Here is a 64,772-nt window from a genome sequence, read left to right as displayed (position 1 = left end):
AAATAGAGATGCAACCACTGGAGGATTGTTTTTTTTTTTGTTATTTTTTTAGAAAAGCCACAACACACACCTACACACTCACCCACAGTGAAATAAAAAAAAAATGCACTACAGCTACAGAAGTTTTGTTTACTTCATTCTAAGTGCCCTGAAGGTTGGCCACGTTTGGGTTTTCCCTAAAGTGAGCAATTCTGTGGGATATTTATCAGGGTAGGGAAGTTCTAAATGTTCTACAGGAATGAAACAGAAAAAACAAAGCTGCTGAACCTGGACGGTAAACATGTGCTGTGCCCTTATATCCAGAGACGCTTTGTAATGTCCTCCAGATTCTGTCCTCCCGTCCTCTGCAGAAACAAAGCAGGAGCTTTTGTCTAAATATTGTTTTCCTATTCGTGCGGAGGACCACCCACCCAAACACGAGGGGGCAAAAGAACAGTCTGAGTACGGGAAGCAGCAGTGCGCGGCTTCATTACCAGGCCTGCGTCCTTCACACGCAGAAGTCTAGCTGCTAACGTCTTGTCTTGAGGAGCTGCGTCCTTGCGATGTTTTGGCCGAGTCAGAGAAACATCTGTGTTTTTCCACGTTGCGATGGAGACAAGGGCATCCAAATAGCAGAGCTGAGGGGGAAAGAGAATGAGCAAGAGAGAGAGGGAAGGAGAGAGAGAGAAAGAGAGAGAGAGACAGAAAGAGAAGGAATTGCAAAGAGATGACTCGGTCAGGAAAGTTCAGACAGGGCCACAATGCGAGAATGGCCTGAAAAAAAAAAAAAAACCCAACTGAAGCTATCAGCACATTCCTTACGGCTTGGGGTTTGAGAGACGAAAGAAACAGCACCGGCTGCTCATGGACATGATGACGGGCGGCGCATAAACAAAGAAGAGAGGGGAATTTACAGCGCTAGCCGTGGGGTCACCACAGCGGCCGAAAGGCTGACGGGGCCGAGATGTGTAATCTGAAACCTGAGACTGTTTCTGAAGTTGAGATACGATTAGTTTGCAAAATATACAGATATGTTTTTGTGTATAATTTACCGTCAACGGTAGCAATTAATGTTTACCCGCTAATGGTAACAGCCTGTGCTTTAATATATAAACATTTAAACATGTTATGTAACACTGTGTATACACCGCCTCGCCAATTCCTCAAAACCACCTACTAGTTTTTAGACTCACTTCAGTGTAACATTACAGTCTATTATATCAGCTCCACTGACCATATAGGATTATTTTACTTTGTAATTCTATAATTACAGACTGTATCTGTAGAGTTTTGTATCCATTTCTGTTTTATACTTTCATACACATTTTCACACAATTATCTGAACTTCCTTCTCCTTACATTTTAATTACATATCTCGTTTTAATTCCGGCTTCCCATCGTTCAATAAAACCTCTATCCAGATTAATCACACCTGTACATGTACCCCCCCCCCCACACACACACACTCCAGCTAGAACATACGTATGTAGCCTAGTATGAAGATGATCCGTGCAGAGACTCAAGGGAACTCCAGACAAACTCCAGTCCAACTAAGCTTCTTTAATATATTTACATTCTACTAAAATACATTCATTTACAATCAGCATATATGCAGCTGAAACAGGGAGGAGCCTAGTGCATCCCACATTTATCAACATTAACATTGTAATGTAATGTTTTAGTCATTATGGCTTTTAGAAAAATGCGTATAAATGAAGTAATTGTAATTAGGTAATATTGTATGCAGAAATGAAGTAAAGTTTACTAAAAGAAAGGATTGATTCAGCAAAAATAAATGAAGTAAAGTTTACTAAAAGAAAGGATTGATTCAGCAAAAATAAATGAAGTAAAGTTTACTAAAAGAAAGGATTGATTCAGCAAAAATAAATGAAGTAAAGTTTACTAAAAGAAAGGATTGACTATAGCTCAGTTCACTTTTTTTACTCTGTGTAACATTTAAGTCTTAAAACCGAGTTGAAGTTATATAAATTTATCTAAAATTAAATTCACTTTTAAAAAAGCAAATGCAGAAAGTTGCTAAACTTTTTTAAAATAAATTTTACTCATCATTTTGTTCAGTGTGTGGGGTCCTGACCATTGAAGAGCAGTTGGATGTTGGGCTTGGTGATCTAAGGGTTGTGTGATCATGGCTGCTCCAGAGTGTCCTGTTCTTTTGGTCGGATCTTTCAGGGTAAAGCATGGAGCTCCACCACAGGGAGTTGGTGCAATTGAAGAGTGTGTATGAGTGTGTGCTTTCAGAGTTATATGTTATGCTTAGAGAAAATGTGGAGGAGTTGGTGGTATCTGGTGATGAGAAGCAATGCCAAAACCTCACATCCATTACCCCTCCCCATCCCAGCCTATCCGAACTGGCCCTCCATCCCTGCAGTCAGTGAACTCATTCCCCCACGTCCCCACTGCTCTGCAGTCGCATGTCGTGGCAGCTTTACAGCTTGAACAGCTCATGCTTCTATTTTTGGAACATTATAGTGGTACACCAAAGAGATGCAGGAGAACGTTTTGGACTCTGTCAGGCATGGTGGGCAACGCGTGGTCTCCTGTTGGCGTCCAGAGAAGAAAAGCAACCACTCAGTTGCACATAAGTAGTTAGTCATTTGTAACGACTTCAAACGACGTTGAGGTCTGGACTCTGGGGTGGTCAGTCTTTTGTTCTGGGAGCACCAGAAGCTTCTTTATTGTTTGAAAAGTACATCTAGAACTTCTCAGGAGCATGTTTGAGGGTTTCTATGACAAATTTCTTCTTTTATCATGTTGGTCAGATGTTTTTTTGGGAACAGTAGGAACAGCTTCTGTTCCCATTGGTTATGACACTTGAACAATGAACAAATCACCAATTCGAGAAGTTTTTCTGCATCCCAAAACCTGCACTGATCCTTCAACAGGCTTGATAGTTGAAGCTGTGGTCATACCTTTCGATTGTAAGGCCCAATCCAGTTTATTTCTTGCCCCCACCCCTTAGATTGATGTTGGGATTGAGAGGTAGGGTGAAGTCTTAAGGCTACTCAGCCCTCCAAATGAAGATTTCCGTAAGGCACACTTCAAACTGAGAGTTATCAGAATTATGCAAGACGGACAGAGTCCAGCGAAATGGACCTGATAACACACCATTTGCCATCATTAGGTCAAATTTTGAGAAAGTAAAATATATTTATTCATTACTAGTTAAGTCCATTGCTCTAAAATGCAGCTCGCTGTTGGATCAAGCATAGTTTAAACAGCAAAGCAGTGGTATAAAACACACTTTAACCACCATCTTTACTGAAATGTTATCTTGTTATTTGACCAAGATTTTGCAGAGGGCGGCTACAAATATAACCATATAAAATTCAGTTCAGTTAAATAATCTTAATATGAGTAAGAACATGAAAAGTTAATAAAATATTGCCAAATATGTAAGAATAGGTTTATCCTTTCTGGTGTTAAAGACAGTGAACAGCTGGTGTGTATGGATACTGCTGAACATGTTCCAGTCTGGTTATATTCTACTGTCAGTAACTAGTGGGAGGTGCCCCCTTGAGGGGGATTCTGATAACAGTGTCGTTGTACTTTTCAGCACTGATCGTCACAGAATTTCAAGGGGCATTCACACAGATTGTCATTGCATTGAATTCATAACGACACCTTGTCCGGGGTCCCCAGGACAGTTTGGGGCCCCAGACTTGGCTTGGCTTGGTTTGTCTGTTGCAACAGGCCTGAAGATGGTGGCAAACGTGGACAAACAAAACCCAAAAAATTACGATAAAAATCGCACTCCCTTACTGTAATGTAGTTTCAACATATACATATAAGCATAAAAGATGCTAGTAGTTTGTCTTGGTTACTAGGTAGCTAAGTTTAGTAAGGCTATTGCATTTAAGGTGGAATGGAAAAATTTAAACAAGAAGCTTGCTTTTGGCTGAAACACCTGGTCCCACCAAATGCTCTTAATGAATGCAATCAAATTGTCAGGACAATGCTCCAGAATCTTGTAGAAATCGTCCCTGGACAGTAGAGATACACTACAACAAATGAGCAAATTAGTTTTCCAAAACTTTTGTACATAGTACCTCATAAAAAATGTGAAAAACATCTTGTAGACCTTGTACTTGATGACTGTTTCAGTGTGTTCTTTTACTTTTGCATTCTTTCTTGCAAGCCAGGAATGTAGGAAGATGGTACAGTAGCTGGTTTTAGGTGGTCTTCGATGGTCTTTTATGGTTATGGTCAGTGAAAGTGGTGATCAAGTAACGCAAAAAAAAGGCTTAATGAAAAAGCATGAAGCTGAGATAAAAGCTCGAAAGTTGACTTTTATTAATAAATGTATAAAAAAGGAGAACAGTTTATGCGCCTTTCACAAGTTGCTTCAATACTGTTGTTAACAGGCGATACTAAATTAAAAGACAATGCGAGACAATGACTCGTTACAGCGTTACTGTATCCAATAATACAGCTCACACATAATTAGACTGAGTGTCTGAAAAACCAATAAGGGTTACAACGAAATAACTGGCAACATGGTTTGGCAGTAAACAAGAGCAAAGGTTCGTAGTCATTTTATTAACCCATTCCACTGCATATTTAGTTAATTATAGTCAATGATTTCTTTGGCAGGACGTGGAAATCTAACCACTGACTGACGGATAGTGTAAATCGACAGCGGACAGTGTAAATCACATGTGGGGGGGGAAATACAATAAAAAAAGTGTAAAACAAACTGCAATGAAATAAACGGAGAGAAAAGAACAGTAGAAAAGATTTCTTTGGATTGGTTCATGCACAGTGTCCTGCTGTTTACAGAGGACACCTTGTCGTATTCAAGTCCCTTACTGTACGTACTGTAGCCGGGGGATAATAAATTAGATACTGTGAACTGCCCTGCAGTCATGATGTGTACTTGGTGACGTTACAAAAAGAAGCTCGAAGGAAGGACGAGTATCAACATACAGTACAGTCATGGGAATATAGAACATTTATCATGAGAAAAATATTGACCTGACTGTGTACATTAAGAGGACTTGCTATTGAAGGAAAAAAAAGCAAACAAAGCTGAAACTGGATCATCTGGGGACTCCACACCTTTCCACACCTGCAGATTCTCAACTGTCACTTAATCAACAAATCTTACAAGTTTTTAAAATATGTAACAATTTTAACTTTTTTTTCTAGACTTCTACACAATTGTAATCTACAATTTAGCAAAACTTCAAACTGTCAAATTGTACTTTTGTTAGCCAACATTTTTTAATTTGCAAAATTTGTAAAAGTGGTATACAATGCACAATTTGGTAAAATCTGTAAAATGTGCATCTTTGTATAATTGTGTATTTTACTAATTATCCTGTAACTTGTATAAAATACAATTTTGTACATTGTGTAAAATAAACAGACTTGTAAAACGTACACATTTTATCCAGCTGCTGAACTCTACAACGTACCAAAAGCATCAGACTAACACATTTTGACACAAATAAAATATCAAAACTTTGCGACTTACATTATTCTTGCAACAGGCTAACCTGAGACAAACCACCGTTTTTTCTTTTTCTAACGGGACAACGTAGCAAACGATGGTCCAAAACTCTTCCCTTTGGTTCATCCAAAACTAGCCAAAGCTTGACTCCATTGCCCAAACTTCTCTAAAGCGGCTTCGTGACAACAAAATAAATTACAACTAAATGAGAATGTGAACTGAACTAAACTAAACTGCACTGAACTGTTTAATCCAACCCACTTACTCACTTTGGGAACAAAAAGCCAAGCAACTAACAGTCAATAATGACGTAAACTGCTTTAATTTTACTGTTTTTTTTTTAACTCTTAAACGGTTCTTAAAGTAAAAAAGCAAATTAACACAATTTCCCTTTCTGACTTCAATTGTAGTCAATCATCACTGATATTTTCAGTATCTGAAGTTTCTGCTCCTTTAATTTTATCACTGAAGCTATACAGCAAATGTAGCTAACAAGTAATGGAAGCTAAACAGAACATTAATTAGCATCATGCTAACTGCATGCGTAAATCATTACACATAGGCTACCGCTGGTTTGAGGCAAAGGCTTGACTCAGGCATGCAGTTAGCATCATGCTAATCATGCTAATCTATAATGTTACCTACATTAAACTGAAGAAGTCAGACTCAGACACTCAGAATATTTTCCAGATGATACTATGCTAATTTTGGCTTTAATTGACGTTGCCGCATGTGGTATATTCAGTAGTTGATATTAGCATCTTTCCCTTACTGCAGTTGTTATTTTCTTTGATATTGTTACAATATTTATTTATTTTTGCTGTCCAGCAACAAACCACATACCGGAGTCTTCTACCAAACCCTGACACTGATAAATATCATGGTTTGAGTTTGTTTTCTACGGTGAGAGAAGCATATTTTGGCTGGATAAATGAACTGCATTGAACTGTGCTGGTGCTCGTGCTGCCAGGCCTCAGGGTTTGGGAGGGGGCCGGGCGGGAGGCGGGCAGGGAGGACCGGGTGGCACTCGGGCCGGGGGTGGTCCTGGCGGTCCCGGTGGCAGTTGGGCCTGGGGCGGCCCCTTCGGAGGGGATTGTGGAGGTGGACTCATGGGGTTGGGGGCTGGGCGGTAGTCCGGCGGAGGCGGTGCTGGGCACTGGGTACGGGGCGGAGCTTTCGCGGCCTCTTCTTTCACCCGCGTAAAGTTGATGCATCGACCCTGAGGAGAACAAGACAAGAGAAAGAAATTAGATTACAGTTCTGTTTATAAGTTACTATAAGTTGAGTATACACATATACAGTGCCATATAAAAGGATTTGCCTCTTTGCCTCCCTACAGATTTCTTTGTTTTTGCTTTTATGTAAGATTTATTTAAAATTTTCTCAATTTTGTTTTGCCCAATTTAGCTAGGCCAATTATCCCACCCATTCAGCTGCTACTCGGCTGTATATCACAAGAAGGGTTTTCTCTGAGGAAAGCGCAGCGACTCGGTTCTGATACATCAGCTCACAGATGCAGCCTTGTGCTGATCCACATCACCCTAGGAGTGATGAGGGGAAAGAGCACCATCTACTGTACCCACTTAGAGAGAGCAAGGCTGATTGTGCTCTCTCAGGGCTCTGGCAGCTGATAGCAAGCTGTATGACCAGGATTCGAACCAGCAATCTCCCAATCAAAGCGGCAGAACTTTAAACTGCTTGACCATTCTGCACCCTTTTTTGTCATACACTCATTTTCCAGATATCAAACAACTTTAATACAAGACAAAGATAATCTCAGTAAATACAGTATAAAAAGCTGTTTTTAAATGATGATGGAAGAAATATCAAAAGCAGATGAGAAAACAAAGTTATTGACCTTTATCAGTCTGGAAAACTATTACAAAGTAATTTCTAAAGCTTTGGGACTCCAGAGATTTATTTACAAATGGAGAAAACACAGAACACTGGTGAGCCTTCCCAGGAGTTACTGGCCTATCAAAATGACTCCAAAAGGGCATGGTCAACTCATCCAGGAGGTCACAAAAGAAACCAAGAACAACAACTAAAGACGATGGACGTTCTCTAAAAGACAGAATTATGAAACATAAATTATTTTCAACATTACAAGCATCCCTATGATTAGCAACCATAAGATCCTCTAAGCAGCTGCCTATCACTCTGAACATTAAAATAACTGATTCCCACAAAATAAGGAAAGTCCAAGGAAACCTTCAGAACAAACTGCTCACAGGATTGTTAAAAGGCAGATTAAGAACTCTATGAGAGTTCCTTCAGGAAGACTGATTAGACTCTGGAATGATGATACACTCTTCTACTGTGCAGCAACTTCTGTACAAATACGACTTCTTAGACAAGTTATGATAAGAAAACCTTCATTGCATCCTCACTGCAAAATTTAGAGTCAAAGAAGAAACTTGTGGCTTTGTGAAGTTTAATGCGACAATGAGCAAAGGAATGTTTGGAGAAAAATGGTGCAAAGTTTCATTTAAGAATGTTTTCTTTGGAAATGGAAGATGGTTCTAAAAGTAATCTTATTTAATTAACAAAATTAATCTTTCACTTTCTTAACTTTCAAAGTAATTCAGACTAGGGTGCTAAAACAAAACTTATGCACAACACTGTACACAACAATATATTATTTTTTTCCATTAAAAAAAGTGTCTGATTAATTAAATTTTGTCAAAAAATGCATGCATGCTTTATTGAATATTAATATTCCGTAGCGTCACTTCAGCGCAGGATTGCTTTTTGCTTCCACTGGCTGAATTCCAACCGGCGCTCATTACCCCTGCCCTATTTTTTTTCCAGAGCTTTTCTGTGGCAAAGACGCATGACTCTCATACTCCTCTCTTTTTCTCTTCAATCCCTCTGTCTGGTTCAGATTGGCTGGGTCCCTGTGAAAACCACTGAGGAATTCACCCTAACTTGTAAATTATGGGCAACTGAAAAAAAAAGTAAAAAAAATCTCCCATTACCAAATGCTCTGCACTAGTGGTGCAATTTATGCAGCTACAAAGCAAATGTACATAACAAGTGGCTAAAGGAAGTAAGAAAAGCACTACATCACACGCCCAACACACCATGTAAAGGTGTTCTATAATCTGTATATATATAATCTCTAACAGGCTTAATTATGCAATTTCTGATACTATTCAAATTCTGATGGACTACAATGACAATTTCACTAAATACAGAAACAGAAACCTGCTTTATATCATACCACTGACTGCTGTACTGATAGGATTTTTTATAACACTATTTATGGCATCTGTTTAAGGATATATACAGCTCTGGAAAAAATAAGAGACCACTTAATAATGATATTTTCCTTGATTATACCAAATTAAAAACCTCTGGAACATAATCAAGAGAAAGACGGATGATCACAAACCATCAAACCAAACTGAACTGCTTGAATTTTTGAAGCAGGAGTAAAGGCGTAAAGTTATCCAAAAGCAGTGTGTAAGACTGGTGGAGGAGAACATGATGCCAAGATGCATGAAAACTGTGATTAAAAACCAGGGTTATTCCACAAAACATTGATTTCTGAACTCTTAAAACTCTTAAATCTTTATGAATATTTGCTATTTCAGCTAGTTCTCATTTTCTACAAATAAATGCTCTAAATGACAATATTTTTATGTGGAATTTGGGAGAAATGTTGTCCATAGTTTATAGAATAAAACAACAATGTTCTTTTTACTCATACCTATAAATAGCTAAATTTTCCACAGCTGTATATTTTTATAATAATTAACATTACATTATGTTGTTTAAGGAGGTGAAAAATAAGTTAAGTAATGGTGCCACAATTAATAACAATATTTCATCTCATAATTTGCACAAAACTGTAAAGTCTGTTGTTGAGTGTCAACCAATCAGAAACCAAACAAATTTCCACAAATAATGAATGCTCCAAACACTTTTAGTTTTTTGTTGGAAAAACAAAAAACAAAAAACGTTTTGTTTTCTACTAAAAACAGTACTCAGTATTAGAGCTAGTGTACTACTCTGGTGCAGAACAGCATTACACAGACAGATTTGAGATTATTACACTCACTAAGAGCTTATATAATGTTTACAGTCTGCGTTTGGGATGAGGGGAAATGACGTGAGTTTAATGTGCGGCTGAGCTGTTTGGAGAAGCAGCAGTGGGTCTGGTGATGTAAGGGAAGTTTATGCTTATGTTTATGCGTTCCTCTTTCTTCTGCAGTGAACAGAACCGTGGTGGAGGTGAGATCGGTGTTTGTTTTCATTCGTGGCTCAGAGACAAATATGTCTGACCTCCTGACATGCCTGCAATTATACACAGACCCACACAGCGCTCTGCTCTCAGCCCGACGACGGCGTTCTGCATGTTTGATGTGGCCCTTCTGTAAAGACGGCTCTGTGCATGACCTCATCTCTTTACCCTCCACCAGTCGGCCGGGCTGTGTGTGTGTGTGTGTGTGTGTGTGTGTGTAACTCGAAGCCTGTAATTAAGGCCCTGAAGGCCGGCCCACTGGGCTTCACGTCAGGCCCGCTGAAGGCTTGGGAAGTTGATGGCGCTGCATAGCTGAGACCCTGTGTAGCTGCATGAGATGAGAAAAACAGACTGGGCCCAGATAATGACCTACTGTAGGCCTAACACACTAACACACACACACACACACACACACTGCTTGAGTTATGTACCCAAGCATGAATGTTTAACCCTTAGAACTCCACATGCCATTCGTTGGCCTGTTTTACATTTTAAATGTATCAGTGCTATCAACATTAGCATTTTAACACACACAGTTAATGCTAAAACGATTTTTTTTTTTACATAAATTAATCATGTTACCTAGTTTAGGTTCAACATATCCTCCCATTACACTTTTTACAGACACTGGTGACATACAGAATTAGTTTTATTTAGCAATGTAAAAACTGTATCGCTACTGTTAAAGTTTAGGAGGTAGATTGCTTTGTAACAAATTACATTTACTGGAGTTACTGTAATTGAGTATTTTTTGTGGACTTATACTTCATAAAGTACTTGTTAAAAAATGTGTTTTTACTTTTTCTTAAGTATGTTTTGTTTGAAGTATTGTGCTTCTGTACATTTTAAATTACATCCAGTACTGGGTTAAAAAAAATCCTGGAAACTACTGTAATGAATGATTGGAAGGCACTAAAGTCATAAAAGGCCCTGGAGTTCATCCCTGGCCATATTGAAGTGACCACTTTGGCTTCAAGTAGAAGAAAATCCATAGTTTTATTATGCAGTGTAAACTGTGTCTGCCCAGAGAGACAGAGCTAGCAGCTTATGAAAGCTGTTGGTTGTCACTAGCATCCTGTTGATAACTAGCTAACACAGTTATTATTAACTATGCTAACTGTTATCCTGCCTGACATGATCAAAACCATGTAAAAAATAAGTAACTAAGTAAATTGTACTCTAAGTAAATATTAAATCATCTTCTTTTAACTTCTACTTGAGTAGATTTTTAAACTATTTTACCTGTACTTAAGTAAAATACCCTGGTTGTTTTTAATTACAGTTTTCATGCATCTTGGCATCATGTTCTCCTCCACCAGTCTTACACACTGCTTTTGGATAACTTTATTCTACTTCTGGTGCAAAAATTCAAGCAGTTCTGGTCATCCATCTTCCTCTTGATTATATACCAGAGGTTTTGAATTTGGTAAAATCAAAGAAACTCATCCTTTTTAAGTGGTCTCTTATTTGTTTCCAGAGCTGTATGTGTTTAATGATGGAGCTGTAGTTCCATTCTGAACAGCAGTGTAGAAGAACAGTGATAGACTGTATCTGTGGATCAGTCGAATGGCATTCTCTTTATGACATGGAAATCAGGACTATTCTGAACCATGTCTTTATGGGAACACTGCGCAGCCTTAGGCCAGTCCAGTGTGAATGGTGCCATTTAAGGCCGTTGCTATGGCGACCGGGATGGTGACAACATACTCACTCACAAATATGGCAGTAAAATACAGTGAGGTGACTTTCATCAGTCTGAGCCTCAGCTGCCAAGTACTGCAACAGTCTAGAAACTGAAGCGGTGCAACCAACAATACAGACAGCACAGAGCTTCTTTCATACACTGATATAAAACACTGCAGCTCACAGAGAGAGCTCCAGTTCCATCTTCTGAACTATTTTACTGACCAACATGGACATCCAGCCCACCCACGACTCTGGGACACATAGTTAAAGGGCAAATAAAAAGGAATATTCTCTGCATAATTAAAAACAATGGTGGTGAATGGACACAGATGTCTGAACGATACAGTTGACCATTATTCATAAACGAACTCAAACACACTGCCTGTAAAACAGTGCCTCAGACAGTGCCTCAGACACTGTTTTACCAGATTTTGGGCCTAAAACTTGGACTAAGAATTTGGGCCCTATCTAACACTCTATGCAAGGTGTGTCACAATGCTCATTGCTATCTTACATCCCGCCAACAGCCTATTTTCATGCCTACATTGTTTAAATAGCAATGGCACTTGTGAGTATATCTACATCAATGGGCATGGTAGTCTTGAAATGGTGTGTGTTCAGTTACATTTCTGGAGTATTGCTATCTTGGCAATGAAAAACACAGGTGCGCCACTGACTGAAAGCAACTTAGGCAGGCGCCAACAGATAGAAGTTGCTATCTTGGCATCGAATTATCAATGCAGGTGCATGCTCAATACACGTATATACACACAGCAGTGCACAAACCTATAGCACATGCCTGTTGGCAGCTGTGCAAAATTTTACATCAACAATAAACAGAAACAATAAAACAGAAAAATAAAATACCATTTTAGATCAACGCAAAATATAGGTCATTGTTTTATTACTTTAATGAGTTTTCTCTGCTAAGAAGCATTGGAAACGTCCAGGAAGCTGCACTATAAACATAGCAATGCGCCAAAGTCAGAGTGCACCTGGCTCTTAAAGGGAATAGCTAGTCACATGCTGATTGGTTTATTTAATGTTATGTCCAAAACACACTCATGATTAATTAAGAAAATTAATACATGCATTTTTTGCATTGCAGGAGTGGATGGATACATGCAAGCCGCTGTGTGGCAAAAACAGTTACCAAAAAAAAAAAAGTATTTTTTCAGAGTGACACTTTTTTACCACCATCAAAACTCCATATAATACTCAAAAGACACAAGTAGGTTCACCGCTGGGATTGCTGTGCATAGACAGTAAACGAAATGGCTATATTTGTGCTGTTGTCATGGTGACAGACGTCTAATCCACTCATCATCACTGTAAAGAAACCTGAGTCAGAAAGTTTCTCTATAATAAAACACAATTTCACACCAAACCCCAACTAAACCCTTTCTAAATAAATTCATTGAGAATTTTAAAGTATTGGTAGAAATACCCTTTATGGGGTCCGGCACTAAAGGTAACTCAAAACAGAAAACGATGCCAATTTCATTTGTTTTCCACACTCAGAAAATAAGAGAGAGAGAGAGAAATAGAGAGGGAGAGAGAGAGAGAGAGAGAGAGAGAGAGAGAGAGAGAGAGAGAGAGAGAGAGAGAAGTAGGACTGGGCATTCTTCTGCCCTCTCGTCACCGACCGCAGAGGAGCAGTGCGAGCCATGCCGTTACACGCGAGGGCGGAAATGATTCTCTCGGAATAAACTCTGCATCATGTAACTCTTCACATGTGTGCACAATTAATGCGAGAGTCCAGCCAAAAATCAGAGCTAAAGTTCCCCGTAAATCTAGTTGATCAGCCCAGACCTGTTTTTATAGTGCTCTGAGGCTAATGTAGCTAACAAGCAAAGGTGTAAAAAGTATTGACCTTCATTACTCTGTAGGTAGAAGTATACATACTAGAGTTTAAAATATGTAGTATTGTAGTTAAAGTTAAAGTAACAACTCAAGCTTTTTACTCTTTAAGTAAAAGTGTGAAAGTACTGTTTTTAAATCTACTTAAAGTATAAAAGTAAAAGTAATATAAGGGGAAAAAATAAAGTCATTAAGAACAAAAGCTTAGGCTTTTTTTTAAAGCCATAATGACTATAATGTTCTATTATTAAAATGTTAATGTTGATACATTTGGGCCATTCCCTGCACTGTAAAAAAAAAATCCTATTTTTACAGAAAATAACTCTAAATGTTTACACTATTTATCCATTTTCTTTTACTGCAGTCTAATTCTGTCAAATTACAGACATTTTCAGTTAATTACAAGCCCCTATTCTAATTTTACATATTATGACATTAATGAGCGATTACGGTTAAAACTCTTATTTTTAGGGCTATATTGCTATATTATTTTTATGGTATTTTTCCATGTTCTTAAGTTATATAGATATGTATGTAAAAGTACTTATTATTATATGTAATTATATGTGTGTGTTATTATTTAAAGGTTTATTTCTTTCCCAACATCTCAGTGTTTTTCTTCATAATTGTAAGGTTTATTTATTTATTTATTTTTTATTCATTGTTAAAAAACAAAATACAGAAAATAACCATAGAAATAAAACGTTTTTTTCTTTCTTTTATGTAAAAGAAAATATACCTAAAAAAACAACTGTCTGTGGGGCGTGGCTATGTTAATTAGATGTTCAGTTTAGAGGGCTCACCATGATGTAGTTTCATAGCAGTTTTATCCACCTGGCTGGGTTTTAGACTGTGCTAATATAAGTGGTTTCACTCTCTGAGCACTTTTTATTGCTTTAAATGAGCAGAGAGCCTGTTAATAAAGAAATGCTGAAAAGATCATACTGTTTGTCACTGAATGTCAGTGAATGAGTCAAATACACATTAATTTGTGAATCATAAAGCTCACAACTTGAAAGACAATAAAGTTAGTTAAAAAAAAGGTAAAATAACAGTTTTTCCCTGCAGAACATTGATTGAAATCGCTTTATTGAAGAAATTGAATTGTAAATATGCTCTGAAAAACTGTAAAATAACATTTTTTTCCCTGCAGAACGTTGATCAAAATCACTTTATTGAAGAAATTTAATTGCAAATATGCTCTGAAAAACTGTAAAATACTGGTGTATGTATGTGAAACCTTTAATGAAAATGCATGTGAATCTACTGGTTTTGCACTTCATATGAATGAATATTTTACTTTAATTTTAGGGTTTTTGTTTGGCAGCCGCTGCTGCCAGTAATTTGACCGTTTTTTACGGTTTTATTTTTTACAGTGTGTTTCAGCTGCATATATGCTGATTGTAAATGAATGTATTTTAGTAGAATGTAAATATATTAAAGAAGCTTAGTTGGACTGGAGTTTGTCTGGAGTTCTCTTGAGTCTCTGCACGAATCATCTTCATACTAGACTACATACGTCTGCTATGTTCTTGCTAAAGTGTGTGTGGAGGGGGGGGACGAGTGCAGGTGTGATGGATCACAGTATAAACTAATAGGGTGTTGGAATGGTATATTTTTATACTCTACATCCAATCACAATCAGATTCACTCTATCTGGATGGAGAGATTTATCTGAATAAAGGTTTTACTGAACGATGGGTTTTATTGAACGATGGCTATTGTTAGCTACATTAGCCTTGTAGTGCCATTACAAAAGAAACAAAACAACTTTTCTGGGATTAAGGAGAGAGCATTGTTTATTTTTAACATTGTAAACCCACAATTTGTTGGTATTCATGGAAGATGGATGATCACAAGCCATCAAACCAAACTGAACTGCTTGAATTTTTGCACCAGGAGTAAAGCAGCATAAAGTTATCCAAAAGCAGTGTGTAAGACTGGTGGAGGAGAACATGATGCCAAGATGCTTAAAACTGTGATTAAAAATCAGGGTTATTCCACCAAATACTGATTTCTGAACTCTTAACACTTTATGAATAGGAACTTGTTTGTTTGTTGTTTTGCATTATTTGAGGTCTGAAAACTCTCCATGTCTCAATTTCTGCAAATAAACGCTCTAAATTACAATATTTTAATTTGGACTTTGGGAGAAATGTTGTCCGTTTAGTGAATAAAACAACAATGTTCATTTTACTCAAACATATACCTATAAATAGATAAATCTGACAAACTGATTCAGAAACTGATGTGGTCTCTTACTTTTTCAGAGCTGTGTATTAATAATTATATTAAGTAAAAATATATTTGATTTAAATGAAATCAAAAGGAAGACTAAATGCAAAATTATTGTATTCATCTGATCATAAAATTCAAAATTAAAATGTATTCAGGCCTACAGTGTATCTCTACACTACATGTTAGTCAGATCTCCTGGCCCGGACCTTCTTTTGTTCCTAACTCTAAAACAAGATCCATTACAGTCTCGGAATTCCAGTTAAACCAGGCTGCCGAGCGTTTCTGCCCATAACGCAGGACTTTAACTGCAGCCTGGAGAAGATCCAAGTCACAGTGGAGACGCGACGGTGCGGAAGGTGTGTTAGCTTTCACAGAAAGCGCGAGCTCAGCATAAACTTCAAAGAAAGTGTAGCGGGTCCACGTTCACGATCAGAGCCTGATCTGCTCCTCAACATGAAAGGTCAGGGATCCAAAGTCGAACCATGTGGTCGAGGAGAAAGCGCGAGAAGCCAGAGAGTGCGAGAGCCAGGTCTTCACAAAGAAAAGAGGAACGCAGTCTGTGAGTCTGGATCTGCTCCACGTCCCTGTTTCACTTCACTTTTATGGCTGCTGATTTGAAGCAGGTGGCACTGGATGGTCTCTGGAGGGCTCTGAAGGGCGTGGGTGTGAGTGGGGGCGGGGCGTGAGTGGGGGCGGGGCGTGGGCGTGAGCTGATGTTGAGGATTTGGGTAAAATCTGGCTGCAATCTCAACAACAAAAGGCTTAACATGATATTTTGAGAAATGGCACTGCAGCAATTTTTACTGACCGGATACTTCACAGTAAAATCCGCAGAGTTAAAATCACAGTGTAAACATGTTTTAACTCTCTGGGAGTTTTTTTTCCATTAGTCTTTCTTTGGGGTTATTGTGTTTGTGTGTGTCTTAAATGTGTTTGTAGGCAAATGGGATTTAGTTGTGGTGGTTCCCCTGGTGGAGAATTATTATTCACCCTCTTGGTGTTGGGTTGAATGGTGGATAAGGGACTTCACCTAAGAGTTAGAGTGTTGTGGGAGAACCACTGCTTTTTTTGGCATTTTTGATGTTGTGTCTTGTTCAAAATAAAGCTTAGATAGGGTACAAAAGTAATTTAATCTGTGATAAAGCTCACATTTTGTAATGTTTTATACACACTCTCGTATATAGAGTTACATGCACTGAAAAAAATGCTGCGTAAAATTTGCTTAAAAAAACTTTCGCAACTTTCTGCATTTGCTTTTTTTAAGTAAATTTAATTTCATGTAAATTTAAGTAACTTCAACTCAGTTTCAAGACTTAAATGTTACATAGAGTAAATAAGTGAACTGAACTTCAGCCAATCCTTTCTTTTAGTAAACTTTACTTTATTTATTTATTTTTGCTAAATCAATCCTTTATTTTAGTAACATTTACTTAGTTTCTGCATACAATATTACCTAATTACAATTACTTAATTTATACAATATTATTATATATAATTTTAGTTAAAACACACATTTATTTTGTAAACAGACCAAGTTTCACTGTGAAATATGTGTTTTTTAACTAAAAATATTTACATTTCAGGAGTTATAATGTATTATGTATCATAAATTATTTGAATAATATTGTATAAATTAAGTAATTGTATTTAGGTAATATTATATGCAGAAATTAAGTAAAGTTTACTAAAAGAAAGGATTGATTCTGCAAAAATAAATTGAGGAAAGTTTACTAAAAAAAAGGATTGGCTGAAGTTCAGTTCACTTATTTACTCTATGTAACATTTAAGTCTTGAAACCGAGTTGAAGTTACTTAAATTTACATGAAATTAATTTTACTTAAAAAAAAACAAATGCAGAAAGTTGCAAAACTTTTTTTAAAGTAAATTTTACGCATCATTTTTTTTTCAGTGTAGAGTTAATATATGACTCCATACGCTGTTGAAGTATCTCTATAAATCTCTAAACACCACTGGGGCTCAACACACTTGGAGGAGAACACTAACACTAACTGCTAATTCTGGTAACAAACAGCTAACAAATGCCTGCACTAGTTGGGACTGCCCACGCTAGTGAGGAAAGGGAGGAACATCCTGTCCACTCAAAGAGAGAGAGAACACAGTTATGCTCTCTGTGATGTTCGGATATGGATAGCCCACTTGGAATACAATCTTTATAAGTATTATAAAAAAACAGTACTGTTGATAATTACCACAAGCTTTAGCCTCCCACTAATAATGCAGATCAAACACACCAAATGCTGGTGCAAAATCATTCCTCAACTCGTCGTCTCATACATTTAAACATTGCTGTTTTCTGAGGGTTGTAACCATTAACTGCTCAATGTACATGTCTATCATGGATATCATGGCATCTGAGAATCAGCTAGTGCCTTAAAGGGGTGTGTATGGTTCTTCAGCACTGGTACTGTGTAAAATACAGGTTTGTACACTCACATGATCTCCTGGTTGTGGTCTCATCAGCGAAACCTGGTCATAACCACGACGAAACAGAGCCCAGATCGCGTCCAGTTTACCCTGGTCATAAGGAAAAAAGAGGAGGATAGAAGGAAATTGAAATTATTAGATACTTTTGGCAGCAAATATTAAATCACACTATCTAATAACCTTGACCACCACAACAGACCACAATTGACCGCCCAATTAATGAACACCACAAGTCCTCTAAAGCAGCGTTTCTCAACCTTTTTTCTATCACAACACCCTTTAAAAGTATGCAAAATTTCAAGACACCCCAGTTTACAATGTATTAAAAACATACTCTGCATTCATCTGACAGCAAACACACCATGTGTGATTATTAAGACAGAGAGGGAGGTAAACGGAACTTAAAATCAGTGGGAAACCTGTGCTTGGGACGATGCACACAACCGCCCTATTAATACATTATGATGTATTTATTATAAATAAATACATCATAATGGTAATATGATCAGCAGCATCAGCAAACAGTTAAAAACAGATCCAGATTTGAGACTCTGATCCTCACCCTGATTGGAGAATACCACTTCCTGTCCTGGGCGGTTCTCTTGCTCCCGTGTTTTTTGGGCTTGGGCTCAAACGGCTCGAACTCCTGCTCAGGCATTTTCACCACTGCGTTTTTGGGTTTCTCCAGCTTGGCTCCTTCTTCAGTCGAGCCTTTCCCGCCCCAGCGCACCTAAAGCACGGAGGTTAAAAACAAACACAGATGTGGGGGAAAGTTCTCGAAAGGTCTGAACACATCTCCTGCAGCCAGCCTCGCCTCGGCAGTGCCCAGTCTGCTGCTGACTGCTGGAGTTAAAAAATCTGGAGTTAAACAAAAACGTGTAAAAGTGTTAAATTGTGTGAGTTTATTCTTTAACTGAAAAACTTAAATTACAAGTTGAGTTGAGGGGAACTCTTTGGTGGTGTAGAGTTTATTTCAGAGTTTATTCCAAGGTTGTGAGGAACGTGACTGAACTCTCTAATGGGCGTGTCCCCCAATCCCAGTTTACCAGTCTTGCCCACCAGGGCTTCCTTTCATGGGATATTTCATGATAATATATATAATGGTTGTTTGCCTAGTCAACATGTTGTTGGCTATAAGAGCAAGTTACCTTATGCACTGTAAAGTGTGGTAAAATGCTGGCAATGCACTGAGAACTGCAATACAGGATTAAAGTTTTTAAAGGATTTAATGTCCCTATGCAATGAAAAAATATACATTGGTATACACTTATTGAGTATGAACTTGTTATTGTGATCAGTAATGATGTTTTCTGTTGTCATTTTTACTCCTAAGTGTTCCAGGGTTTAAAAATAGTACAATATTTTTTAAAAATATTAGTTTAAAAACACATTTTTGCATTAATTGTTAACACTGTGAAGGAGTTTATGGTCAAATTAACTCTAGCTACGAGCTGTATTTTACTTTAGATGGGATAAATATTTTAACTCCCGCAATAGTTCAGATTTAACTCCTTAACAGAGTTAAAAGGCCAGAAACTCCCAGTAAAGAGTTACTTTAACTCATATTTATGTCATAGAGTGTATTCCATGGTCACGCATATATACTTAAAATACGTTTATTCCAAAAAACAGAATTTGCTGTGCACAGCATTCTCCAGCCTCTGCTCTCACATGAGAATGATGATCAGATTTCAGACGATAGATAGACAGATAAATGCTGGAAAGCTTCTGATCAAACCCAGCCCTAGTTCAAATCATGTACAAACCATTTGTTTCTGGATCCCAGATGTGATGTGGTACTTGTCAGGGTTTGTCGCTGACAGCTGTGTGTATGTTTCAGAGGAATTAAATGGGATTCTGGCAGATATTTCATTTATTGTATTATTAATAGGGCTGCAACTGATGATGATTTTACTAGTCGACTAATCTGATGATTATTTTTTCGATTAGTCATGATTCTTTTTTTGTCATGCCCTCTATTTGCACTTCCTACTGGTGAGGCTCCTGATCTAATTCATGTTTTACTGCACATTGACTGTTAAGTTTGTCCACAGGCCAGATATTTTCCAAGCCATTATGTGGAGGGCCACAAAAAAAAATCTGTTTTGGAAAATGAAGCTACAGACTAGTAGCTCTCCAGCTCAGAGGGTTGTTGAACCCAATTGCAGAACAGTTGAATTCAAAGCAGGTAAACCCAAGAAGAAATAAAAAAAATAAAATAAAATAAACGCACCGCTCCTCATGCGGGATCGAACCCATGTCGCCAGGGTCGTCGTTTAATACACTACTGCTGCCCCGGCTAGTGAATTAAAACACAGTTGGGAAAAAAAACGCCCTTTTAAGGAGATAGGGAGCCCGAGAACGGGCGGTAAAAACTAGAACGGGGAGGAATGTAAACAAAAGCTCACCAGAGAAGCATTTTATTCATTTATTTATTTATTTTCATTATCCTTTATTATAGTTAAAACAACCTCACGGGCCAGATGTTTCATGCTAGTGGGCTGCCTATTGATGACCCCTGCCCTATTGTATGTCACCAATGTGACCAATTGTATGTCACCCATCGCTAGTGATGTCTCAACACAAGGAAGGTGAAGACTAGCACATGTCTCCTCCGATACATGTGAAGTCAGACTCCGCCTCTTTTCCAACTGTTGCGGATGCAGCATTATCGAGTAGAATCACAACGCACTCAGAGAAAAAGCACAGCGACTTGGTTCTGATACATCAGCTCACAGATGCAGCCTTGTGCTGATTGACATCACCCTAGGAGTGATGAGGGGAGAGAGCGCCATCTACTGTACTCACCCAGAGAGAGCAAGACCAATTGTGCTCTCTCAGGGCTCTGGCAGCCGATGGCAAGCTGCATGACCGGGATTCGAACCAGCGATCTCCCAATTATAGTGGCAATGCTTTAAGATATATATTTTTTTTATTGGACAGCGATGTTATGCTTTTGATTATTCCTTTTTTTTTAAACTTTGACCAAGGAGACACTGAAGCTTGAAACCATTTTTTAAATTCACCTCCATTCGTTTTATCCCTCCGACTCCTCGTCCTCCGTAGTATGACGCGTCCACAGTAGGCCATTTCTTCTTGGGCATGCCGTCTTCATCATCAGACTCCTGTCAGAAAGAAACAGCACACAGAGAACGCAGAGCAGTTAAAACGAGGAACACAAAACACCTGTTCTCAGCTTTAGAGGGAGAAATCCAAACATCCTGACGTGATGAGAACAGCACACTGTCTGCAGAGGCAGCTGTACGGTACATCTCAGGGCACAGAGGAGATCCTGACGTTCTGAGGTGGAAATTATGTTTTTCTGTTCTCAGATTTGTTCTCCAGCTTCTCGCGCACCTCAAAATACGCTGCTGGAGAGCCAAGACTGAACTCGTGCTGGAAGAATGTGCTTCACAATGCAAGATAAGCACCGGTTTTCCACTCCTTTAGTTTTTCAGCCTCACGACTCCTTCATTAGCCTGTGATCCTCAGGGTGAGGGCTGCAGTGTAGCAGTGCTGTTACTGAAACATTAGCCTACACTGAAAAAAATGCTGCGTAAAATTTACTTAAAAAACGTTTCGCAACTTTCTGCATTTGCTTTTTTAAGATAAATTTAATTTCAGATAAATTTAAGTAACTTCAACTCAGTTTCAAGACTTAAATGTTACATAGAATAAATAAATAAACTGAACTTCATTTCTCCAATCCTAAACTTTACTTAATTTCTGCATACAATATTACCTAATTACAATTACTTAATTTATACAATATTACTCAAATAATTTATGATACATAATATATATTATATAATTCCTGAAATTTAAATATTTTTTATTAAAACACACATATTACACTGTCTCAACACATGGATGGCATGTAATACGAATAGCTATTTTACTAAACGCGAGGTGACGAAACTCAGACATGTGGATCCGGACAGGACTAAAATTACTGGAGGACCAAGGAGTTCAGCGGAAAACAGTAGATTATTCAGCCTGTAATTTTCTCAGAGGATGTCTGAGAAAAACAAATACATGGTCGTTCTGGACGAGAATAAAATCACAGAGGACCCCCATAAAATAAAAAAATTACACCAGGACCCCCTGAGAAACTAACCCAGTCCAGATAGGGCTTAAGTCTGCTTTATGTAAAATGGAATATTTCCAAACATTACTAAACTATTTTGATGTAGGTGGATATTTGTGGGCATGTATACCTTCAAACAGAAATCACTATTATAAGTTGAATTAACTTATAATAACTGATTTTAGTCTGTTGCCATTGACCGCTTCGTTTCTATTGGCTTTTGGCCCAATCTATTACAGCATACTGGGTGTGTCCTTCAGTTTCTGACACTCACCATCAGTGAGTGATTAACATAGCCTCTGTGTTGTAGGCTATAAGAGCAAGCATCATTTTCTGAGCTGCAGTAACTCTGTGTTGGTTGTTTGCTGTACTGTTCACTCTAATGCTCTTTCTTTTTCCATTTAATTTTCTATCAGTATTTCAAGTATCTATAGTTTACATAAATGAAGAGCACTGCATACCAGACCCACTCTGCCCTTATGGTCTGATGTTTTGGGGATGTTCTGATCCAGTCATCCAGAACATCACAGTTTGGTTCTTGACAAAGTGTCTCTGAACCATTTTTCCTGCTTTACCACATAGGCTCATATTAAAGTCCCACTTCATGTTATTTACTTTTTAGAAAATCTAGATAGAATTCTGGAAAAAAATGCATTTTAACATAATGGTACCACTTTAAAATAAGACTACCTTTATAAAGGGTTTATAAATGGTTTACAACTAGTTTATTAATGGCTACTAATTAGGTTGTAAATGCCTTAAAAATCATTAATAATCAGTTGTAACACATACGTAGAAAGGGCAACAGTATAGATGGCTGTGGGTTCACTATTTGGCAAACAACAGGTCATTGTTGCCCTTTCTACGTATGTGTTATAACTGATTATTAATCATTTTTAAGACATTTACAACCTAATTAGTAACCATTAATAAACTAATTGTAAACCATTTATAAACCCTTTATAAAGGTAGTCGTTTTTTAAAGTGGTACCAACATAATAAATATATGATAATATCAAAATACCAAAGCAAATTATACTAATCCATTTATCTTAGTAATATGAGTGTTTTTACCTGAAAAAACACCACATGTGATTTGAACAGATGCAAATAAACATAAATACAGTAAAACGTAACAAGGAATTCTCATTTTTAACTATAAGTATGTTATATCCTGTGAGCCTGAAGCTGAAGAATAAAGTGCAGAAACTCCAGATTTCTCCTGGATGCTCCTCAGCCAGCATGTGTATATTATTATGTTCAGTTCCGTCAGCAGCTCACCTGATTTACCACATTTACCAGTAATTTACCAAACCAGGTGTTGATTAATATGATGAGAACTAGAAATAACTCTATTAAACTCAGATTAGAAGGAGAGATTAGGAGATGTTTTAAGGTAAATAGGGCTGTAAAAGCTGCACTGTTTTTTGTAAAATTGCTGTTTGTATTTATTGTAATGCTGTAATGTGTTTTACTGAGCTAATAAACATTTACTGCACAGATAAGAACTGCACTTTTTCTTTAGATGCCTAAAACATTTACACAATACTGTATATAAAATATATCAATTAATAAACATGCAAAAAAGCAAAGGGATGAAAATAAGACTTACTGGCTCTGGTGGTGGAGGAGGAGGAGGCTCCCTTATGACCTAGAGAAAGAAATTATATTAAAAGGTCACACATATAATTAAATATCACACATAAATTCACTGTATTCTCCTGTTAAAATTAGAAAATTAGAAATTAGAAAAATAGGTTCCTAGAATCACTAGAACTTTAAATTACTGGGCTTTACTCTTAACCGCAGGACGAAGCTCAGAGTCGTGGAGACCCTGATTTTTTTTATTTGCATTTAAGTGGCCAGATTTTTCCACCTTCAACTGGCCAGCCTGGGCTCTCCTGGCAAGAGCTTTCAGATCACCAGAAGATCCCTGACAGAATAATGATGGGAACGCGTCTTCAGTTCAAGGACGTAAATGAGGCTTGAGACTCACTACTGTGCAGCAGAGCGGCCAGAACCACCACATGAACAGCAGAGCCAATAACAAGAAGAGGACCAGCAGGGTGATCAGCAGAATAGTCCCGTCAAACTGCCAGAGAAAAAAACAACACACGGCTTTAACCAACAGAATTCACATATTCAACCATAAAAACACCCTAAAACTGTTTATAGAATATCACAATAAACCCAAACATGAACTAAACATAAAGTCAGTGGTCAGTGAGAGTATCTACCTGTAAATAACTCTATATAACCTTAGAATAATAAACCCAAATAACCATAAAGAATAAAGTCAGTAGTGAGTAAGAGTGTCTACCTGTAAATAACTCTATATAACCTTAGAATAATAAACCCAAATAACCATAAAGAATAAAGTCAGTAGTGAGTAAGAGTGTCTACCTGTAAATAACTCTATATAACCTTAGAATAATAAACCCAAATAACCATAAAGAATAAAGTCAGTAGTGAGTAAGAGTGTCTACCTGTAAATAACTCTATATAACCTTAGAATAATAAACTCAAAATAACATAAAGAATAAAGTCAGTGGTCAGTGAGAGTATCTACCTGTAAATAACTCTATATAACCTTAGAATAATAAACCCAAATAACCATAAAGAATAAAGTCAGTGTTCAGTGAGAGTATCTACCTGTAAATAACTCTATATAACCTTAGAATAATAAACTCAAAATAACATAAAGAATAAAGTCAGTGGTCAGTGAGAGTATCTACCTGTAAATAACTCTATATAACCTTAGAATAATAAACCCAAATAACCATAAAGAATAAAGTCAGTAGTGAGTAAGAGTGTCTACCTGTAATTAACTCTATATAACCTTAGAATAATAAACTCAAAATAACATAAAGAATAAAGTCAGTGGTCAGTGAGAGTATCTACCTGTAAATAACTCTATATAATCTTAGAATAATAAACCCAAATAACCATAAAGAATAAAGTCAGTAGTGAGTAAGAGTGTCTACCTGTAATTAACTCTATATAACCTTAGAATAATAAACTCAAATAAACATAAAGAATAAAGTCAGTAGTGAGTAAGAGTGTCTACCTGTAATTAACTCTATATAACCTTAGAATAATAAACTCAAATAAACATAAAAAAATAAAGTCAGTGTTCAGTGAGAGTGTCTACCTGTAATTAACTCTATATAACATTAGAATACTAAACCCAAATAAACATAAAGTCAATGTTTAGGGAGAGTTTCTACCTGTAATTAACTCTATATAACATTAATAATAAATAGCAAAAACCCAAATAAACATGAAGTATAAAGTCAGTGGTCAGTAAGAGTGTCTACCTGTCATTAACTCTATATAACCTTAGAATACTAGTCCCAAATAAACATAAAGTCAGTGATCAGGAAGAATGATTACCTGTAATTAACTCTATATAGCATTAGAATACTAAACCCAAATGAACATAAGGTCAATGTTTAGTGAGAGTGTCTACCTGTAATTAACTCTATATAACATTAGAATACTAAACCCAAATAACCATAAAGAATAAAGTCAGTGTTCAGTGAGAGTATCTACCTGTAATTAACTCTACATAACATTAGAATACTAAACCCAAATAAACATAAGGTCAATGTTTAGTGAGAGTGTCTACCTGTAATTAACTCTATATAACATTAGAATACTAAACCCAAATAACCATAAAGAATAAAGTCAGTGTTCAATGAGAGTATCTACCTGTAATTAACTCTATATAGCATTAGAATACTAAACCCAAATGAACATAAAGTCATTGGTCAGTGGTAGTGTCTACCTGTAATGAACTCTATATAACACTAGAATACTAATCCCAAATAAACATAAAGTCATTGGTCAGTGGGAGTGTCTACCTGTAATGAACTCTATATAACACTAGAATACTAATCCCAAATAAAAATTAATTCAGTGGTCAGTGAGAGTGTATACTTGCAATTAACTCTATATAACATTAGAGTAAACCCAAATAAACATAAAGTCAGTGTTTAATATATATGTCTACCTGTAATTAACTCAACAAAAGTGCAGATTACCCATATTGAGGGATTTGGCCCAAATATAGCCCAAATAAGGCATTTATGGAGCTTGGTTGCCATGACAGCAAGAGTATTAAAGCCCAACCACATTTTAGCATAATGAGTAAATGTAAAGTCCAAAGCTAAGTCAGGGTCTTGTAAGGGTTAATGTAAAAGTCATTAGCTGTATGAGGGAGTCAGTCTGGGTCTGAGGGGCCCACTGCCTCTCCAGATCAGAGCCAGGGTCTCCAGGGGCTTTGGGCTGGATAAGCTCGAAAGCCCCTGTGGTCTGGCTGTGGACAGAGTGAAGAAGAAAAAGAAGAAGAAGAGGAAGAGAAAGGAACTCACTGTGAGGGAAAGAGAGCCCTCTGGCAGAGTCCAGAAAAAGAAGGATGGTCTAAAAGCAAAGACAGAAAAGTGAGGAAGTGGAAAAAACTAAAGTTAATAAGGAAAGAGAGGTGGAGATTTGAGAGACAACAATAATACAGAAAGAAATATATATATATGTGTATATGTGTGTGTGTGTTTACTCACACATTCGGTGGTGGTGATGTGTACTGAGCTGGTGATGAACGACAGACCCTCGTTCATGCTGACCTGCAGGTAAACCACCCTGAAGAAAACAGAACAGATAGAAAGATGCATTTCTTTTTTCATTTTACTTGTACATTGACCCCCTTTACTAGTAACTAGTAACAGCCCCAGATTCAGTTCAGATCTTTTGTTTTTACGGCTGTGCACTAGCTCATTACTCTTGGGCATCCTCTAAAATACATATATTTTTTTTTTGGTAAAAGGACTAGGTGATAAAATCCCTGGTGTTTGCACCATTTGGATTATGGCTATTTGGATTCCCCACCAAGACACACCATCAGTTATGTACCTTAACAGCAAAGGGTGTTTCGGCCATTTATTATAAGACACCACAGGTTGATCAATGGTTGATCAATCGATGGTGTCATTCCACTTTACCCACAGCCAATGACTGGTACTCTCCTCTGTGTTGACAAGCTCTTTCTGTCTGTCTATATGACTGTCCCCTAAGTCTGATTTCGCCGTTGTTCTGTCAAAAAAATCCTCTGCACCCCACCTCCACTGGGTGCACCTTCACCTTCCATCCTCTGTCTTTCGCCTCCGTTGCTTACATTAGTAAGCAGTATTGTTTGGAGCTCCATCGTCACTCCAGAGACTATTTTGACACTGATACAGTTCAGATCCTTTGTTTTTACCGCTAAGTTCTACCAGAGTGCCCTTTGACATTCACTGCTTGGTGTTAATAAGTATTAAATGGAGTTCCATCATCACTTTAGATACTATTTTGAGCCTGATCCAGTTCAGATCCTTTGTTTTTACCGCTAAGCTCTACCAGAGCACCTTTTTTCATTCAGTGCTTGGCATTAATAAGTAGTGTTGAATGAAGCTCCATTGTCACTTCAGGTACTACTTGGAGCATAATTGAGTTTAGATTTATTGTTTTTACCGTTGTGCTCTAGCAGAGCGTCCTTTGGCATTCAGTGCCAATAAGCCGTATTGAATGGAGCTCCATCATCACTTTAAATACTATTTTGACCATGATCTAGTTTAGATCCTTTGTTTTTACCGCTGTGGCAGAGTATTTATCCAAAGCGACTTACAAATAATCATGTACATTTAGCAATATAGAAAAAAAAACATAGAAGTTCAAGATAAAAACATTTTTCATACAGGGCCTAAAGGAGACCAAAGTAAAATAATGCGATAAAGGAGGAAAGGAGGGAGAGCAGGAAATGAGGTTATAAGTAGTTTGTTACTATGTTAGAAGTGTTAGGAGAGTAGGTGCTCTTTGAAGAGCTCTGTCTTCAGGAGTTTCCTAAAGATAACGAGGGATGCTCCTGATCTGGATGGTAGTTGACGGTAGTTTGTTCCACCATTAGGGAACAGTCTGAATTGCTTTGTGTGAATGTTGTGACATTCATTTGAGAAGCGCAGCGGCCGGGAAGGAATGTAAGCCTGAAGAGCAGCTTTTGGCATCTTTTAAGAATTTTATGAAGCTCCATCACCACATTGGAGAATGCACTCCACTGCTCCACAGCTTAATTCTAGGGTGTTTTATTCCCACTTAGCCCTCCATTCTCAGCATTAGGCACTTTAACTTTAGGATCATGAGATAATATTCGCTCCAAAGTGTTCAGTTCTATTGTTCTGTGAGTTTCTATTGTGATAATACAGCTCTATGAGCAATGGGAAAAGCTTACAGCAGCTGAACTCATCAGAAGGGGTGTCTGTATACTTCTGGACACTCAGTGAATGTGTGCTTAGGCATCAAAACAGTCCAGTCAGTGTTAAAGGAGAAGAAGTGAAGGGGAAGTGTTGGTGAGTTGACGTCTGTAAAGTCAGTGAGATCAAAGGAAAGGGGCCGGGCGACAGCAGGCTTTGATCAGGGAAAAAGAGAGAGAGAAAGAGTGAGAGAGAGTGAGAGAGAGAGAGTGGAGAGAGAGAGAGAGTGAGAGAGACAGTGAGAGAATGAGTGAGAGTAAGAGGAAAGGAAATAAGATGATGAAATAGGCAGCAACACTGAGGCTGGAATTATTTTGTTCAAAGAGAACTTTGTGCAAATTTAAAAGGATGAAGGGAGAAACACTAAAAAACAATGAATTAGCTTAGATCTTAACATTAGGGATCCAGTGGATCAGGATTGGGGCTAATACAGGCCTATTTATATACATTTGCTGTCCTGTAGAAGCCGTTAATGAACATCAGCCACTTACTTCCCAACTTCGTCTATGACCGGTGCCGGACACAGTAGATACGTGTCTTCTATACCATCAGGCTTCACATCTAGGGAGGAAGACCAGGAACCGTTACTGACTTTAACCATGCCAGTGCCTTTTTACTTTAACTGTATTAATATATATATATATATATATTAATATATGTTTTAATTTATTAACTTAACTTAACATTTTGTTTATAAATTCCACTTTTTGTTTTTACTGCTGGATTAAATCATGTCCAGTGTTTCAGAAATCTGACCAGATACAGATACTCACTTAAGGTGACCGTGTCATTGACCTTGAAGCTGCACATCACCTGGTCTATCTTCCTGGCGTGGAGGAAGCCGTTTCCTCTGACCACCACTTGAAAGGACTCTGGATTGGGAAGATTTATATATTACTAATCTCATAAAATTAGAATATCATTGAAAAGTTATTTTATTTTAGTAATTTGGTTCAAAATGTGAAACTTATATATTATAGAGATGTATTAAAAAACAGAGTGATCTATTTTAATTGTTTATTTCTTTTATTGTTGATGATTATGGCTTACAGCCAATGAAAACCCAATAATAAGAATATTATATTATAAAAGTTGTCAGTAGCAGAGGGAAGCATGAAGTGCTGTAAGATTTTGTGGGAAAACAAAACTGCACTGACTTTAGACTTGATAATAAAACACAGTGGATCAACACCAGCAGATGACATGTCTCTCCAAACCATCACTGATTGGTGGAAACTTCACACTAGACCTCAAGCAGTTTGGACTGTGTGTCTCTCCACTCTTCCTCCAGACTCTGATCCCTTGATTTACTTTAAATGAAATGTAAAATTTACTGATGATCAGTGATGGTTTGGAGAGACATGTCTGTCATCTGCTGGTGTTGATCCAGTGTGTTTTATTATCAAGTCTAAAGTCAGTGCAGTTTTGTTTTCCCAACAAAATCTTACAGCACTTCATGCTTCCCTCTGCTACTGACAACTTTTATGGAGATGCGGATTTCATTTTTCAGCAGGACTTGACACACTGCCCACACTGCCAAAAGTACCAATTGGCCTTATATAATGTTCAAATTTTCTGAGACACTGATTTTTGGGTTTTCATTGGCTGTAAACCATAATCAACAATAAAAGAAATTAACACTTAATAAAGATCACTCTGTGTGTAATACATCTATATAATATATGAGTTTCACATTTTGAACTGAATTACTGAAAGAAACTAACTTTTCACTCATTTGCTCATTTTTTAAGATGCACTAGTATATATAATGATGGGGGATGGTGTTGAGGTTGATGTTAAAATAATCAGAGAAACCACAGAGATCTTAACACTGCTGTTATATGTCTTTCTTCCAGGCTTTCTTCTCCAAATTCCCACAGAACTCTTCAGTGTGGAGACTCGTAAAAGCCCGAGCTTGTGCGCTGCACTAATCTGTGTGTGTGTAACCAGGCATTCACTTAATCACACTTTACTGCTGCTCTTTACCACGAGGGTCCGCTCAGGGTCGTTACCTTAAATGCCTCTCAGTGCAGAGCGAGGAGGTGTACCAGCAGCCAATCACATTATCTAACAGCCTAAACCCCCCTGAGAGCCTGAGAGGAGACCCTGCTTCTCTATAATGAAATGAGTGCAGCTCTTAGCAAATGAGAGAGGAGTGATTATTGATCGGGACGCTCGCCCTGTTCCTCCTCACCTCCTGCGCAGACGCTCGATGGCTCAGCTGCCAAGATCTCGATACAGGACTTCTTGATGATCTGCAGTGAGAACAGGATTAAAAGGTCAACACAAAAAAAAATAATTCTGTTTAACCATTTCCAGATTACAGTATGAAGGTTGTGGATAGCTCTGAATGATGATCTACAGATGCTGGAGGTATGTGGTGACTCTGTAACAATGTAAGGCCTAAATGTATAGTGTTTAGAGCAGTGTTTAGTGTTTAGTGCCCTTTTTCTGCGCTACAACTGAACACTCTCGCCACTTTTAGACTCTTTGCCCCGTTTTTCTGCTCTACAACTGCGCACTCTCTCCGCTTTTACACTCTTTGGCCTCTTTTTCTATGCTAGAACTGCGCACTCTCTCCACTTTTAGACTCTTTGGCTCGTTTTTTTGCGCTAGAAATGCGCACTCTCTCCACTTTTAGACTCTTTGGCTCGTTTTTTGCGCTAGAAATGCGCACTCTCTCCACTTTGATACTCTTTAGTCTGTTTTTCTGCGCTAGAAATGCGCACCCTCTCTGCTTTTAGACTCTTTGGTCCGTTTTTCTGTGCTAGAAATGCGCACCCTCTCCGCTTTTAGACTCTTTGGCCTGTTTTTCTGCGCTAGAACTGTGCACTCTCTCCACTTTTAGACTCTTTGCCCCGTTTTTCTGCGCTAGAAATGTGCACTCTCTCCAATTTTAGACTCTTTGGCCTGTTTTTTTTGCGCTAGAAATGCGCACTCTCTCCACTTTGATACTCTTTTGCCCCGTTTTTCTGAGCTAGAAATGCGCACCCTCTCTGCTTTGAGACTCTTTGGTCCGTTTTTTTGCGCTAGAAATGCGCACCCTCTCCGCTTTTAGACTCTTTGGCCCGTTTCTGACACCTAGCGTTCAAACTTTGAATCTCACATTATAAAAACCTGCTTAACAGCGGGCCAACTTTCATTCTATTTCTAAAATACCTCGCGGGCCGCTCCAAAGAAGGAAACGGGCTTGCAAATGGCCCGCGGGCCGTAGTTTGGACACCCCTGGTTTAGAGAGAGAAATTATTCAGTGCTCACTTTATTCACTAGTTAAACCCACTATTGAACCATAATGTGAATTCTGGCTTTTTTGTATAATGCTAATAATGGTAAAATAGTGAAAATATTGAAAAAAATATTAACATCCTGCATTAGGCCTGTCATAATAATTGCATTATTATATTTATCGTACAATACATGCTCCCGACTCAACAATCTTTTTTGCTGATCTTGATTTGCCCACAGAAAAAAATGCAGAATATGTTAAACAAACCAGAATATGTTTTAATTTTTTGGGGGATTCTGAAAATAGCACCTCTTGCTTAGATGACAACTTTGCACATCATGGCTGGATTGTCTCAGTCATTTTCAGTTAACAGCTGTGCTGAATCTAAAGAGTTAATTAAGAATTACTTGAGTTTCTTGCCTCTTAACCTTAAAATGCCTTGTCCTGTATAAGGGCTACAGGTGTCGGTGATACAAAACCCTTTTTTCTGCATTAAAATAACTTTTTTTAAGTTACTTTCTGAACATTTGAGGGCTCTGAAATCTCCTAGTCTACAGGACACTTGGAGAAGCTGCCTGTTTTCTCTCTTCTCCACTTAATTCCAGATCAGCAACAGGAATCAACACAAACTCTGCAGGTTTTAAAAATAGACATAAAAACTAGACAAACATAATGAAACTAAAGGTTTGAAGGATATGAACTGTTTGATTTTAAAATGAAGTTTGGGAAAGAGCCAATTTTATGTTTGTATTCATTATATTTTGACATTAGCAGATTTACTTAAATATTTTCTTTTATTTTGTACTGTAATTACAATTTCGCTTTTCAGTAACATTCCTTATCAAACATGTTAGCTTTTTATGTAATGCTTGAATAGAAATCCTCAAGATTTAGTAGTGTTATGTCAGGCAGTTAATTGACAAAAAGTGGCCTGTTAAGGGGATAATGTGTTTGAGAGCATCAGTTGTAAAGTAGTGAAGAGGTAGAGTTACAGGTATACAGTGAATAGTGAATATTTCAGTAATGTTCTAATCCAGATTATGAGAAGCAAGAACTGCTCAAATAAGTAAAGTAAAAAATGACTTTAAGAAATAAAGGTCAGTCAATCCAAAAACATTCCAAGAACAATTTCAAAAAAGGGACTAGAAATTCATGAAAATTCATCAACAGCAGGACGACTCGCTGAACATTAACTCCAGTGCAGCATGTCAATACAGCACTCCCAATCACTGAGCACATCCCACTGTCAACGCCTTTGCTTCCAGCTGTGCTCCCAGCTTCACTTCATCTGCATTTTATTAAGTAAGGATCTTTGTTTACCGAGTCAATCACTCCTCTAAGAGCCTGGAATCCTCCCGTCACAGGAAACACGTGCTCGATGGTGTCCGCTATGGTGGCCAGCTACAGTCAGAAAAACACACAGGTTTATTTACACAGGGTTTCAGCTTCCTACTGATTTCACTGATCTATTACACACAGTCTTTTATGTCTGTGCTGGCAAAAGACAAGGAATTAAATCACGTTACAACTGGAAGGGAATAATAATAATAACTAACTGTCAAAAACATCTATCCATTTTTTTCCTTGTGTTGTTGTATGAAGCAACAACAGTTTCCCAATCTCATTACATCTATATATATATATATATATATATATATATATATATATATATATATATATATATATAACTGCTGTAGTCTGAATGAGTGGGAGTCTAAACTGCTGTAGACTGAATTAATGGGAGTCTAAACTGCTGTAGGCTGATTGAGTGGGAGTCTAAACTGCTGTAGGCTGAATGGGTGGGAGTCTAAACTGCTGTAGGCTGAATGGGTGAGAGTCTAAACTGCTGTGGACTGAATGAGTGGGAGTCTAAACTGATGTAGGCTGAATGGGTGGGAGTCTAAACTGCTGTGGACTGAATGAGTGGGAGTCTAAACTGCTGTAGGCTGAATGGGTGGGAGGTGGGAGTCTAAACTGCTGTAGGTTGAATTAATGGGAGTCTAAACTGCTGTAGACTGAAAGGGTGGGAGTCTAAACTGCTGTAGGCTGATTGAGTGGGAGTCTAAACTGCTGTAGGCTGAATGGGTGGAGTCTAAACTGCTGTAGGCTGAATGAGTGGGAGTCTAAACTGCTGTAGGCTGAATGGGTGGGAGTCTAAACTGCTGTGGACTGAATGAGTGGGAGTCTAAACTGCTGTAGGCTGAATGAGTGGGAGTCTAAACTGCTGTAGGCTGAATGGGTGGAGTCTAAACTGCTGTAGGCTGAATGAGTGGGAGTCTAAACTGCTGTAGGCTGAATGGGTGGGAGTCTAAACTGCTGTGGACTGAATGAGTGGGAGTCTAAACTGCTGTAGGCTGAATGGGTGGGAGTCTAAACTGCTGTGGACTGAATGAGTGGGAGTCTAAACTGCTGTAGGCTGAATGGGTGAGAGTCTAAACTGCTGTGGACTGAATGAGTGGGGCTAAACTGATGTAGGCTAAATGGGTGGGAGTCTAAACTGATGTAGGCTGAATGAGTGGGAGTATAAACTGCTGTAGGCTGAATGGGTGGAAGTCTAAACTGCTGTATCCCTCACAGGGGTGTGTTGAGTGTGAGTTTAAACATCATTATCTTCAGGATAACAGTGATAACAGTCAGAAAACAAACTTCCTCACCTGCGTCTCGTTGAAGTCTTTAACTCCGACGCAGTACACAATAGCACCCAGCCCTCTTGCTTTGGCAGCCTGCAGGAAAAACAAGAGAGTCACGGAATTCCAGAGGATTTCACAATCAACGTAAACAGCAGATGGAAAAAGGAGAGTAAAAGCAGGTCAGTGATGTAACCTCTTGTTGTGCTGCAACCAGCTGCTGTTCATTCAGCTCCCCGTCCGTCAGAGCAATGATCACACTGGCTTTACCTGAAAATACACGTTCAATAATATTACTATCAGAGTAAATGACTTCTGCAGCAGCAGCTCAAAGGTCTGCTGGACTGTAGGAGCTCCCAAACATCTGCTTATCCTATTAGTAACAGATCTACTCACAATCTGCACAAACACCACTGAGGTGTTCACTGTGGTTACTATTCAGTATATTTAGCTTCCAGCACAAGTGAACCATTCTTATGCTTAACATTTTGAGTTTGAATAAATTTAAATTATAAAATAATTATTAATAGATTTTAAATAAGAAAACATGACAAAAACACGTACAATTTCTGTGTCGTTAAAATGACATGAAAAGAACATTAAAAAAATACAATAAATTCAGACTCATCATCTCAAGTTCAAAGTATTGTGTAATAAATAAACTGTATCAATTGTAAGCATGTATACATATAATTATTCTTTTTAATGCTTCTAATTCTTTATTAATAATCTTTATGATTAAAAATTACTTTTTTTCCCAAATGTTTAAATTAATAAGATAATAATGACATTTCCCTCAAAACAGAAAATAATAAAATTATTTCTTATGTAACTAATAAGAATTTCTAAATAATTTGACAAAATAATAAAATATTTACTAAAAATAATATTTGAAAAGTTTCACTTTTTTTGTTCATTTTCTCAAACATTTTAAATGAATATATCCAAAGATATACCTTACTAAAAAGGTCAAACCAATACATACCAAAATAATTAGTAATTAATAGTAATGAATGTACATACTAGTAATACCTTCTTATTTTGTATTACAGTTTGAAATAAAATTAAAATAAAAAAACATTGAATATATATTTTTTTTAGTATTAACATTTATTTTCTATTATTTCTATTAAACAGTATTTCTCCTATCTGACTAAGACAAATTTTGTTCATTCTTTATAGATGATGCACTTAACTGTCCATGCCCAATAGTACAAACTGTCTACCATTAATTAATCATTAATAAATCTGCCCCCAAGTGATCATAAAAAAGCTTCTCAATACGACTCACCGAAATTCTCCTGATGGATCTGTTCATTAGCCTGTAAAGAACGACAGCATGATTAATATGAGGACCTGAACTAAAAGCCTGATCAATATGTTCTGTAACAGGATTAGATGTGGAACCTTCTCCAGGCCGAGGTGCATAAACGTGTCTCCTCCTGGGATCTCTCTCCTTAAAACGTTCAGGCCTTTTGTGATGCGTTCCCTTAGAATCAAGCAGAGATTAAACATGAGCAGAAGATTTCACAACCTCACTAAATCAAGTTCTCAATCTGAAATCAGGTCACAAAACACCACCGTTTATATAGTACCAGTCATTTTTTATTTCTTTATTTAATTTATTTCCTACATTGTATATTAATATTAAAGACATGAAAACAATTTAGGGCCACATATAATATAGAATTATGTAGTAAACAGTAAAAAAGTGTCAGTCCACCACATTAATCCCCTGATCTAAACCTGATGAACTGAGATGGTGATTTGAGGTGATTTAATTGGGATGAGCTGGAGCTTCACAGCATGAAGGAAAAGCAGCAGCTATTGTTCAGCACCTCCAGGAACTCCTTCCTTCAAGATGCTGAGAAAACTATTCCAGGTGACACTCCCTCATGAAGACACTGAGATTAAAATCTCACTAAGAGTGTGCAGATCTGTCCTCAAAGATAAATGTGATACTTATAGAAGAATATAAAATCTAAAACATATTCTGGTTTCTTTAACTCTTTATTTTCAGAATAATTCTTCCTGTATAGCTTTAATATAGTCTTCAATATTACATTTATAATGTAAAAAGTCATAAAAATAAATAAACACATATTGAGCCTTAGTTTATACCTTTGCAAGGCGTGTCATGATGCTTATTGCTATCTTGCACCCCGCCAAAACCCTTCAAATTCATACCTTGCACTGGCACTAATAAAATAGCAACAGAGCTAACGACTAAATCTACACTGACAGGCATGATGATCTGAAAGTGAAGCGTGTTTAGGTAAATGCTATCTTGGCAGCAGAAGACATAGGTGCAGCACTGACTGATAAAAACCCAGATTGTTATCTTAGCAATGCAGGTGTGTTTGTAACACACACACACTTGGACATGCAGCAGTGCACAAACCCAACTTTTACATCAACTTTAAACAGAATACTAAATAAAATAACACTTTCACAGTCTGAACAGGACAGACAGAGCTGAACTCAAAGTGACCCTGAGACACTTTCCCCCCTCACTGTTTCAACTAAACACTCAGTAAATCACACCCCATGTACCCACCATACCTATCTTCAGTCAGCTTCATTATGGTGTTTCCTCTGGACGAGAACACAATGAAGGACATCCGTAACAGCGGGCTGAGGAACACAACAAATATAGTGTTAAAGTAACACTTCACAACCCCCTCCACTATACTCAGGTTCTCATACACACCTGTGTTCATAGTTCATAACTAATCAATAACATGTAATGTTCCCTTCATTCAGTGAGTGGAAGAATAATTTTGTACCTGATAAACTTCTCTGCCAGACTCTCAACAAAAGAGTAGATCTCATGCCAGTGGTGCTTCACACTTCCTGACCTGAGGAGAGAACAGGGGAAAGATCATTAATATCACTGAGATTTCAGGCAAATTACAAAATCAATCAATAACCAAGAACTCAAATTAGTAATGTGTCATTATCAGAATACTGTGCCTTTTCTAAAATTCTTTTAACTACATATTATATTAATCAAATCACACAGATATCAGAATTTCTCAGTGTGATCACCTTGTATTTCCTGTCATGCATGCCTCTAACCTGTGATGGCAAGCTGCATGACAATAAAAGGGTAAAAAACTGTAGCAAAATGCATAAATTATCTTGAAAGTCCTTTTTAATAAACTACCTGTGCACTTTTACAATTCTCAGTTACTTGTTTTAAATGTCAGGGACCTCAGAGTTCTACCAATGAAATGTGGAGTTTGTTAGAGTCAGAGTTTAGGAATAAATCTACACTGATGGGTGTGGTGGTCTGGAAGTGAGGTGTGTTTAGATAAATTTCTGGCGTATTTGTATTTTGGAGGTGGAAAACACAGGAGCTCCACTGACTAATTAAAACCCTGACAACAGTCAGAAATCAGTCTTAGCCATGCAGGCCACTGTGCGGTCTCAGCGTGCGTACACCTGCGCTTGTTACACACACTTGGGTGTGTTGCAGAGCGCAAACCCCGCTTTTAACTCAACAATAAACAGAATAAAGAATAAAACAACTTTGCTGTTTCCTTAAATGAGCTGCTGGTGTACCAGGTAAGGTGCAGTTCAGTATTTTCTGCTGAAATGCCTAAAAGTGCAGCGTTGTTAAGATACGAACGTGCACCTGCCTCTTAAAGGGAATGACAACTGGCACACTGATTAGTTTATTTCACACTACACCCAAAACATTAATTAATTAAGATAAATAGTTTTGTGCGTTTCGAGCTGTGCAATTTGTTGCGCCCTCACGATATCAAAGACACACCGACAAAACAGGGCAAGCAGACAAAAAAAAAGCACAGAGACAGACTAGAAAAGAAATAGAATGGAAAGTATAAAGAAAGAAAAAGCACAGAGACAGATGAAAGCTAAGGTGTGACGCTATGCCCTGATCACTAGCATTGTAAGCCTATTGGGAGCATCGGCTAAAAGCTCTGTATTTCAGAATGCTGAAGACAAAACAGAAGTGGGCAATTTGACAAAAGTTAGTACTCATTATCATGATTCACCATAAGGTAAGTCAATTTTCCAATCCAAGTCCAAGATTTCTTCTTTAACAGTTCCCCAGATAAGAGACACCTAAATTCTTCACTGAGTATTTTGGTTTGTGTAACACTTTTAAGTTACTATATGATTCCTTATGTGTTCCTTCATAGTCTGGATGACTTGGGTGAGAAGTTGTGTCCCAACATTTGTCAGGTAGTGTACATTATTACAGTATTATAGTATGTAGTGTGCAATTGGGACACAACCAGAGACACCATTCTCCCTGTTATAGCCAATGTACCTTCACCACAATTCTGAATCTGCAGTTTTAAGCTTAAACGCAGCTTTACTGAATGGTCTAGTCAGTCTGTGCTGTGCTGTTGCCCCTCTTTAGCGCCGTAACCCCGAGGCACAGGCACTAAAAGCCTTATGAAGGCCGACGGTTTCCTGTCTCAGCGGTGACTCATTAGCGTTAGATGACAAACGGGAAGTGATCTAACATGCTCTTCACATCTGCGGCGGTGGCACAGTCTGGATAAGTTTATAACAGATCCAGAAACAAGAGCAAGGAGCTAAAACGGCTCTCCACTCCGCTGATGTAACAGTGTTTAGTTCGAGAGTCAGACATAACGTTAACCACAGCTCTCAGCCTTCTTTTCTGACATAGTTACAACACAGAGCTAATGGAACAGAAGGGCAAGTTCACCAAAAATCTCATTTTAAGACCAACCCAAACTTACGTTTTTATTGATAAGCAAAGACAAACATTGAATGCATATGCTTCATAAATTAGAAAATAAGTAGAAATGTTTGTTATCTAGACTTTACTGAAGTAATTCTTATTTTTAGACAACTTTTTACTTCTACTTCTTTCATCTTCACACAATTATATGAACTTTCCACTCCTTTCTACCTGTTACTTCTATTTCACTTCAGCTCATTTTCATTCCGGCTACTCATCGTTTAATAAAACCCCTATCCAGATAAATCTCTCCATCCAGATAGAGCGAATCTGATTGTGATTGGATGTAGAGAAGTATAAACATATACCATTCCGACTCCCTATTGGTTTATACTGTGATCCATCACACCTGCACTCATCCTGCCCCCCCCCCCCCCCCATCCCAAAAAGAACAAAGCAGACGAATGTAGTCTAGTATGAAGATGATCCATGCAGAGACTCAAGAGAACTCCAGACAAACTCCAGTCCAACTAAACTTTAACTTTAATATATTTACATTCTACTAAAATACATTCATTTTCAATGGGCATATATGCAGCTGAATCAACATTAACATTTTAATATAACATTATAGTCACTATGGCCTTGTCCATAATGGCATTTTCTCCTTACTTTTACTTTTATACTTTAAGTAATTCTGAAACCTGTACTTTTACACTTTTGCTTTAAGAGTAAAAAGCTTGAGTTGATACTTCAACTTCTACAGGAGTATTTTAAACCCTAGTATCTATACTTCTACCTACAGAGTAATGAACTTTAATACACCTTTTGACACCTTTGCTACTTGGTAATCATTCTTAAGTTAGCTTTTATTTAAATACACACACAACACTACAACATTCAGGCTTTAAAATAGCTGCGGCTGCTGTTTTTGGGCTGTGTTAGCATACCTCAGCCCACAGTTAAGATTCCGCTCACATGGTTTTTCCTACCACTGCTTTGCTGACGACACTCAGCTATACCTGTCGTTCTCACCAGATGATCACTCAATCTCTGCACGAATATCACAGTGTCTCTCAGACATATCCGCATGGATGAAGGAACATCACCTCCAACTAAACCTCTCAAAGACTGAACTTCTGGTCATCCCAGCAAAACCTTCTATTCAACACAACTTTGCCATAACCATCGACTCTCTCTCTCTCTCACCGACAAAGGTTGCTAGGAACCTGGGTGCCATGGTTGATGACCAGCTTCTCTTCACGCACCATGTGGCCTCAGTTGCTCGATCCTGCCTCTTTGCGCTTTACAACATCGGAAAAATTTGACCGTTTCTGACGCAACAGGCCACCCAACTCCTGGTACAAGCTGTGGTAATCTCACGCCTCGACTACTGCAATGCCGTACTAACTGGCCTCCCGGCCTGTGTAATAAAACCACTACAGATGATTCAGAATGCAGCAGCACGTTTGGTCTTCAACCAACCAAAACGGGCACATGTCACTCCGCTGCTCATTGAGCTCCACTGGCTACCGGTTGCTGCTCGCATCAAATTCAAAGTGCTTACAATCGCCTACAAGGTGATGACAGTACAGGCTCCTTCCTACCTGCACTCGCTCCTGAAGGCTTACGCTACCTCCCGGCCACTGCGCTCCTCCAATGAACGTCGCCTCGCTTTGCCAAACATTCACACAAAGCAATCCAGACTGTTCTCATACAGAGTTCCCCAATGGTGGAACAAACTACCTTCCACTACCAGATCAGGAGAATCTCTCGCTATCTTTAATAAACTCTTGAAGACAGAGCTCTTCAAAGAACACTTACTCTCCTAACACCTCTAACACACTAACTACTTCTAACATCATCTCCTTCTTCCTCTTCTCTACTCCTCTATCCCATTATTTCCCTCTGACCTCCTTAAGGCCCTATCTATAGATGCTTTATTTTTAACTTCTATTATTTTTGTACTTAACCTCTTCTATTATTTGCACTTCAATATTGTAAGTCGCTTTGGACAAAAGCGTCTGCCAAATGTAATGTAATGTAATGTAACAGTGATTCATACAGTGTTCAGAAACCACATACTCAAGTCTATCAGAGATTACTGACTCCACCACACAGTTATTATGAGAGTGTGTGAGGGTTTAGGCATGTATTTGATTGTAGCCCCATAATAATTGGTGGGTTGTTTTATTTTCTTGTTAGATATAGTAGCTTGGCATGCCTGACTCTCTGTTACGTTAGCGTCATTTCACACTTGCTCCTTTTAGTACAGGTAACTCTGGTTCATTTTCACCTGTAATGAGTTTCCTTTTAGGACCAACCCAACTCAACTAAAACTGCTGTTTAGGAGCAGTTTAACACACCAGATATATTGCTTAGATAATTACTTAAACTACTAATTAATTGCTACAAACAAACTGTACAGATACAATATGCGCTAGTTCAGGGCACAGAACCTTCTTCCTGTATTTACTTTTTTTTAACTGCCCCAAACAGACCTTACCAATACACAGAGAAAACATTCTCGAGAATGTGGTTTGTTGAACTTTGGGTTTTCCCTGTGTGAAAACAAACCAAACTAAGGACAAAAGGCTTCAAAGTTTCAAAGTCAAACAAGTGCTGGATGTTAATCAACACAGATTTCTCTCCTGAAAACTGTTTATAAGAGTGAGTAAAGCGCTTTCGTTTAATTACAATATGCTTAGATCTCCAGTACTAAGGCTGGGTGCAGCAGCATTAGTGTTACATAAATGCCGCCTGATAGCGCTAGACTGATAAACCCTGAGTGTTCTGGTAACCCAGGGAACTATCAGCTAGATGTTCGTCCCGCACAGCTTATTTTAACACGCCAAACACAAAGACTACAGTCCAATGTACTCCACTCTGAACGGCAAAAGAACTAGCGCTGCTGTTAGCGGCTAATGCTAATGCTGCTGCACCCAGCCTTAATGCTGGAGAAACTTCACTAAAAAACTCACTTTTATAATGCTGTACTTCAGCGGAGTAACTTCACTGCTCCTTATTCCGCCTGTTATGTTCCGGGTCAAATTGACCTGTTTTTAAAGTTTCAATATCTAAGAAAAATAGTCAAAAGTATTTTTTTCAGTATGAAACTTCTTCTGCTCAAAGTCTGAACATGTATTTTATCCTAATTGATCCATTAGCTGTTAGAGTTAAGAAACACCATTGCACTAAATATTGATAGAATAATTAGTAATGGAGTTAGAAAGGAAATATTCTCACTGCTTGTTAAGATTTTATTTAGTTTTAGACTTATTTGGATAGTTAAACATGCATCGAGTAAAACTGACTCAGGAAACATCAATGCTTTTCCTTATCAATGAACATAACTGGAGGGTTAATACCTGACTGGTAGAATTAACCCTTGTGTGGTGTTCATATTTTTTGTTACTGGTTTACTTTGTTACTTGTATTTAATTCAGCAAAATTAAGCAATTTTACATTAAAATGCTTTACACATGCTTGCTTCACCTAAATTGCAAGCGATATAAACAGCTTACATGGTTAATATTTGTCCTTTACCTTTCTTATGTTACATTTCATTCAAAAAGTGCTACTCTTTTTTTTATTAGTTTTTTAATAAAATGTAAAAGAAAATGAATTAAACTCAAGATATGAGTAGAAAATGTGTTTAGTTTGAAATTTACAAATGAAGCAATGCTTATTAGCCCTTGGCCAAACATACTGTATGTAATATAAATGTGTATGTGTGTGTGTGGGGGGGGGGGTGTACAGTGTGTTTATTGAAAATGTGTTTTGATATATGTTTTTCACAAAAAAATGAGCCAATGCCAATGAGTTTGAGTTAGAAAAAATATTTTTTTAGTATCATTTGATGAAAAATGAAAACGGGTCCCACAGACCCGAACACCACACAAGGGTTAATACATAAGAAGCACTGGATTATAAGGCACACCGTCTGAAAAATATGGATTCTATTAGATATAATTTAGGCTCATCTTCCTGCACAGTGATTAAGCCTAGTCCTAGTCTATATTTTCCTTTCCAAGGACAATCTCTATTCAAAATTCTATGTGGTTCAAACAGGAAACTGCCCTTTCTAATGTATAAATGTAATGTTTTCACAGTTTTAGTGTAGCTGTAGTTCCAGAGAAGTCAGACACTGCTCAGCTCGGTTTAGGGTAAATACAGGGGAACTGGGGGAGTTTTGATGAGCTATTCCTTTAAGGAGACGTCAACACTCGAGTCAGACACTGTTTATATTACGGAGGTCATGTGAAAGCATGTTTGTGTTCTCAGAAAAGCTTTGCTAATGAATTTGTTTCATCTTGAAAGACGACGGCGATGACTCAGGGGATGAAAACCAGGATGGATGTGTTTTTTCTTCATTTTCAGCAAAGTCAACAAAAGACGAGGCAAGAACCCAACGTAACTCGGAGCCGGAGCAGACGCCACACAGGGGCAACCGCTGCCACGGCCGTCCAGGGTCAGGCCGAGGCCTCGCCGCGGCTCTCGACTCCAAGCTGCCGAGCATCACAATGCAGAGTGTTTACCTTGGCCCGGTGGGTTCTTCTGAGGTACCATCGGACGCGGCGTTCGGTGCCTCGCTTGCACTTTCCTCACCTGTACAAACAGAGCTCCAGGAGGAAGTGGCTGTTTTCATGCGAGATCCTCGATGAAACGTTCTGCAGCACATCGACTTTGATCTCACTTTAACGACCTGCACCCGCCTCCCAGAGGCTCCGATTTCAGCTGAAGCAATGATCGAGACCCAACATCTGCATGTTTTTCATTTACAGAAAATTAAGAAAAAGAAAAATCAAGGAATGAATGAATGATGTCATAATCTGACTGAATGACGGTATAGAGTTTCAGATAATTGGAAAAGTGTGCAGATCATCTGCAGCTGTTCTGAGGATGTGTCAGAGTCACACTGTCATCATCATTGTGATCTGATCTACCAGAGCAGAACAAGACCCCCTATGAAGAGACCCTCAGAGAATTATAACTGGGTTATATTTCTGAATATCATAACAAAAAAGATGCAAAACTTGCACCAGAAAAGGCACAAAAGTGGATTTTCAATGGAACTTAAAGAAAGTTAAAGCAACAGTCTGCAGAGACACTGTTTCTCATGTAATGTGTTTTCTTTTTTTTATGATTTTTTACATTGTAAATTTAATATTGAAGACTAGATTAAAACTAAACATAAACACATGCATTATTATTCAGTGCACAAAAAGTGTTAAACTAAAAGACAGATCTGCACATTCTTCACACTCTACACTATTTTCTCAGTGGCTTCATGTTTGAATGTCTTAAAATTGAATCTATGGACTGATTTAAGCATCATTTAATTAGCTTTAACTCATAATAAACTGGAATACATTTTTGTATTTGTGATAATTTTGTTGATAAGATCCCACAATTAGTTTGAACTCAAATAAATCAAGTCTGTTTTACATAAAATTGGAGATTTTGAGTTTGTGGCCACCTATACAATCAATGGGAGATCTTTGAGTTGAACTGACTTATAATAACTATTAGTTGTTTAGTGTGTTGCCATTGTCTGCTTCTTTTCTATTGGCACCATATATTTGCACACTGGCTCTTTTGGCCCGTTTTTGATAGTCAGCGTCAGTGTGTAGTGATCCCCCGGGCGTCCTTTGGTAAAATTGTAGATTGTATATTAAGATCTGTGTTGTAGGTTATAAGAGCAAGCATCATTTTCTGAGCTGCTAACATGGATTTTTCTATGAGCATTTCAAATCTTTCTAATCAAAAAGAAGACTAAATACAAATCGATTTTAGTAGTCTAATCATAAAAAAAATTTAATTAACTTACAATTTAGGCACAATACAGTAATTAACTCAGGTTTTCAGTAAACATTACATAAAACTACAAATTGCCTCAAATTATTTAATTTTGCATATCCAGGCCTCACAGTGCAGGGTAAAAAACTTCCCTTAAGGTACAAAAACAGTAAGACATTCTAGGTTGCTGTTTTACAGCTAAACACCAGGAGAACAAAAAAACAAGAAGTGTCTTTACTACAATACTTTTAAATATAAACAGTAGATACCAGGGCCATTTGGTGTCTATGGTTCTTTAAATATCAGACCAATTGTTCCTCTGAGCTCACTGACTTCCCTGGGAAACCCCTCAGGATGCTGTTCACCCAACACCTCCGCTGCCAGAATAGACATAGCCTATTCAAAGAGATCTGAAGATACCAAGCAAACCATTTGGTGACCAGAGTGAAAAACGTCATCTCATATCATCAGTGAAACTTGAGCTTGTAGAAGAACAACAATAAAGATAATAGAAATAACAATAAGATTAAAATCCCAAATCCCGCACTCTACCATGTTCCATGTAGCTGCTATGCTGAAAAGAAGCTGGTGGTGAAGCTGTTGCCAGTGTGCTTTTAGGTGATTTATAGGATAATCTTGGTGGCTGCTGAGATGCTGTTAGGTGTTTGCTTAGATATCCAACACATGTTTGCAGGGTGGTTGCTAGTGCCCCAATATAATTTATACACAAGACTGCCATTCCTTTCTATCATTTATGATCATAACAAACATTCCCGAGGCCATGTCTTAAGCTTCTTTAGATGACAAAGGGAGATGCTAGGCTAACCCCCCCCCCCCAAAAAAAAAACAAAACAAAACAAAAAAAACCTTGCACACACACCAAAGGATAACGAAACTTTACTTCTATATTCATTAATTTTACTTTTTTTTTAAATTAAATTTAGAGTATTCAGAGGTGACATGAGTTTTATCTTTTTTCTTTTTGGAAGGCCCTGCCTCTGCTTTCCTTTTTTTTTTTTTTTAATTGAAAGTTACAATATCACAACAAATTGCACAACATCAAACACATTTCATATCATATTACAATAGTTATTAATATTGCCTCCGCCATGATCTGCTTTCTCTCACTCACTGAACAAATCCCGTCCGGGAGGGGGGGAAAACACTGCCCGCCCACATTAAAAACTGATTGGCTGTCTCACAGACTCTTTGCAGAGAACAGGCCAATCAGAACCCTCTCTGTTTTCTCTCTCTCCTTCCCACACGCGATTAGAGAAAAAAAGTCTGTCAGCTGTGTTTGTGTGCAGTGCGCTCTTGGGGCACTCGTTCTGAATTCCGGGAGATTATATGTGACTCGCGGGCATCAGGGAGCCACTACCGAAATGCGGGAGACTCCCGCAGCTTCAGGGAGACTTGGTTTGTCTGTCAATCTCACTTATCATTTATTGCTTAAAAAATTAACAAGAATCTGTGTACACAAGCTCTCCTGCAGCTTGGCTAAATTTAGCGTTTTTTGCACTTAACACCATTGGAGAGCTGTTGTCCATTAGAATACACCATGAACCAGCCAATGAACAAGTTTCTAAACCACTGAAACAGTAACTTGGAAAAACAGTAGTATTACAGCCATTGAGACAAAGTAACAGCTATTGTTTTTACTGATTTAGGACACTTTTTGATTATATTTTCTTTTTTAAAAATAAAAAGGTCAATATGAAATTGTATACGATATTTCACACAGTCTTCCAATGCAATGGAAATAACGATTAAATACTGTACTAAATATTTTAGTAAAATGGATTTATTTGCTATATAGATTTTATACTAGATAATTAGTCTTTTTTTCAATGCATTACAGACAGAAAACAGCATTCTTACACTTAACTCCATCACTGGAGATAATTTAGGTCTGAAAGGGTAAATAAACGATAAGTGGCATTGAATTGTGGGTTGTGCTAACACTGATAGCCTAGTATTGTTCACTGATTGGGTAAACTGATTCTACACTGGTTGTAATTAGCAGTGACAACACTGTGGCATGGGATTGTTTAATCAAACCGCTAATCACATGATTTTTTTACCACAGTGCAGCCAAGTTTAGGTATTTCCACTTTGCTAGTACGTCCCTTGAGCAAAACAGCAATTGGGAATATTCATATTGTGCAATTGTGCCCACAATCACAAGGCCTGTTACTCCTCTGAAGTGAGTAAGACCTGGTGAGATGATTCAAAAGCCCACAGCAGTTCTTCCGGAGCTGGAAATCACCTTCCAGTGGTCCTGCTCCTGGAGAAGCTGCGGGACATAACGCAGAGGAACTGAGAGTGCCTGGCTGTGGGCTTTGTGCAGAGTCAGCAGTGCACTAATCCAGCCCTTCCCTTCCCTAGCGCTGTAATGGCTGGATCACAGCATGAGTCGCAATGACGAGCCTCTACAGGATCTCAGCGAAGGTCCTGCTCTGACTCACAGCCCACTAACTGCTCTCAACCATGTGTTCATAACGGTGTTCTGCTGAACATCAGCACTGAGACCAGCACCCAACACAGAAACCTGTGCAATTACCTTAAACCTAGTCAACAGGCAGCCGCCCAGAGAGTATTTGGATGCTGTAAACATGTCATCACTGCTAAACTTTAATGAGGCCATTTAGGTTGCTTCATAAAACGTTTAGAAAAACTGACGGTGGAAACGTCCAGAACTGTCGCTGAGCTTAAAGTTCACTAAGGGGAGAGATACAGAACCCAGAAACATCACTGGAAGTAAAAGAAATATGTTGACTAAGGCAATAGATGAGTACTATTATAGAATTTTACACAAGGGCTTTTGTTCTGTACAGCTATTTGTGTTGCACAGCTGTGGCAACCCATACCCTGCAAGCTTCACCAAAGTTCAATAGTGCAGTTAGCAGTGGGCCTTCCCCAGCAATGTCAGGTTACACTATTTTCTCTAATATACTGTAGTCAGTGGGGCATCACAAACATTTTAAGGGTGTTATTTTAAGGATAAATGCTACATCGTGCTGCTTTAACTACGATTAGCTGCTTTGATTCTAAACAAAACTTATTAACTAGAGGTAGTCTGTCTTAATTAAACCTGTTAGATAGAGTTAAGACCTCCCAAAACATGTATTACATTGCATTGGTAGCATCTCATTGCATTTGCTGTTACTTTTAAATTTAGTTGTAAGGACATGGGCCACTGACTGTGGGTAAGTGATGGCGGATAATGCACTAAATCATCAGATATCCCTGCTTCTCTTCATCCTTATCTCTCAGCTACCAGATAACTGAGATATCTCAGTTGAGTTGGCCAGATTTAACTTTTCTTGGTCTGAGTTAGCTAGAGGTAGCCTTTCTAAAGTTAGCTTGGGTTAGCCTGTCTTAAACCTGTTAGCTATGCAGCCTTGTCTTAGTCTAAAGCCAGGAGGACACTGTGATATTTTTTTAATGGGTGTCTATTGAGAGCTCACACTGCAGGTTTGAATTGTTTGTTGTGTATGAACAATACCTGCGATTTAGATATGAAGGGATTTCATGACCTGCTGCGTATATCATTTGAGGACTTCTTTCCCTTTTTCTTCTTTCTCCATATATCCAGAACCAAAAACAACCCTATTAGAAAGACTATCACTACAATAGAACGGCTTTTTTAATGGGTATATTTGCAGGGATTTTTTTTTGGAAACAGGTCGTGATGTTAATAAATCAGCTTGCAAGACCGCTCACACTGTGAGACATACGATTAAAATGTCTGGTGTGTCAGAAATCCCTCATCGCTTCTCCTTTCACACTAAACGACAAACAATGCATGATTAAGTTCAATTTGGCCTGATCAAAAAATTCAGCCACATCCGACCAGATCGGACTTAAAATCGGGCTAAAATTGCACAGTGTCTACCTGGCATGAGTGAAACCTGTTTGCTAGAGTTAGCTTATCTAAATCTGAGTTAAACCAAAAAGGTACAGTTAGCCTGTCTTAGCCTGTATTAAACCTCATTGGCTGAGTTAGCTTTCTTAGTCCAAGTTAGCTTGACTTAGCCTGTCTTAAACCTGTTAACTAGTCAGCCTTTCTTAGTCTATGTAAAACCTATTAGCGAGGTTTATCATTGTGCCAAATTCACTAAAACTTTCACTAAAACGTTTCTTTTTCTACAGTAAAGATTTAGAGATAGAGCATTTACTAGTAAGAATGTTAAAGTGATAGCTCACTGTTTATTTTGAGATTATGTGAAAATTAAAGCACAGAAGCAGTGCCCACCCATGTGCACCCCCCTCTCCGAGACGTGGGACAGGGAGCCGAGCTCACCGCCTCGGTGAGAACCACCCCGGCCTGGAACCAATGACAACACTGCAGTTTAACTGACTAGGCAGTGGGATCTGTACTGAAAAACCACTAACCTACTTTCATCCCCAGGCCTCCACCCGCCCCCCAACCCCCTCCTTCTTCCACAACTTCCTTTCATCCCCCAGAACCCCCCAACCCAGCCTCAGTCCAAACATATGGACCCTTCGCACGCCCAAGCCCCGTTTAACCCTGGGTGAAACTTCCCCTCCCTCTGTTTACGGCCAGCGGTTCACAGGCGTTAAAGTCTCCAGAGCGGCTCTGAGCTGAATCCAGACACTGCTGCTGTCTGAACACTCCTCACTCCTACAGCCCAGCTGTAGCTCACACTATCCTACCCGGATGAAGAAGCCACATTCTGACCAGTTTCAGTGGTGGAGCATTTAGGAATGGAAAAACAGTTTTCCAATTTTCAGTAGAATTGCGGTTCTTACACATGTAACAAGAGACATACAGGGTTTGGACAATGAAACTGAAACACCTGTCATTTTACTATGAGAGTTTTCATGGCTAAATTGGAGCAGCCTGATGGCCAATCTTCATTAATTGCACATTGCACCAGTAAGAGCTGTCAGAGTGTGAAGGTTCAATTAGCAGGGTAATAACATTATGGGTGACATACCAGAGTTCAAAAGAGGACAAAATTGTTGGTGCACGTCTTGCTGGAGCATCTGTGACCAAGACAGCAAGTCTTTGTGATGCATCAAGAGCCACGGTATCCAGGGTAATGTCAGCATACCACCAAGAAGGACCAACCACATCCAACAGGATTAACTGTGGACGCTGTAAGAGGAAGCTGTCTGAAAGGGATGTTCGGGTGATAACCCGGATTGTATCCAAAAAACACAAAACCACGGCTGCTCAAATCACGGCAGAATTCAATGTGCACCTCAACTCTCCTGTTTCCAGCAGAACTGTCTGTTGGGACAATAAATTATAGCGGTCTAAAACCAGGTGTTTCAGTTTCATTGTCCAACCCCTGTAAGTGTGAAGCTAAACGCTACTTAATGTAATATTTTTTATAACATAATTTACTCTTGATGACAAACTTGGCAAAATAGTTTTGTTAAAGTTTAAAACTGATAGATTATTATAAAAAAAAGTATATATTTTGTTCTGGAACAGAAAGAGCATGTTCTACTGACATTTTAACTCTCTCAGAGGAGATAAATGTACGCTTTGTTCTTTGCTACATATATAAGCAGCTAATTAGGCCTCTTTATGCCTGTAGTTCAGCTAGTAAAATGAACCCCCCTCCAGCACAAGCATGCACCTCTCCCCTTCCGCTCCCCAAAGGTTTTTTCTTTTGACTTGTGAGTGGAACCTATAGAAGCCCATTTCCATTTCCTCTGGACCCTTATTACTAACTCATAACTCACAACTCATAATAATGACTTACTATCTCTCATAATTATGAGTTATAAGTATCTTAATTTTAACTTACTTATCTTATACAACCCCTGGCAAAAAGTATGGAATCACCAATCTTGGATGAGCACTCCTTCAGACATTTCATTCTGTAAAACAAACTCTGATCAAAAACATGATACAATAATAAGGTCATTCCAAAGTGCAACTTGTTGGCTTTCAGGAACACTCAAAGAAATGAAGAAAAAACATTGTGGAAGTCAGTGAATGTTACTTTTATTGACCAACCACAGGGAAAAAAATATGGAATCACTCAATTCTGAGGAAAAAAGTATGGAATCAGTCAAATTGAAGGTAGAAAATAAGGACACACCCAGTCAATTTCCTTTCCCTAAATGGACACCTGCCTCAGATTAGATCTGCTCATTAGTCTGCAGTTAAAAACACCTGCAGTCATGACACCTTGGAGGGCTGATGGACGAATTAGAGTGGCAAGAACCATGGCTCCAACAAGAGAAATGTCTCTTGAAACAAAAGAGAGGATTGTGAAACTTCTTGAAGAAGGTAACTCTTCACGCATGGTTGCTAAAGATGTGGGCTGTTCACAGTCAGCTGTATCCAAGATATGGACCAAATACAAACAGCATGGAATGGTTGTTAAAGCCAAGCGTACTGGTAGACCGAGAAAGACATCAAAGCGTCAAGACAAGCAACTTAAGGCCATTTGTCTTGAAAACCGAAAAAGTACAACTAAACAGATGAAGCATAAATGGGAAGAAGCTGGAGCCAATGTATATGACCGAACCGTAAGAAATCGCCTAAAGGAAATGGGATTTCAATACAGGAAAGCTAAAAGAAAACCATCATTGACACCTAAACATAAAAGAACAAGACTGCAGTGGGCTAAGGAGAGGCAATCATGGACTGTGGATGACTGGATGAAAGTTATCTTCAGTGATGAGTCAAGAATCTGCATTGGACAAGGTGATGATGCTGGAACTTTTGTTTGGTGCCGTTCCAGTGAGATTTATGAAGAGGCCTGCCTGAAGAAAACAACCAAATTTCCACAGTCCTTGATGATATTGGGCTGCATGTCAGGCAAAGGCACTGGGGAGATGACTGTGGTTAATTCTTCTATCAATGCACAAGTTTACATTGACATTTTGGACAGTTTTCTCATCCCTTCAATTGAACAGATGTTTGGAGATAATGAAATAATTTTCCAAGATGACAATGCATCGTGCCATAGGGCAAAAACAGTGAAGGCATTCCTTGGACAAAGACACATTCAGTCGATGTCATGGCCTGCAAATAGTCCAGATCTCAACCCAATTGAAAACCTGTGGTGGAAATTGAAAAAAATGGTCCACAAGAAGGCTCCGACCTGCAAAGCTGATCTGGCAACTGCTATCAAAGAGAGTTGGCACCAAATTGATGCAGAATACTGTTTGTCACTCATCAAGTCCATGCCTCAGAGACTGAAAGCCATTATAAAAGCCAAAGGTGGTGCAACTAAATACTAGTGATGTATTTTGAATCATCTTTTGTTTATCTGTTTTTCATGATTCCATACTTTTTTCCTCAGAATTGAGTGATTCCATATTTTTTTCCCTGTGGTTGGTCAATAAAAGTAACATTCACTGACTTCCACAATGTTTTTTCTTCATTTCTTTGAGTGTTCCTGAAAGCCAACAAGTTGCACTTTGGAATGACCTTATTATTGTATCATGTTTTTGATCAGAGTTTGTTTTACAGAATGAAATGTCTGAAGGAGTGCTCATCCAAGACTGGTGATTCCATACTTTTTGCCAGGGGTTGTATAACTCAATAATTTAAGAGAGTTTCTCTCTCTTAATTATGACTTTTTATATTTCTTAAAAATTATTTTATAAAGTTAATTTCTTTTTTTTGTATTTTATGTAATTAAGATGGTGCATTAAGTATGGCTGCTATGTTGCAAGCTCCCATTTACTTCTGCTCTCATGTGAACTTTACTAAACACAGCACCTACCAAACTTTCCCATACTTATCCCACAAACAGCATTTTGCTCCCTGTACCTCCCACACATCTCATTCTGTACCTGCACTTTACTCATAGCTACTCAGTCACCTACTGAATGTCCTCACCTCCACACACATACTCTAAATTATGTACACCTGCACTGTATATAGTATTGTAATATCTACAGTATATATATATATATATATATATATATATATATATATATATATAGACTGTGGTTGGACAGGAGGCCTGGTCTTGTAACACTGACTGACCACATGTAGAGGAAGGGATCTATCTGTCCATCTATTTTAATGAACATAGTGCATGTACATATACCATATGTTATTGTGTAAGGTAATTGTTTATATTTAATTATACAACAGTTAGTTCCGACCTCACAATCTGATTGGTTGAGAAGTGATCTAGCCGTGATGATATTCGTGATAACATCACGGCCTTCTCACACTAAACCTGTATCACTCCGCCGACGCGTTGCTGAGTAACGGCGTATAAAACACAGGACACCCGCAGCAGCGTTAGCTTAGCACAGGCTAGCACTTAGCCGCGGCACGCTCTCCCACAGCCCGCAGCACTGGCTCGTCTTTCGTGGAAAAAAGGAAAGAAAATCGCTCGGCCAATGCCGCCTGATAGCCAGAACGCTAACCAGCCAGGCTAGGCTAAGCTAAGTTAATGCTGAGCTAAAAAGCAAGCTACGCTAACCTAATCACAGTCCAGCCGGCATGCTAAAACCAACACCACCCAGCAAAACAGGCAGAAATACTAAAAAAAAAGAAGACTCCACGGAGCAGGAGAGAGTATCAGCGTCATTTCACGGTCCTAACGTTACCATCTTCGCTTATGATTTTGCTTTCAAGCTAACTTTCGTGGTGTTAGTCTGTATGAACCATACACCGTTTTGTAGTTAAGTTTCAGTTCTGTTACAGTTGTGGTGGAACTACTTTTTGGCGGAAGGCACAGTCCATATTAAATCATGTTCAAACTGAATTTCTTAAAGTTCTTTGATTTCTTTATTCATTTTGTAAAAATAAACTGTTGTATAAAAGCAATAGAACACTCGAGGTCGTGTGTTATCATGAATAACATCACGGCTGTGATGATCTACGACCGAATCACAGCCGTGATGTTATTCGTGATAACACACGACCTCGAGTGTTCTATTGCTTAATTGTATATAGTGTTGTAAATATTGTTCTCTGTATACTGTGTGAACTTGCACTCATGTTCTTCACTCACTCGTACAACTGTACTCTTATAATGTGACAATAAATCTGATTTGATTTAATTTGAATGATGATATATGAATATGTATCTCATTATTATGACTTTTTTGGAGGACCCTTATTTTCTTTATTTAAAGTAGCTCTTCAAAAAGGCCCTTTTTGAGGTAGACTTTTTACAAACTGTTACACGTCACCTCCTTTTTAATGATTTGTGATTTGTAGAACTCACAGGGACAGTTTCCCATATAGAGCTTAAGCCTAGTCTTAGGAGACTACCCTTATGTTTATAATGTAGAACCCAAAAGGACACTGAAATGTTTTGGAATAGTAACACTTTCTTGGCTTGCAGTCATAAAAAATGCATCATTCAATAGTTTCCACTGAGGTGGAAAGTAATGAATTACATTTACTCACATTACTGTAATTGAGTAGATTTTATGAGTAATTTGTAATTTTTTAAGTATTTTTTAAAGTAGGTAATTTTACTTTTACTCAAGTACATTTTGACACAAGTAATTTACTTCGCTACACTGGAAAACTCCTCATTACTGAGTAAAAAATAAAATTCTGGGGGAAAAAAAAAGTCTGAATAAAAAAAAAAAGGCACGGATGCGCCGGGGCAGGGCGTGGAATAAAGTGGAGGCAGTAACGTCCTCATGCAATGCAAAATGTGCCCAGCCGGACAGAGCTGTCAGCTTTCAAAACTCCCACATCAAACCTGTGAAAGCATGTGGTGGAAAGTATTTATATCGTTAAACAATCTGCTTAAATGTTAAAAAATGTTAAAAAAATATATAAATAGCAGTTAAAGCATAGCAATGGCAAGTTAAAATATAACAATGACCTTTAAAACTATAACTATATACTGTTTATAGTCTATATGACTTTAAAAAAAAAATTGATCATAGAAACCTATGCCACTTGTTCTTGAAAATGTTTTATGGGGTGGTCTAAACAAAAACTGCCTGAAAAGTTTAAATTATTATGTGGAATAATAGTTCATTAAAAACGATTTAATTTATGATTTGTTTTACTTTTTTTACATCAAATAATTAAAAGTAACTATGTAACTTTTTTCTCAAAGTACATTTTAAATTGAGTACTTTTTTACTTTTAGTCGAGTTGATTTTAAGATGGGTACTTTTAATTTTACTTGAGTAGAATTTTATCAAAGTAAAGGTACTTTTACTTAATTAAAATGTTTCAGTACTTTTTCCACCTCTGCTGATTTGTAGCAATAGTGGAACCCTGTTTGGTGCACCACTGTAATAAAAAAGGACAAACAAAAAAAAACTATTGTTACTAATAACCATTATCTAAAGAACCTTAAGAGAAAATGAACCTTGTTTTAATGTTGCCAATGAGCTGACCATCATGGTTGCTTCATTCTATGAACAAGTAGGTTCTATATAGTACTGAAAATAAAAGGTTTTTAAACTGGGGGAATTCTTGTTTTCCTGTGTTATGGGTTCCTCAGTGCCATTCACAGGCATGATGATGTCATTCACTTCTTTCTTTTTTAAGGGAGGGTGACTGGGTTTGCAAACTGGTTTTGAATTAATTTAAATTTTTAATTTGTCTTATAAACAGAAGTGAAACTTTTACTATTTTTACTACATCCTCCTCTAACATCCACATTTTTAAACCAATATTCTATTTCTGTGTATATTGTTTTCTAGTTGGTTTCAGTTACTATTTCACTGGAATTTTGATCTAATATTAAACGTGAGTCACATAAAATAATATTAACACATATTACTCATTACTTTGTATTGTATGTGGATAACATCAAAACATAACGTAACATAATCGCAATAACGTAATAGTATCACAGTTATAACAATACTATTGTGATAAACAATGCTATTGTCATGTTAAAACATCTTTATGCCACTAAAATATTGATATTTAATATCAATATCGATATTTAATTTAATAACATTATAAAAATATAGAGTTTTAAATAATAATTAACTTGGTTAATGCTTAGGAATATTTAGACATTTGAACTAAATTATTAATTGTAAAAAAATTGGTATTGGTAATTTAATATGTTTTTAAACAAAGTCAAATCTGGCCATTCATGTTAATGTAATATTCTTGCTAAGTAAAAAATAATAAGTGATATTAGGGTTAGCAAAAATTACTGTGTGTAAGTCTGTATAATGTACAGTAAGTCAACAATATAATTATTGTGAAAGGTTAATATATAAGGAATCTTATATAAATAAAATAATTTAATAAAATAAATCCTGTGTTGACATACTGGGTTTTTCACTTGAATGGGCTCTTCACGATAAGTAAATTATTGTAATGCGCTACTGTATTATTGTAATGCGCTACTGTCTGGATGTTCCGGCAGTAACTTAAATAAACTTCAGCTAGTTCAAAATGCTGCAGCCAGGGTCCTTACTAAAACTAGAAAATTTGACCATATTAGTCCAGTACTATCAGCACTGCACTGGCTTCCAGTCAAATTCCGCATAGACTATAAAATTCTCCTGTTAACGTATAAAGCCCTACACGGACTCGCTCCTGAGTATTTACAAGACCTCATCTCCTGTTATGAACCACCGCGATTACTCAGATCTCAGGGTGCTGGTTTATTAGTAGTGCCTAAAATTCAGAGGAGCTCTGCAGGAGGAAGAGCTTTCTCTTATAAAGCGCCTCAACTCTGGAATAATCTCCCCGAATATGTTCGGGACTCAGACACAGTCTCAATCTTTAAGTCTAGACTGAAAACTTACTTGTTTAGTTTAGCTTTTGGTAATTAATGTTTTTCCCTTTAGATAAGGCTGCAGATTCAGGGGTTCATGGACAGAGGAAATTGTGGTAAACTGAGATGCTGGTGCTGTTGTTCTCCCACTGCACACGGTCACTCAGGTTTGTGGACGGTGGAGTGGGTGGATGCCAGTGTTTCAGGGTGCCTCCATGTCTATGTTACCTTCTGGCTCTCTGCCTTTAGTTAGGCTGTTTTATTCAGTTCTGCCGGAGTCATTTGCCACACTCTGATAATGTTTTAATATTCTCAGTTTTGCATAAATCCAGTCAAAACTAATTCCATCTCTCTGCCTTCCTCCGAGTTACTGACTGCCCACCTGTCTGACCCGATACCGATGTTGGACCCTCAGGCTCTCGCGTCTCCTGTCCGGCCAGACTGATGGAAGTTTCTGAAGTCAGCTCTTCTCCACCACCACCACAGATCAGCTGCTCATCGACCATCTTACTCTCCACTACAGATTACATCCAAGCCATTAGTGGCGCTATTACACTCCTGAGTACATAAAACCTATATAGATGTATAAAAGACTTTTTAAATTTCTATTTAAAAGCCGTTTGACCAGTGGTAGGATGGTCCCCCCTTTAATGTGAGTCTTGGTCCTCCCAAGGTTTCTTCCTCCTCCTGCAGCTCTGAGGGAGTTTTTCCTTGCCTCCGCACTCACTGGGGGTTCTGTATTCTGTATTTTCTATGTGTAATGTTTTGCCTGATTCTTTGTCCTGTAATCATGTTTCTGTAAAGCTGCTTTGTGCCAACATCTGTTGTAAAAAGCGCTATACAAATAAATTTGATTTGATTTGATTAAAATGATTAAGGCTGGGTTAATGTATCACGGTAATTCTATTCATGTAATTATTGTGACATAACTGTATAAAAAAGGGAATTTCACTGATTTTTTCTAAATTCTCCACAAAATAAAAGAGAACTTTGACCCAGTCAGAATTACTCACAGTGGTGGTGAATAAATTCAGACACCTGAACCTCTAAAAACCCTTCCTCACTGAAAGCTATTACACCAACTAGTTAAATATCCACAGAGTTTCAGAAATGGAATGTTCCATTTCAACTTATTCATGCTGTCTTACCATGAGCATGGTGACCAGTGTTAAATCTCACTCACAGGATAACACCTCACAACTTATAGAATCCTTCCCCTGACATACCATTTCATTGTCAATTTACATAATAACTTCAATTCCATGACTTTTGGCATGTCAGTGTAATACGTATTAGTGCATCTTAAAAAATATATATATCATTGAAAAGTTACTTTATTTCAGTAATTCAGTTCAGAATGAGAACCTATACTTACATATATATTATAGAGATGTGTTAAACACAGAGTGATCTATTTTTAGCGTCTGTTTCTTTTATTGTTGATGTTTATGGCTTACAGCCAACGAAAACTCAAAAATCAATCAGTATCTCAAAAACTTAGAACATTATATAAGACAAATTGGTACTTTTTTGGCAGTGTGCCAAGTCCTGCTGGAAAATGAAATCCACATCTCTATAAAAGTTGTCAGTAGCAGAGGGAAGCATGAAGTGCTGTAAAATTTTGTGGGAAAACAAAACTGCACTGACTTTATACTCGATAATAAAACACGGTGGATCAACACCAGCAGATGACATGTCTCTCCAAACCATCCCTGATTGTGGAAACTTCACACTAGACCTCGAGCAGTTTGGACTGTGTGTCTCTCCATTCTTCCTCCAGACTCTGGTGCCTTGATTTACAAATGAAATGTAAAATTTACTGATGATCAGTGATGGTTTGGAGAGACATGTCTGACATCTGCTGGTGTTGATCCACTGTGTTTTATTATCAAGTCCAAAGTCAGTGCAGTGTTTTTCCTGGAAAATATTACAGCAATTTGGGTTGTATGGTGTTGAGCTTTTGAGTAATTTTGAGTTATAGAATTTTGTAAATATGAGTGGACTTGTCCTTTATATGCAGTGGATACGATGCAGGACTGGAAGGCTGGAGAAGTGCACATGTAAACCTGCTGCATCTACTAAACGTCACTTTTTCCAAAGCCTTATAAAAACATTTAGAAGTGTTTGGCTATTTCTGCTGCCCTCATGAGGAGAGCTGTGCAGGAGACAGCCGGCCTGAGTCCGGATACAATCCAGTAAACTGTTAAAACTACACTTTAGATTTACTCTTTACCAGCTTTATATTGTGATAATTGGTGAGATTTTGCTAATTACACAGGGTTAGTGCTTGGTTTGTGACGTTTTGGTTATTTAGAAAGGTTTGGGATATATAGAAAAAGTTTTGGCCATTAAAACATATGGAGATGTTTTTTGGCACTCTTAGGTATATCTTCAATAGAACTCTAATCATTATATGTAGCTTAATACAATTTTGGCTAATTGTGGAAAAGTATTCAGTGTATCTATGTTAGAAAAAAAATTATTGATATCATAATGCACTTTGAAGATATGAAGATTTGTTATTTAAGATAACTACTAGTGAAAGCCAGGTGGTTCCAAGCATTTACTTTCACAAAAGCTGTCAGGTGGGAGCAGGAAGGAGACAAGGAGAGTGGACACACTTGCGAGTATTTGTGAATAAACAAGAAAAAAACCCCAGAGAAAACACAGAGTTCATAGAGACTAGAAGAAACAAAAGAACACATAACCTGACTGACGTAAAACAGACGTACAACCACGGACCAGGAATACAGGAATAAGGAGAACAATTTATACACACAGGCAACGACAGGAAACACCTGGGACCGGGTAACAAGGGGGCGGAGCTACAAATAAACAGGTAAGCACACAGAAGGCAGGGGCGGAGACATGGGATACACACAGGGGACAAGCAGAGGGTAAATAAACACAGAGAGAAAGATCAGAAAGATGCAAAACCAGATGAGAATATGACAAAAGAAAAAACTACATTAACTACCAGGGTGCAGGGTGCTTTTTAAAAAATAACCTAAACTGAACAGATGAACCCCAAAAATAAGCAAAAATTGTTTTTTTTCCATTGCAAAAAAAGAGGTTTGCATAGTCTACACACTGTTAAACTGTAACAAAACGGAAAAGATAAAAGAAAGACTTCTTTTGATATATTTTAAAAAATATGGGCTCTTTAAAATGACACTTCCTCTTATAGCAAGTAAAATAAAGCAGAATTGTACATATTTAGAGCTGATTTCAGTTGCTTTCCGATGCACTGCGGATGATCTAAGATTCTTAAAGCAGTAAAAAATGCAGAGTGTTTTTCCTTCTAAAGATGGATGTCGGATTTGGGCACCACAGACATTTCCCATGTGGTTTTCAGGCCCACGCCAAAAACTAGGCCATGGATGGTTCTGGACAGACCTGGCCTGCAGAACTTACTCTTAGAAACACCAGCAAGCAGAAAGCAAAAAGAGGAAAATGAGAGCAAACGTCCTGTAAAAAAAAAGCTCCTGCCGGTCCGTCTTGGCGTGAGAAAGGAAGCCGATTGGCTGGACGTGTTCCTCTCAGGGTTCTTCTCAGGGTTCTACTCTGAGGCCGCCGGGTGGAAAAAACCCACCGCAGAGGAACGAGGCCGAGATCGGCCCTAACTGCTTATTCAGCAAACTATATTCAACACATACCAGCCCGCTCTGCGTCATTACACACACACACACACACACTCCATCCCTCTCTCTCTCTTTCAGATGGACCGGAGAGAATATCAAGATCAGCCTGTTTTCGACAAGCTCTATTTAAAAGACCCATATCCATGTTTTCCATAAGCTTAACTCTTCGTTATCCACTCCTAACCTCTGTTTAACCCCACTATAAAACACTATAAAACATGCTATTTCCAACTAATATATGCAAACAAGTTTAGTTCTGATTGGCTGCCTCCTTTCTGACCATCACAAAAACCAACACATTTCCATTTCATTTCATATTCTTTCTGCATACGGCATTTTAGCTCCATCTATTTATGTTAGCATACCATTTCTGTCCAATGAAAGAAAACAAGTCTCTCCATTTTTACTGATTTTTAGCTTACTACATGATATGAACAAACAAACTGTTCCTTCAACTGTGTCGAAATGTCTTGTAAATGTCAGTAGACCAATAGAAATTCTCCAAAATTACCTGAAATATAGTCTTTTTACATTGACTTCCATTGACTTCACAATCTTTACACCCTGAAACCCGCTTTTTTATTTGAGAACAATGTATGTTTTCCACACTATGTGCTCTTAAAAGACAGAAACACAGCATGACAGCGCTGCACGCCCTCAGGGATGAACACTAATTAATCCCATCCAACCCAGACCGTTGTGTAAATATGCTGTAAATCTGGGTTAATGAGGAACACACTCTTCAATTACACAGTGCTGAACGTGTACAGATCCAGAGCTCTGCAGAACCTCACTACAATGCTGTGTGCTTTTAAATCAGAGCTGCACAATGTTCAATATATATAGGTTAATCTCAAAAAAAGGTGAAAAGTTAATGTAATTTTTTTAAATTCAGTTTTGGTAATTCAGTTCAAAACTCATATATTATATAGATGTATTAAACACAGAGTGATTTACTGTATTGTTCATGATTATGGGTAAACTCATAAAACCTAAAAGTCAGTCTCTCAGAAAATTTAAATATAATATTAGACCAATTGATACTTTTGGCAGTGTGGGCAGTGTGCCAAGTCCTGTTGGAAAATAAAATACGCATCTCCATAAAAGTTGTCAGTAGCAGAGGGAAGCATGAAGTGCTGTAAGATTTGGTGGGAAAACAAAACTACACTGAATTTAGACTTGATAATAAAACACAGTGGATCAACACCAGCAGATGTCATGTCTCTCCAAACCATCACTGATTGGTGGAAACGTCACACTAGACCTCAAGCAGCTTGGACTGTGTGTTTCTCCACTCTTCCTCCAGACTCTGATCCCTTGATTTACAAATGAAATGTAAAATTTACTGATGATCAGTGATGGTTTGGAGAGACACGTCATCTGCTGTTGTTGGTCCACTGTGTTTGGTGATGTAAGGATTGGATGGAGCTGCTCGGCCATGGAAACCCATTCCATAAGTCTCTCTACTCTCTAATCTCATTGATCTAATCTGAAGCTACATGCTCCTCAGCATCCCAGTTGCTTCCTCTTTAATATAATATCACTGACAGTTGACTGTGGAATATTTAGTAGTGGGGAAATTTTACTACTGGTCTTGTAGGGTCTTTATCCTGCCAGCGACTCATTGTTTATTGCAATGATTATTAAAACTAATAGGACAGACTTTTCACATGGACTAGTATTGTGTTTAGTGACTTTTGACATGTCCCTGAGTGATGTGAGGACTCCTGCACCTTGGAAGTGACATCATTGGGTGCATCACTGGGTGCTAAACTGGTCAGGAGGTGAAGACAAATAATGTGAAGTCAATAATGTGTGATCAGTCAAGTGTTGTTTTGTTTTAAAATACAAATTTTAAAGTAAAATACACCCCCACTTCTAAAAGAAGACCCCTGGAAAGACTGCTTTTAATAAAGAACCCATGGAGAATGAAGCCCCACCCCTTGTTTTAAGGAGGTCCAACATGCAGCACAGCTGTGAAAGTGAGGATGGAGCAGTTTGGCAGGGGATGGGCCCTTTAATATCAAACAGACCCCGGTAACAGTAGAGTTCTAAACCAGTACAGAACCAGAGAGAGAGAGAGAGAGAGAGAGAGAGAGAGAGAGAGAGAGAGAGAGAGAGAGAGAGAGAGAGAGAGAGAGAGAGAGAGAGAGAGAGAGAGAGAGAGAGAGAGAGAGAGAGAGAGAGAGATTGTGAGAGAAAGAGAAAGAAGAAAGAAAGAGAGAGGGGTATATAAAGAGGCAGTAAGAGAGGTGTGGGTATAAACAGTGTTCTAGGTGAAGTTCTAGATGGTTCTACTCACTTATCTAGAACGAAGTACAGATCGAAGGCACCCTGGCACGATCTCTGATCCTCCTCCTCGTGCGCCTCCGCCGCTGTCTCCGAGAACGCGCACAGAACCAAACATCCCGAGAGCGCGAGGAACAGCAGAGCCCCCTTCCCAAAACTCGCCATCCTCAGTCCTCACTCACAGAACCCAACAGGACACAATACACCCCAGCAGAACCCAATAGAGACGTGTAGAACCGCGCAGAAGCCAACAGAACCCAACAGAACGCGCATCAGAACCACCAGAGCCCGTTCACAGCATTATCCGCAGCGCGCGCTGGACTCCAGGGCGCATTAACACAAAGAGCAGCTCGGCCGGACTTCTCTTTGGGTCTTTTTTGGACCCGTGTTCGCGCGCGATCCTCCAGTCTCGGGGCAGCCTGTCTGAATCCAGTTCAGATTTAGTCCAAAAACCAGTAAGACGCGCCGCGTGAGAGCTGGCTGGACTGGGAGAGCTAGCGCGAGCCGGAGGTCTGCAGCCTGCTGTGGAGGAGACTGTGTGTGTGTGTGTGTGTGTGTGTGTGGACAGGCCGGGTGTCAGATTTCTGCCCATCTCAGTAAAGTGTGTGTGTGTGTGTGTGTGTGCGTGTGTGTGTGTAAATCGTCATTGGTTGGGGAGGAGGAGGTTAAGGGGTCAGTGTAATGTTTAGCAGTTTAATTTTCTGACTGTATCAAGCTAAATTCATAATTAATTATTTTTTCCATTCAGAATAAGAAAAATTAAATGGTTTTTCATTCATTTTTAATTATTTAGTTTTCCATTTCAGCCTTTAGCAAACAGAATTTCAAGAAAAAAATCAAGAGAAGTTGAATCTCTCGATTTTCTGATTTGTCATTTTTTGTGTCTTGTAACACAAATTTGATGAGATAATTCAACTTGCAAAATTAAAAAATAATAATTTTTTTTTCTAAAATTCTAAAAATGTGGGAGATTTTCTAAGGGGCAGAGATGAAAAAACAAAACTTGGAAACATGTTTTAAAACTTATTTATTGTACACTGCACTACGTTAAAAAAATGTAAAAAAAAAAAAAAAAAATTTCACATCCAGTTTTCTAATTTTGTATTTAGGGAATTTAAATGAATAAAAGTTACACTGACCTTAAAGGATAAGTTGGTGTTTTCATCCACCTAAACATGATCAAATATTACAAATATTATATATACACTGCAGACATGCGTCTCCTTTAACATATTTATCCATCCAGACATTCCATCTTCATTACTGAGAGATAAAGATACAGTGGTGCTTGAAAGGTTGTTAACCTATAAATTTGACCTAAAGGTAGATTAAGAAAACCCAGTTAAACAAACAAGACAAAAATATTATGTTTGGTCAATTATGTATTGTGAAAAATTACCCAATTTTTCAATATTACATATTTCTGAGTGGCAAAGGTATGTGAATCTTCGCTCTCAGTATCTGCTGTGATTTTACCCTTCTTTGCAGCAATAACTGTAACTAAATATTTCAGGTAACTGTAGATCAGTGTATCACAATTTCTGCTTAATTTACTGATTGGGATTTTGTGTGAAACTGTGCTTCACTGCAGAGCAACCTATTGATTCAGATACCAGCATTGTCAATCATGTATTGTAATCAATATCAATACCAATCCTTTATATCTTGTGGTCAATTGCAATGCCAATACTGGCAATACTGATCCTAATACTTAATATCTTGTCACCAATACCGATACCAACCCATAAAAGCTTTAATATCAATGTTGTCCATGGTCAATACTGATATAGCAATCCTTAATATTGTGCGAGCATTACCAATACCAATATCATACCGATACCAATCTTTAATATCCTGTGCTCAATACAGATACCAATCCTTAATATATTATGATCAGTAGCAATATTGTCCCTACTGATATCAATCTTTAATATACTGGTCATCACTGATAATCTCAGGTACTGATATACCTGATCAAAGTGTCTGCTAAATGCAATGCAATCTAATGTAATGAAAACAATCCTTAATATCCTGTGATCAGTACTTATAGCAGGCACAGCTTTGAATTGCTCTGTAGGATTATATATGTGTAGATTGTGATGTGAGTGTAGGACTACCTTAGGTAAAGTTGTAGATCATACAATATAATTAACTGCCTGGTCTCTGTGTTGTAGGCTGTAAGAACAAGCATCATTTTCTTAACTACAGTAACTCTGTGTTGGCTGTGCTCTCAATACTGTTCACTCTATAGCATTTTCTTTTTAGCTACTTTTCTATCAGTATTTAAATAATAAAATACTTGAATAAAATCAAAGAGAAGACTAAATACAAGTCTACTTATTCAAAGTAAAAGTATTATGCAAAGCAATTGATGTAACAAAAAATAATATAGTATCACGTATTTTGTTGGCGGAAATTATATGGATTATGTAATTTTTACTAAAACTAAAATAGTATACAGTATTTAAGACAAATTACTGTCAATAAAATACATATATGTATACATATTTGTTAAGTTCACTGCACTTAAAAAATATATATTACATGA

The 64,772-nt window shown here is 38.0% G+C and overlaps 1 protein-coding gene across 1 annotated transcript; it reads right to left on the bottom strand.

Annotated features, from left to right (window-relative positions):
• Positions 1–4,266: 4,266 nt before the first annotated feature.
• Positions 4,267–62,793, bottom strand: antxr1c (ANTXR cell adhesion molecule 1c). The gene is made up of 18 exons (XM_022669309.2): positions 62,238–62,793; positions 36,932–37,003; positions 36,708–36,779; positions 35,553–35,634; positions 35,437–35,467; positions 34,342–34,415; positions 34,173–34,241; positions 32,839–32,919; positions 30,487–30,547; positions 29,066–29,164; positions 28,784–28,853; positions 26,571–26,649; positions 24,008–24,103; positions 23,624–23,662; positions 20,951–21,049; positions 18,487–18,654; positions 17,934–18,014; positions 4,267–6,668 (listed from the first exon to the last, which is right to left on the bottom strand). Exons 1-18 carry the CDS (start codon positions 62,387–62,389, stop codon positions 6,423–6,425), a joined length of 1,671 nt encoding a protein of 556 aa, XP_022525030.1. The 5' UTR covers positions 62,390–62,793; the 3' UTR covers positions 4,267–6,422.
• Between the last annotated feature and the right edge of the window lie 1,979 nt (positions 62,794–64,772).

The sequence above is a fragment of the Astyanax mexicanus genome, chromosome 15 (genome assembly GCF_023375975.1).
Source record: "Astyanax mexicanus isolate ESR-SI-001 chromosome 15, AstMex3_surface, whole genome shotgun sequence".
Classification (NCBI taxonomy): Eukaryota; Metazoa; Chordata; class Actinopteri; order Characiformes; family Acestrorhamphidae; genus Astyanax; species Astyanax mexicanus.
The sequence above is the reverse complement of the archived record's forward strand: the minus strand, read 5'-3'. Positions and strand labels throughout refer to the sequence as shown.

What these genes read in the sequence shown, in the direction of transcription:
- antxr1c (XM_022669309.2), bottom strand. Translation starts at nt 62,389, where the DNA reads ATGGCGAGTTTTGGGAAGGGGGCTCTGCTGTTCCTCGCGCTCTCGGGA. An exon ending in TGCACCTCGGCCTGGAGAAG is followed by an intron (nt 35,468 to 35,552) that starts GTTCCACATCTA and finishes CGTTCTTTACAG; the next exon opens with GCTAATGAACAGATCCATCA. An exon ending in TGGTTGCAGCACAACAAGAG is followed by an intron (nt 34,242 to 34,341) that starts GTTACATCACTG and finishes TTTTTCCTGCAG; the next exon opens with GCTGCCAAAGCAAGAGGGCT.